The sequence below is a fragment of the Coffea eugenioides genome, chromosome 2, assembly GCF_003713205.1.
Source record: "Coffea eugenioides isolate CCC68of chromosome 2, Ceug_1.0, whole genome shotgun sequence".
Classification (NCBI taxonomy): Eukaryota; Viridiplantae; Streptophyta; class Magnoliopsida; order Gentianales; family Rubiaceae; genus Coffea; species Coffea eugenioides.
Window position 1 is genome coordinate 69,079,366 of NC_040036.1, and position 68,632 is coordinate 69,147,997.

Consider the following 68,632-nt stretch of genomic DNA (forward strand, 5'->3'; position numbering starts at 1 on the left):
TTACCAGAATACAAGAAAGCCAAATAATCCATAAGATCTTTAACAAACTCACAATGATTGATGAGACTGACTATCTCATTATCAATAGAGTTTCGGATCTGCAAAAATAGTTTTGCATTTCCTTTAGCCAAACCTTTTTTTCTTTCCCATCAACAAGTGGGTCATCAGTGAGATGATCATCTCTATCAATGCTGCGCAGATATATCCGAATAGTTTTACTCCAATTCAAAAAAAAATTTCCACTTAGTTTGTGTTCAGTAATCTTTCAAGTTGTAGGAATAACATCAGAATGTTTTCATCTCTCTACTACTACCTTTCATATCTGCCATTATAATTCACACAAGAAAGAATTAAAAGTGATTCAATAGGGTGACGTCAAAAAGCAAACTGATAACAAAGCCTAAAATTCTGATACCATGAAAACTAAGAAGAAAGGGAGAGAAAATATTCTTCTTCATATTCCATTGGATACACAGTGTACAAATATATACACAAGTATAATCTAATTTAGATCCTAAAATCATGCTAATCTAAATCAATTTATTACCTAATTAATATCTGATACTATAATCAAAGCAAATCAAATCAAATCTTTACTAATATCTACAATATCAAATCTTTCTATAATATCATATCACATATATTCAACACTTACATTCTCCTCTTTAGCAATTGCAAATGCAAAGGGAAAGACATGATTAGCAGCATCCAAACTATAAGCAATATAAATCTTCTCCTTATATTTTTTGTATTGATGTGTCTCATCTACACAAATCACTGGTCTACAGTGGACGAACCCATCACATTTGCGAAATTTGACTCCAAGAGTCCAAGAGTCCCAAATCACTTTTGACTCCAAATCACTTTTGATGTGTCTCATTTTCATAAAAAAAATTTTGAAAACCTGTAAGTACTCCAAATAATTTTTTCAAAACCTGTAAGTACTCCGCCTGCTCCTCATTTGAAACTTAGCAGCATATTATCTCCAAAGACGGATGAAAAACGAGTATACATGGCGAAAGTCCCGTATGCTAATGCAGTTGGTAGCTTGTTGTATGCAATGGTGTGTACGAGACCCGAAATTTCACAGGCAATTGGTGTGGTAAGCAGGTTTATGCATAATCCTGGCAATGGTCATTGGCAAGTTGTGAAATGAATTTTACGGTATATCCAAAATACCGTAGATGTTGGATTAGTATTTGAGTAGGATAAATCACTTGGTCAATGTGTAGTTGGATATTTTGATTCTGACTATGCAAGTAATTTGGATAAGCGACGTTCTACAACTGGCTACTTGTTCACGTTTGCTAAGACGCCAGTTAGTTGGAAGTCTACTTTGCAGTCAACGGGGACTTTGTCTACAACGGAAGCAGAGTATATGGCGATTACAGAAGCTGTGAAAGAGACAATTTGGCTTCAAGGATTGCTTGAAGACTTGGAAGTTGGTCAAAAACACATTGACGTGTTTTGTGACAGTTAGAGTACTATTCACTTAGCAAAGAACCAGATCTTGCACGCAAGAACGAAGCACATTGTTAATCGCTATCACTTTGTGCAGGAAATTCTCGAAGAAGAGGAGATTTTTCTCCAGCAAATTCGGACTACGGAGAATCTTACAGATATGCTGACCAAGGTGGTTACAAGGTCCAAATTTGAACATTGTTTACACTTGATCAATATCCTGCACATTTGAGTTGGAGCCTAAAGGCGCAAATTTTGGAAGCACCACAAGGACCGTTTGATTTTTTGGGTGAGAAGATTTGTATTTTTGGGTGGGATTAGAAATTATGCCAATGTGAAAATTTGTTGAATTCAAAGCCTCAATTGATGACTTTTCCAAGCCAAAGTTGTGGAATTTTTTTGGCACAATTCTAATCCCACATCGGTAGGATTATGAGATAGGAGAGGTTTTGAGAAGTTATAAATAACTTCATCTCTTCTCAATTCAAATGTACCAAAAATAAAAGAATTACACCAAAAAGGATATTGTAATTCTTTTGAAATTCTTTCTTCTAAATTATAGGAGCAGGCTGCTTGATTGGTGCTCGGAGATTAAGCAAAATTTGTCGAACTCCGTTATCAATTTTTCAGGTGCGTTCTTTCCTTATCTCTTTTATTTATTCCGCACTTATTTTGTAATTCTTTTCTATTGAAGTATAGTATTCAATATATTTGTTGGGTTTATTTGTAGTGTTTTATACAATTCATTTGGGTGTATTTTCTTATTCGTGTGTACGTAATATTTATGTATACACGGGTCTAGTTGTGATAATATACCGTGCACGTAAATTCTGTCTAGGAGACTGGGTTTTAAGTGGGATCGCTTGTGACCCCTCCAGCCTGTTCTGGGAATTTACTTGGAATGGTAATTCTGTCTAAGGAGATTGTTTCGACGATCTTTCTTGGGAATTATTGAATCGATTTAATCACTAGTTGTATTTTTGAGTGGGAATAAAGGTCATCCATGTAGTGCATGTCAAAGAGAACCATGCGTGACCTTTCTCTAGTCACATTTGCTGTTTTAATTAAGTCATTGTAATAAGGGCTTAATGGTCCATAACCTTGCTTTATTTATCTAAGGGATGACCTCATAAGGTTCGGTCAAACCCACAATTCTTAGTCTTATGGAAATAGTCAAGCCTACAATTCTTAGTTTTAGTCAAATCCACAATTCTAGACTAGTTCCACATTATTTAGTTTTTCATCTCTATGTAAGGCTATAAATAGCCCACACTTCCAACGATTTTAGGCATGCAATCAATAAATTAGATTTTGAGAGTTTTTTTGGTTTCTCTAAGGCTTCTTGAATACCTTAGAATTTCTCTAGGTGTTCGTGACTTATCAATCTAGAATCGCACTAGGTTGTGGCGTCCTCTACCATTATACCAAGGTTCGTTAACCACGTAATTAACGGGTTGAGGTCATCCGCTCCAAATTTGGTATCCTCTTGTCGATCCTGAAGCTAATCTTTTACGGGTTTCGTCACAAGGTTGGCAACGTTCGTATCAGTTGGTAATCAGAGTTAGTTAAGAGGTATCACGTTATATCCCTTTATTTATTTCCTTTTCGAGTCAAGTTGTCCAAAATTCTGTTTTTGTGTTCTAAGTTTGCTATCCGTAATTTCCAGATTTGTTGCATCGTGTTCTTGCATTATTTTTCCAGATTTGTCGCATCATAAACTTGCGTCTAGTTGTTGTTAATTGCTGTGGTTAGCCTTGTTTGGTCCAGCCTTTTTTTTTGTGTTCTTGTTGTTTAAAATACAAAAAAAATATAGCCGGCTGACGTTATGAAATTCTTGAAAATCTGTCTTGATCAAAACTTGGGTTTCTTGAAGTTCTCGATTGTTTAAAACCACAATCTTGAAGTTTTTGGAACTTTAGTTGGGATTCTTGAAGCCAACCAAAATCTGTTTTGATCAAAACTTGGATTTCTTGAAGTTTTTTATTGTTTAAAATCACAATCTTGAAGTTCTTGAAACATTAGTTGGGATTCTTGAAAGCCTCCAGAATTGACCATTGATAAGAAGAACATTAAGCCATGAAATTTGACTCTTGAAAACCAACCTTCCTAAGCCACGAAATTTGACTCTTGAAAGGTTTCAAATTTGACCATTGATTGTGATAAATGCCCCCCTAAAAGCTAACCATCGAATATTGATGTCTAAGAGGCCCCAAGTCAAGTCAATTTTTTTTTTCAGCTTATTCAAGTCAAATTTTCCAACCCATTCAAAGTCAAATTTTCCAACCCGTTCAAGTCAAATTCTAGTTTCCAAAAATAACCAAATCAGTTCCAATCTTGATCTTGACCTTAGAATTCGTGGGAACCAGCAAATAGGAAGACTAATCCTTGTTCCAAAGGATTAAGGAAGAAAAGTCAGCCTTAGGTTTCTAAAACAGTCCCATCGCAACACAAATTCGTTTTCCATTCGGATTCCATCTTTGCAACCGTTAGGGAATTTCTGTCCAATCATTAATTCTGGAAATTTTCGTGCATCATTAGGTCAGTTTTAAGTGTCATTCTGAATCTTCTAAGTGTCCATTTACCTACCAAAACACTGACCAGAAATGCACCAACCAGCAGCTCAAAATTTCAGTTTTGGGTAGAGTTTTGTCTAGGATCCTTAAAATTCAAACTTTGAGTCATTCATTGAGTCGTGGTCAGTCCCTTCATCTTTTATTATAATCTTGTGACCCTGGTTGGTAAGTCGATCCACACTAAAAGGAGTTCTAACTTCTTCGAGGAGTTGACCGAGGAGCCTTGAAAACACCTTGGTGAGTTCATTAGAGTGTTCAAACACGAGAGCGAGAGTAAACACGTGAGGAAGTGTGCGAGATAAACTTTGCTTCTTTCCATTATTATTCTTTTTTACCCTATACTTCACCATAGCTAACGAGGGGGGAGCAAATTCCCAAGCTTTTGATCTTAAACTTTTCACAGAAGCAATCAAAGGCGAATTGGAACGCATGATGGACCAAAAACTTGAACTGATACACCAACGCATTGACAGCTTAGAGTTGTCTCATGGAAGCTCCAAAGGCAGCCGTGGAAAGGCTTATGCACATGAGTCTAGCGACTCTAACTCAGACAACAACTATGAGCACAAGCAAAGTAGGTCCAAGCGTGATGCTAGACTTTCAAATGACCACTAAGGACGATCAGACCCCAATGCCTACTTAGAGTGGGAGAAGCGGATTGAACTTGTCTTCGACTGCAATAGTTACTCGGAAGAGCAAAAGGTCAAGTTGGCCGTGGCCGAATTCACCGACTACGCCGTTGTGTGGTAGGATCAACTCTCTACTAGTCGAAGGAGGAGTCGTGAACTTACCATACAAACTTGGACGGAGCTAAGACGACTAATGAGGAAGCGTTTGGTACCAAATCACTACTACCGTGACTTGTATCAAAAGCTTCAAACCCTCAACCAAGGAGTACGAAGTGTCGAGGACTATCACAAGGAAATGGAAATACTCATGCTACGGGCAGACATCATGGAGGATCGAGAAGCAACAATGGCACGCTTTTTGAACGGATTAAGGCCCGAAATCACTGATCAAGTGGAGTTACACCACTATGTGGAACTTGGGGACTTGGTGGAGAAGGCCATCAAGATTGAAAGGAGGATTAAGAGGAGGGGTTCGACTCGGAGTTACTCCAACTTTTTACCCTCTTATCCCCGAACTACACCACCAAAGAAAGAGGATAAAGGGTCGAGTAATTCCACCCCTTCAAGACCGAGGCCGGATATGACTAAGTAGGAGTCTAAGACAATACCAAAGACTGCCATTGAGTCGAGCATGGAGCGAAATCGAGATACTAAATGGTTCAAATGCCAAGGCCGAGGGCATATTGCTAGCCAATGCCCGAACCAATGCACTATGATCATCTTACTCAATGGTGAGTTTCTCATCGATGATGAAGATGAGAAGGAGGAGTTGCCATCCCTTGAGGAAGAAGAGGAAGCATTGCCCGTCGATGAACGAGTTGGACTCGTTGTCAGGCGAGCCTTAGCAACTCAAGTGAAAGCCGCCGACCATGCACAAGGGGAGAATATTTTCTACACCCGTTGCTATATCAAAGGCAATGTATATAGTTTGATCATAGATGGAGGTAGTTGTGCTAACGTCGCTAGCGCCTTGATGGTGAAAAAACTAGCACTACCCACTCTACGACATCCAACACCTTATCGTTTGCAATGGTTGAACGATAGCGGGGATGTTCGTGTGACCAAGCAAGTCCAAGTATCTTTCTGAATTGGAAAGTATGAAGACGTGGTGTTATGCGACGTGGTCCCTATGCAAGCATGTCACATATTATTGGGGAGATCATGGCAATTTGACAAGGGAATTACATTCGATGGCATTACCAATAAATACTCCTTCAAGCAAGGCGAGAAGAGAATTGTGCTTGTGCCACTCATTCCTATCCAAGTTCGTGAAAATCAAGAAAGCCTGATCAAGGAGAGTGAGCTTGAGAATGAGAAGAAAAAAATAGAAAAAGCTGAGAGCTCAACAGAAAATGATAAGGCCGAGAAAATTGAGAGGAAAAAGACATATGGTGAGCCGGCCAAAATTGAAAAGAGAGAGAAAAGGCAAAATCTATTGATAAAAACCAATGTAGTAAGAAAAATTTTGAGTGTTAATACACCCATCTTTGTACTTTTGTGCAAAGAGGTGTTGGTTGTTACAAGTGATCTTATTAACACTCTACCATCTAGTATTGCCTCTCTTTTGCAGGATTATGAGGATGTCTTCCCCGATGAGATTCCAAATGGACTACCACCAATAAGGAAAATTGAGCATCAAATTGACTTGGTTCCAAGTGCCCTACTTCCTAACAGACCAGCCTACAAAATGGGACCAGATAAGACAAAGGAACTCCAACGCCAAATCGAAGAGTTTCTAACAAAGGGATGGGCATGAGAAAGTTTGAGCCCATGTGCGATTCCCGTCATCTTGGTGCCTAAAAAGGATGGAAGTTGGCTAATGTGCACTGACTGTAGGGCCGTTAATGCAATAACGGTAAAATATCGTCACCCTATTCCTAGACTTGATGATATGTTAGATGAGCTATATGGTGCTGTGATTTGCACTAAAATTGATCTAAAAAGCAGTTATCATCAAATTAGGATGAAAGAGGGGGATGAATGGAAAACGGCCTTTAAAACCAAACATGACTTATACGAGTGGTTAGTTATGCCATTTGGACTAACTAATGCACCTAGTACGTTCATGAGATTGATGAACCATGTACTTCTCCATTCCTTGAAAAATTTGTAGTTGTGTATTTTGACGATATCCCGATTTATAGTAGGAGCCTAGATGAACATGTGAAACTTGTTCTTGATGTATTTCGAAGGGAAAAACTCTATGCTAACCTTAAGAAATGCTTTTTTGTACTGATCAACTTGTCTTCTTAGACTTTGTTGTGAGTAAACAGGGAATCAAAGTGGATAAGGAGAAGGTTAAAGCAATTCGAGAATGACCTACTCCAAGCACGGTGGGTGGGGTATGCAGCTTCCATGGTCTTGCTAGTTTTTATAGACAATTTGTTAAAGATTTTACTACTATTGCTGCACCTGTAATTGCTGTAATTAAGAAAAATGAGCCATTTGTGTGGGGTGATGCTCAAGAACGTGCTTTTCAAATACTTAAACATCAACTCACACACGCACCACTACTTGCATTGCCATGCTTTGACAAAATGTTTAAAATAGAGTGTGATGCATTTGGGGTGGGTATTGGAGCTGTTCTAATGCAATAGGGCAAACCAATTGCATACTTTAGTGAAAAACTCAATGGGACAGTTTTGAACTATTTCACTTATGATAAGGAGTTGTACTTCTTAATCCGTGCTTTAGAAACTTGGTAACATTACTTGAGACCAAGGGAATTTGTCATACACACTGACCATGAGTCGCTTAAACACATTAAGTCACAACACAAGTTGAATAAGCGTCATGTTAGGTGGATTGCATTTATTGAAATCTTCCCTTATGTGATTAAGTACAAAGTGGCGAAAACTAATGTTGTTGCTGATGCATTATCACGCCGGTACTCTTTGCTCACTCAACTTGATGCAAGGTTGTTAGGATTTGAATTAGTTAAAGAGTTATACACCAATGACCCAGATTTCTCAGGTATTTATGACTCTTGTGGTTCAACAACTCAAGGTAAATTCTACATCCTTGATGGATTTCTTTTCTACTTCAATCAACTGTGTATACCTAACTGCTCTATTCACTCTTTACTTGTTAAGGAAGCACACGGAGGTGGCTTGATGGGACACTTTGGCGTGGCTAAAACCTTAGCTACCTTCAAGAGCACTTCCATTGGCTAAGGATGAAGCGAGATGTGGAATGAATGGTGGCTAAATGCATCACGCTGTAGCTATTTTCTTTTTTATTTTATCCTGCTTTCTCAATTCATGACTATACAAAACAGAACATACAGCATCTAAAGACACATTCTCCTTTCCATGAAGTAACGTAGTTTCCAAATGTTCAAATTCATCAGGAAGGGATGATAACAACATCAAAGCCAAATCTTCATTTTCAAATTTTACATCTAAATTTAACAGGTCTGCTACTAACTGATTAAACAGTGATGTGTTCATTCATAGTAGTACCTGGTTGGTAATCAAATCGGAACAATCTTTTCTTCATTAGGAGTTTATTCGGACCACTCTTCTTCAGAAATTTCTCCTCCAATGCCCTCCACAATTTCCATGCAGAAGTCTCGTTCTTGAAAGCCTATTTTTGCTCTCTGGACAAATACGATCGAATAGTTCCGCATGCGAACCAATTTATATTACTCCACTCCTTCTCTTCTATGTCATCTGATTTCTTTTCTTCAATGGCAATGTCAAGACCCTGTTGGAAAAGGGAGTCTAAGACTTCCCCTTGTCACATGCCGAAATGGCCAGTACCGTCAAATATCTCCACCGCTAGTTTCGAACTTGACATTGGAGTCCTCGGCCATGTAGACGAGGAAACCGATGCCTCGGATGTAATTCTTGACGTGAAATTGTCAGATGCCATTACAGACTCAAATGATAGTATTCAATATAACAAACTACAAACAAACCAAAGGACGAACCTTCGGCTCTGATACCACAATATGTCTCCCATGCGGGAGTGATTCTTTGAATTTGAAGAACTTGATGGTGGAGTTGTGTACATGGAAAATGACAATCCATGTAAAACAGGTGGGATATGTTCAATCAAGCTGCGTAATCATGATGGATCCACTAGAATATTGAAGGATGTTCGGTACGTGCCAAATTTAAAGAAGAATCTCACCTCCTTGGGACTCTTGGAACTCTCACAATTGCGAAAGAGGAGAATGTAAGTGTTGAAGATATGTGATATGATATTATAGAAAGATTTGATATTGTAGATATTAGTAAAGATTAGATTAGATTTGCTTTGATTATAGTATCAGATATTAATTAGGTAATAAATTGATTTAGATTAGTATGATTTTAGGATCTAAATTAGGTTATACTTGTGTATATATTTGTACACTGTGTAGTCCAAAGGAATATGAAGAAGAATATTTTCTCTCCCTTTCTTCTTAGTTTTCATGGTATCAGAATTTTAGGCTTTGTTATCAATTAGCTTTTTGACGTCACCCTATTGAATCACTTTTAATTCTTTCTTGTGTGAATTATAATGGCAGATATGAAAGATAGTAGTAGAGAGATGAAAACAGTAATTTCTGATATTATTCCTATAACTTGAAAGATTACTGAACACAAATTGAGTGGAAAAAGAGGACAACGTGGTTTTATGTTTTTAATTGTAACTATATTGTGACCATTTTGCCCTTGATATGGGTAAAATTGGCAATTCAAAAAATGACATATTCTTTTAACACCAAACCCTACTCACACTTTATATATAGACTAGCTATCGAGACACACTCGATACATGTGCAACTCGTCCAAAAATATTACTAGTTCTTTAAATACAATTTTTGGCTGCAAATTTAGGTGTAAAGAAAAGTAAATTAAGTTGTGAAATGTTGGGTTTTCACTTCTCTCGTGATGATATGAAGGAGCATATAAAATGATATTGGCCCTGTCTCAGTTTCAGCAGTTATTTCTTGAGTTCTTCAAGTTAAAAGTTGTGCAAGTCAAATTTGTTACCAGGCTCATGCATTCTGCAAGTCAGTTCTGCTTGATGGGTCCATAAATCTCCTCCTCTCAACAAATCAATAACCTTTCTAAAGTATTTGCTCCCATAATCAGTACCAATCTAAAACTCCATATTCTCAAGTAACTGGATCTTAGAAGTTAAAACAGTACAAACTTCTGGAATGTCTTCTATTTACATTCATAGTAAGCGTTAAAAGGTAAAATATACAGATTGCAAATGGTTGCACACAAAAGGCAGCACAGGTCTTGCGAAAAAGACATACACCACTTGAAAATTATCTAGTAGGAGAATGGGGAGTCAGTCAAACTACTAGCAGGATGGACCTAAAACAATCACAGAGCTTAAACTAGATGTTGCTGAGTTTATTAAATTCCTTTCACCTTATTGGCTATGAGATTGGATAGTAAATACCTAATGTTGCTAATTCAGTTCAAGTGCTTGCCTTTCTTCTTTCCCTTTAAAGATGTGGAATTCCATTGAAAAAAAAATACCTAAGTAGTAAATTTTTTTACTTATTTTTTTTCAAAACCTGACTTATTAAAAAGCCCACGATATAATTAGTGCATATTCATACCACATTTAAAGTGCCATAAATATTTTAATCATGTACACAAACTCTCATATGAGAACAACAACATTGTACAATTGTACATCAAAGCCTTTAACAAAATAAATTAATAGTGGATGATTGGGTCAGCCATTATCCAATAACTATCTATACCTCAGTTTCAATGCTATGCTGTAGGAAACAATGCTAACAGCCAGAAGGAAGAAGCAATATTAGGTGAATAAAGAGCTCAAAAGCACAGGTTAAATTGCTTACACTACAAGTTAAACTAGTTTCCCAACAGTACACAAGTGAAGAGCTTAAAAACAGATTCAAGGCCATAAACTTATCAAGATAAGCGCAACAGGCAAATGTCTAAATATATAATAATAGACGAATGCCATCAAGTATATTTGCAGAAGTGAGAAGCTTTTATCATTTCAGCTGGTATATATGATGGAGCTTTCCCTGCCAGTCCAGTCCAAATAAGAATGCTAAGTTGTAACTTGTAAATCAATAATTATCAAATGGATGTCTTAAGTCAAACACTGAGGTAGAAAATTTCAGATAACCCTGTCAAGTATTAGAGCTGATAGCAAATACAAGATGTTGGATATGTCAAAACACAGCTGGCATGGTGCAACTCATGATTCAAAAAAAAAAAATTCCCTAGTCAGCCATGGAAGAGATTATATTCTCCTTTTACAGGATATTATCATCAGAAAAGTACTTGGAGAACAAGATAATTTACCCATCAGAGTGCAAATCAACTGTTGAACTTGTCATTTCTTTTATGTTCAAGATTCCACTAGTATAATACTATTAGCTTGCTAGTAATGGCTACCATACAGAAAGCATTAATGGGCAATTTGCAGAAACAAGAAGAAAGGAAAGATTTTTGCAATGGAGTCTGCTGACTACAAAACGTTTACACCCCATCTCCAACAGGAAACAACAAAACAATACAAAATAACCAAAGTCCACAAGGTGGTAGGAATCTTTTACTGGCACAAGATGCTAAAATGTCAACAATGAAGTTAATACTTCATACGCCTTTTCTATCTCTTTGCACAAGGTGTAAAATGGAAAAAAAATACAAGTAACAAGGAACCATAGCATGGCCTAAAGTAAACAATTCGAAACAACTGAAAGCCTTTATTTGAATAAGGACAAGTGTCCTAGAACTCTTAAAAAAAATTCCTAAAATTCATCATCATACAAACTTTTGTATTTTTAAGTTTGTGGTTCTTAGGGGAAAAAATTCTTTTTTGTGGTTCTTGGGAAAAAGCACACACTTTGACTCTTTTGTCCACGAATTTTCAGTTTTATCAATTATTTGTCATCTTTGTGGAATGTAAAGACTATTAGCCATTTGAATTGTCCTTTTTGCCTTTTAAACCTCAAACAAGAGAGGATGCCAAAATTTTTCTTCAATGCCTATCCTCTCCTCTCTCCTTTTCTTACCTACAAACAGAAAACTAACATTTTTTAAATAGCTAGGGAAAGCTATTGAAATCCGCCCCCATTAAAGTGTAGCTAGGAAAGAAAAATAACTTTCCTCCAAGTACTAATTAGAATAGAAAAATATAAAAGAAAAAGGAAAACTTTATCTGAAAGCAGGTATTGTCCGCATAAAAAATTGTCCAGACCATACACAGTTGTAGCTACCAATTACAACACAGAATTCTTGAATACTAAATGTTGTTCTAGAAGACAACTTGCACAACTGATCTTCAGTGCTTAAAGAAGTCAAATTACAAGGCAATTTCTGTTTCTGATAGTTCCATCAAGGTTATGCTTCACTACTGCTTATAAATCCAACGTATGGCTTTTACAAATATAGCTCAAAGTTGCTGTCATGGATTTAATTAATACTTATACTAAGAGTTGGTAGGAATTAGCTATGTAATTAGTCTAAGAATACAGCTATGTAATTAGTCTAAGATAGCTGCTGTAATTAGTCTAAGAATACAGCTATATATAGTCTGTAATTACAGACTATATACAGCTGTACATGGCTGACCATTTAACCTAGTTACTTGTATAAATAGATCAATGAAATATATGGAATATAGACTTTTTAGCATAATTAATAACTTGGTATCAGAGCATTGGGGTTTTTCCTTGCTCTCCTCTTTTCTGAAAATTCCAGCCATTCTTTCAATAGCCCACACTGCTGAAATTTCTTCTCTAAAACACTAATCACATCACAATATGTCAACCAAACCTGATGTCTAATCTCCCCCTGAAGAGAAACCGCAGACATATGTCCAGAAAAATAAGACTCATTTTCACAAAATTGAACATCCATAGACACATAGTAGGTTCTTGTAGGAGGATGAAAACATTTATATCCCTTTTGTGAATTAGAATAGCCAAGGAAAACACATTTGATAGCACGAGGATCAAGTTTATCTCTATGATGAGAATGAACATGAACATAGCATACACAACTAAAAATCTTTGGACAAATATTAAGAGCAGAAGGAATAGAATGAAATTTAGATAACATTCTCAAAGGGGTTTGGAAATCAATAACCTTAGCAGGCATTCGATTAATGAGAAAAACAGCAGCCATAATAGGTTCAGCCCAAAAATGTTTTGGAACATGCATAGTAAAACATAAGGCTCGTGCTACTTCAAGAAAGTGACGATTTTTCCGTTCTGCTGGGGTGTGTAAACACAAGTGGTTTGATGAAGAATGCCATGTTGTATCATAAAATCAGCAAGAGATCGATTCACAAATTCACGACTATTATCAGCTCACAAACCCCAATGCTCTGATTAAACCCCAATGTCTATATTTCATATATTTCATTGATCTATTTATACAAGTAACTAGGTTAAATGGTCAGCCATGTACAGCTGTATATAGTCTGTAATTACAGACTATATACAGCTGTATTCTTAGACTAATTACAGCAGCTATCTTAGACTAATTACATAGCTAATTCCTACCAACTCTCCCCCTCAAGTTGGGGCATAGATATCACAAATGCCCAACTTGGATAGAGATGCATTGAATAAGTTACTAGTAACAGCATGAGTCATAATATCAACTGATCTGAACTTCTAGTATAGGGAATTTCAATTGTCCCGGAATCAAGATTATCTTTGATGTAGTTCCTATCAATTTCAACATGCTTTGTCCGATCATGTTGAACAGGATTATTTGCAATCTTAATGGCTGCCATATTATCACAAAATAATACCATAGGACCTTTTGGACCAAACCCAATCTCCTTTAAGAGAATTTTCAGCCAAGAGAGTTCTGTGATAGCATGATGCATAGCTCGATATTCAGCCTCTGCACTAGATAATGAAACCACGTTCTATTTTTTACTTTTCCAAGACACCAAGTTGCCTCCAACAAAAGCCAAATATCCAGAAGTTGATTTTCTATCTAACTTGCTACCAGTAAAATCAGAGTCTGTATATCCAACAACATCAAAATGTTCGTGTTTGGAGAATAAGACACATTTTCCTGGAGCTGATTTCAAGTAAGCCAAGATTCGATTAACAGCATTCATGTGTTGATCACTTGGATTGTGCATAAACTGGCTAATAACACTGACTGCATATGCTAAATCTGGCCTGGTATAAGTTAAATAGATTAGTCTACCCACAATCCTTTGATATCTTTCCTTGTTTGTTGGAATCTGATCAGAAAAGAAGGCTAGGCCATGATTCACTTCAATCGGAGTATCTATCGGCTCACACGCAGACATACCAGTTTCAGCTAGGAGTTCCAATGTATACTTCCTTTGGGAAAGGAAGAGTCCTTGCTTAGACCGTGATACTTCAATGCCAAGAAAATATTTACGAGTCCCCAAATCTTTAATCTCAAATTCTTTGGCCAAGTAGTTTCGAAGGTTCTCTATTTCTTCTTTGTTATTACCTGTTACAATCATATCATCAACATAGACAAGAAGCACGGTAATATCATTGTAGTTACGTTTATAGAACAGCGTGTGATCAGCTGAAGCTTGCTTGAATCCATACTCCTCCATGGCATGACTCAATCTTCCAAACCATGCCCTTGGTGATTGTTTTAATCCATACAATGCCTTTTTCAGTCTGCATACCTTTCCTTCTTCTAGTGTAAACCCTTGAGGAGGATCCATGAAAACTTCCTCAGTCAACTCACCATAAAGAAAGGCATTCTTCACATCAAATTGTCGTAGAGGCCAGTCTAAATTAACTGCAAGTGACAATATAACTCGAACAGTGTTCATTTTGGCAACCGGTGCAAATGTCTCTTGATAGTCAATACCATAGGTTTGAGTGTAGCCTTTTGCAACCAGTCTAGCTTTGTATCTTTCAACTGCCCCATCAGACTTGTGTTTGACATTGAATACCCATTTACACCCTACGGTCTTCTTTCCCATTGGTAACTCAACCATTTCCCAAGTAGAATTCTTTTGGAGAGCCATCATTTCTTCTACCATTGCATTTTTCCACTTAGGATCATCAAGGGCTTCCTGAAAATGACTAGGAACATATACAGAAGACAACTGAAGAGCAAATGTCAAGTTAGCCTTAGACAAACGGAGATAGGATATAAAATCAGAAATTGGATAAGAAACATTGGAAGCTTTTGAAAAACCAAGTCTATCATGTTCTTTTCGTTCACGAAGAGGATATCTTCTATTCTGATCAATATTAGGATATGAGTCGAGACTTTCAGAAGAAGTACATACCTTAGTGTCAATCTTGGAAGATTCATTCGATAGCATGGTAGTATCAACAAGGGAGGTACAAGAATCAGGAGGCATAACAGTGGTATCTTTTGTTCTCCTAGAATATCCTTTCTCAAAGAGATGAGCGGGTCTCTCACTATTAGTTTCAATTTTATTTTCCTGACCATCATCTAAAACTAAGGATTCCCCGTTTTCCTTTGCATTCTCTATACCTGAGATCCGAATCCTTTTTTCTCCTAGCCATTGTTCTTCCTCTTCTCTACTTTTAATCTCCCCCTGAAGAGGAACCGCAGACATATGTCCAGAAAAATAAGACTCATTTTCACAAAATTGAACATCCATAGACACATAGTAGGTTCTTGTAGGAGGATGAAAATATTTATATCCCTTTTGTGAATTAGAATAGCCAAGGAAAACACATTTGATAGCACAAGGATCAAGTTTATCTCTATGATGAGAATGAACATGAACATAGCATACACAACCAAAAACCTTTGGACAAATATTAAGAGTAGAAGGAATAGAATTAAATTTAGATAACATTCTCAAAGGGGTTTGGAAATCAATAACCTTAGCAGGCATTCGATTAATGAGGAAAACAGCAGCCATAATAGCTTCAATCTAAAAATGTTTTGGAACATGCATAGTAAAACGTAAGGCTCGTGCTACTTCAAGAAAGTGACGATTTTTCCGTTCTGCTGTGCCATTCTGCTGGGGTGTGTAAACACAAGTGGTTTGATGAAGAATGCCATGTTGTATCATAAAATCTGCAAGAGATCGATTCACAAATTCACGACCATTATCAGAATGAAAAACCTTAATTTTAGTGTTGAATTGAGTAAGAATCATGTTATAAAACTGAGGAATAATATGACAAACATCACTCTTAGATTTCATCAAATATACCCAACTGACTCTAGTACAGTCATCAATAAAAGATACAAAATATTTATGTCCTGAAAGTACCGTCAAATGTCTCAACCGTCAAATGTACCGTCAAATGTCTCAACCGCCACCTTCAAACTTGACATTGGAATTCTCGACCATCTGGACGAGGAAGCCGATGCCCCAGATATAATTCTTGACGTGAAATTGTTTGATGCCATTACAGACTCAAAAATAGTATTCAATATAACAAACTACAAACAAGCCAAAGGACGAACCTTCGGCTCTGATACCACTTGTTGGGGAAATCGGGTAATTTTCCACTCAAAAATACAACTAGTGATTAAACCGATTCAGTAATTCCCAGGAAAGATCGTCGAAACAATCTCCTTAGACAAAATTACCATTCCAAGTAAATTCCCAGGAAAGGCTGGAGGGGTCACAAGCGGTCCCACTTAAAACCCAGTCTCCTAGACAGAACTTACGTGCACGGTGTATTATCACAACTATACCCGTGTATACATAAATAATACGTACACACGAATAAGAAAAATACACCCAAATGAACCGTATAAAACACTACAAATATACCCGACAAATATAGACAGATATATTGAATACTATACTACAATAGAAAAGAAACTAATAAATAAATACGGAACAAATAAAAGAGATAATGAAAAAACGCACCCGAAAAATTGATAACGGAGTTCGGCCAATTTTGCCTACTCTCCGAGCACCACTCAAGTAGCCTACTTTTTTAATTTAGGAGAGAAGAAAGAATACAAAGAATTACAAAATCCTTATGGGTAATTCTTTGTTGTTCTTGGTACCATTCAATTGGAAGGATTGAGAGATTATTTATAGCTCTCAAATCCTTCACCAATTCATGAACCTATCGATGTGGGATGAATATTTCTGCCACCAAAATCCACAATTGTGAGCTGTGAAAAAATTGTCAAAGTCCACAATTGTGGCTTTGATTCAACAAATATATTTGTCGGGTATATTTGTAGTGTTTTATACGATTCATTTGGGTGTATTTTTCTTATTTGTGTGTACGTATTATTTATGTATACACGGGTATAGTTGTGATAATACACCGTACACGTAACTTCTGTCTAGGAGACTGGATTTTAAGTGGGACCGCTTGTGACCCCAAAATCGGTTTAATCAGAGCATTGGGGTTTTTCCTTGCTCTCCTCTTCTCTGAAAATTCCAGCCATTCTTTCAATAGCCCACACTGCTGAAATTTCTTCTCTAAAACACTAATCACATCACAATATGTCAACCAAACCTGATGTTGAATCTCCTAACAGCAAGAATCTCTCCACTCTAACCATACAAGATGCTTTTTCTTCCATCCACATTAAATTGGATGGCACTAATTATCGAGTTTGGTCCAAGATTTTGGAGATGCATATTGCTGGAAGAAAAAAAAAGGGCTATATTAATGGAAAAAAAGCTGCACCAGCAGTATATGATTCAAGTTATGATGAATGGGAAGCTGAAGATTCTCTTGTCAAATCTTGGCTCATTAATTCAATGAGTGATAATCTGATATCTCACTTTGTACAATGCGGCACATCAAAGGAAGTTTGGGATGCTGTAAAAAGAAGTTACCTTGATGTATCAGATTCCTCTGAAGTTTATGAGCTAATGAAGAAGACTTTTCATTTACAACAAGATGGTCGGCCTCTAGCAGAATATTACAACGAATTAAACTCAACCTTTATGGAGCTCGATTATCGACGGCCCAATGACATGACATGTGCTGCTGATATGAAAAAATATAGAAATCGTATTGCCGAAGATCGAGTTTATATTTTTCTTGCTGGGCTTGATAATAAGTTAGATCAAGTTCGCAGCCGTGTTCTAGGTACTTCTCCTTTACCAAGATTAGAAGAAGTCTACTCCATGGTTCGTCGAGAACTACAGAGACAAGTTGCCATGAGAGCAGCATCACACTTTGAGGCTTCAGCTCTAACTGTTCAAAAGAGCACTCCTATTACCATTAATGGAAATTCTACAGCCTCTCAGTCTCGATTTTGCACCTACTGCAATAAGAATACACATACAATTGATGTTTGTTGGAAGAAGCATGGCTATCCAGAATGGTATAAACTTAAGCAAGTTGAGAGGAAAAATAAAAAATTTGCTCATAATACTGTTGCTCAAAATGTTGCTATAGACACTACTCCATCTTCTGCTTCTCATGTGTCTCGGGCATCTTCTCAAGAAGGTATTTTTGGTTTGTCCGTTATTTCTGCTCATCCTAGCACTTGGATTATTGATTCAGGGGCTACTGATCACATGACTAGTAACTCTTCTATCATTGACTCTCTTACATCTCCACCTGTGAAGTCTGTACAGGTTGCTAATGGAAATTTTACACCAATCATAGCCGCTGGAAATGTGTCTCTTTCACCAAAGTTTTCTATGTCCTCTGTTTTACTTGCACCTAAACTCTCAAATAATCTCCTCGCCATTAGTAAAATAACAAAGCATCTTAACTGTTCTGTCATTTTTCACTCTACTCATTGTGTTTTTCAGGATAATCTTACGAAGATGACGATTGGCATTGGTAAGGAGAGGGATGGTTTATATTACTGGGAAGACAATCAAGGCATAACAATATCTACTCGAGGTCTTCAAACAATGTTTTTCATGTGTTTATACTGATGTGTGGGGTCCTTTCTCAACTACTTCTACTTCAGGACATAAATATTTTGTATCTTTTATTGATGACTGTACTAGAGTCAGTTGGGTATATTTGATGAAATCTAAGAGTGATGTTTGTCATATTATTCCTCAGTTTTATAACATGATTCTTACTCAATTCAACACTAAAATTAAGGTTTTTCATTCTGATAATGGTCGTGAATTTGTGAATCGATCTCTTGCTGATTTTATGATACAACATGGCATTCTTCATCAAACCACTTGTGTTTACACACCCCAGCAGAATGGTACAGCAGAACGGAAAAATCGTCACTTTCTTGAAGTAGCACGAGCCTTATGTTTTACTATGCATGTTCCAAAACATTTTTGGGCTGAAGCTATTATGGCTGCTGTTTTCCTCATTAATCGAATGGCTGCTGTTTTCCTCATTAATCGAATGCCTGCTAAGGTTATTGATTTCCAAACCCCTTTGAGAATGTTATCTAAATTTTATTCTATTCCTTCTGCTCTTAATATTTGTCCAAAGGTTTTTGGTTGTGTATGCTATGTTCATGTTCATTCTCATCATAGAGATAAACTTGATCCTCGTGCTATCAAATGTGTTTTCCTTGGCTATTCTAATTCACAAAAGGGATATAAATGTTTTCATCCTCCTACAAGAACCTACTATGTGTCTATGGATGTTCAATTTTGTGAAAATGAGTCTTATTTTTCTGGACATATGTCTGCGGTTCCTCTTCAGGGGGAGATTAAAAGTAGAGAAGAGGAAGAACAATGGCTAGGAGAAAAAAGGATTTGGATCTCAGGTATAGAGAATGCAAAGGAAAACGGGGAATCCTTAGTTTTAGATGATGGTCAGGAAAATAAAATTGAAACTAATAGTGAGAGACCCGCTCATCTCTTTGAGAAAGGATATTCTAGGAGAACAAAAGATACCACTGTTATGCCTCCTGATTCTTGTACCTCCCTTATTGATAGTACCTCCCTTGTTGATACTACCATGCTATCGAATGAATCTTCCAAGATTGACACTAAGGTATGTACTTCTTCTGAAAGTCTCGACTCATATCCTAATATTGATCAGAACAGAAGATATCCTCTTGGTGAATGAAAAGAACCTGATAGACTTGGTTTTTCAAAAGCTTCCAATGTTTCTTATCCAATTTTTGATTTTATATCCTATCACCGTTTGTCTAAGGCTAACTTGACATTTGCTCTTCAGTTGTCTTCTGTATATATTCCTAGTCATTTTCAGGAAGCCCTTGATGATCCTAAGTGAAAAAATGCAATGGTAGAAGAAATGATGGCTCTCCAAAAGAATTCTACTTGGAAAATGGTTGAGTTACCAATGGGAAAGAAGACCGTAGGGTGTAAATGGGTATTCAATGTCAAACACAAGTCTGATGGGGCAGTTGAAAGATACAAAGCTAGACTAGTTGCAAAAGGCTACACTCAAACCTATGGTATTGACTATCAAGAGACATTTGCACCGGTTGCCAAAATGAACACTGTTCGAGTCATATTGTCACTTGCAGTTAATTTAAACTGGCCTCTACGACAATTTGATGTGAAGAATGCCTTTCTTCATGGTGAGTTGACTGAGGAAGTTTTCATGGATCCTCCTCAAGGGTTTACACTAGAAGAAGGAAAGGTATGCAGACTGAAAAAGGCATTGTATGGATTAAAACAATCACCAAGGACATGGTTTGGAAGATTGAGTCATGCCATGGAGGAGTATGGATTCAAGCAAGTTTCAGCAGATCACACGCTGTTCTATAAACGTAACTACAATGATATTACCGTACTTCTTGTCTATGTTGATGATATGATTGTAACAGGTAATAACAAAGAAGAAATAGAGAACCTTCGAAGCTACTTGGCCAAAGAATTAGAGATTAAAGATTTGAGGACTCTTAAATATTTTCTTGGCATTGAAGTATCACGATCTAAGCAAGGACTCTTCCTTTTCCAAAGGAAGTATACATTGGAACTCCTAGCTGAAACTGGTATGTCTGCGTGTGAGTCGATAGATACTCCGATTGAAGTGAATCATGGCCTAGCCTTCTTTTCTGATCAGATTCCAACATACAAGGAAAGATATCAAAGGATCGTGGGTAGACTAATCTATTTAACTCATACCAGGCCAGATTTAGCATATGCAGTCAGTGTTATTAACCAGTTTATGCACAATCTAAGTGATCAACACATGAATGCTGTTAATCGAATCTTGGCTTACTTGAAATCAGCTCCAGGAAAAGGTGTCTTATTCTCCAAACACGAACATTTTGATGTTGTTGGATATACAGACTCTGATTTTGCTGGTAGCAAGTTAGATAGAAAATCAACTTCTGGATATTTGGCTTTTGTTGGAGGCAACTTGGTGTCTTGGAAAAGTAAAAAACAGAACGTGGTTTCATTATCTAGTGCAGAGGCTGAATATCGAGCTATGCATCATGTTATCACAGAACTCTCTTGGCTGAAAATTCTCTTAAAGGAGATTGGGTTTGGTCCAAAAGGTCCTATGGTATTATTTTGTGATAATATGGCAGCCATTAAGATTGCAAATAATCCTGTTCAACATGATCGGACAAAGCATGTTGAAATTGATAGGAACTACATCAAAGATAATCTTGATTCCGGGACAATTGAAATTCTCTATACTAGAAGTTCAGATCAGTTGGCTGATATTATGACTCATGCTGTTACTAGTAACTTATTCAATGCATCTCTATCCAAGTTGGGCATTTGTGATATCTATGCCCCAACTTGAGGGGGATAGTTGGTAGGAATTAGCTATGTAATTAGTCTAAGATAACTGCTGTAATTAGTCTAAGAATACAGCTGTATATAGTCTGTAATTACAGACTATATACAGCTGTACATGGCTGACCATTTAATCTAGTTACTTGTATAAATAGATCAATGAAATATATGAAATATAGACTTTTTAGCATAATTAATAACTCTAAGTTTCAGGATCAAAACTCTAATGGCAAATAGAGCTCGACAATTGACTTATTACAATAACTAGGGCCAAAATAGTCACAAGATGAAGGAAGCTAAGTATCCAAGTCTTCACTAGTATGATTCAATTAGCAGATGTCCTAAAACTACTACTATTTTTTCTAGACCTTTAACCTACTGATACCTGGATACCATTTGATTCTCAAAATCTTTCTTATAAGTGCCTAGAATGGACTGATTACATATCAGTCAAATTCACCCTCTCATCATCACGTAACATCCCAATGGAGTTGCAGAAATCTTTATCTCCCGTAAACTTGAGAACAAACAATAGCAATAGACTTTTCAGAAGTCATGCAAGGATCAGAATTCTGCGTTAGAGATTCTTTGAGAAGATCCAAACAGCGTCAATCTAATCTGGAGGAGGGCACACTAGGAGTGCAAATGTCCTGAGCAAGAATAAGTAACATAGCTCATTTTTCAGATTCACTCGACATTGTTTATAACTGAGTTACAAGAAAAATTCAACTTTCAGAAGAATCTAACTCAATTAAGCTCCTTCCCTAATCAAATTATGACCAGCTCAGCTGAAGGTATCCAACTTGGTCAAAAGTGAGTAAAGTAGATTTGGACCAAGTTTGAGTCAAGTTAGAGCATTTGTGTACTCGCATGGCAAGCCTGTCAACCTTCATAGATTCTAACATAAAAATATTTCTTCCAAGTTATGTAAATTACCAAAACAACCAATGCAAAAGATCCCCAATTTTGCCTTATCCAAGACTCAAACTCAAGTGGAGTCAACCTCATTCACTCACTGGTTTAGTCTAGCTCAATCTCCACAAGCTACAAAAGGAGTAGTCACAATTTTCAATCTATCTCAGCTCAATAAGCTAGATACTAGACTTGACTCAATTTGATTATAACAATAGGTATTTTGAGAGGAAAATCTAGTCACCATATTATGAGTGACCAATTAGTATTTATAGTAGTACAAACCTAACAAACTATTTACAAGAATACCCTTACTAATCTATTATCTATAATGATACTTATATTCTCTTAACACTCCCCCTCAAATTAAAGCATATATATCATAAGCACCCAATTTGTTACAAATGTATTTCACCCTAGAACCTCCTAAACTCTTGATAAACAAATCAGTCAATTAGTCCACAGACGGTACATGAGATGTCTTGCTGACTCCATCAAGCAATTTCTCTCAAATGAAATGACAATCAACTTCAATATGTTTTGTCCTTCCATGAAACACTGGGTTAGACGCAATATGAACAGCCGCCTGATTATCACACACTAAATTCATAGGTTGTTTATGCTCAAACCCAATTTCAAGTAACATGCTCTTCAACCAAATCAATTCACACACAATATGAGTCACAGCGTGGTATTCAGATTCTGCACTTGATCTGGAGAACTGTTTGCTTCTTACTCTTACTCTTCCACGACACTAAGTTACCACCAACAAACACACAATATCCTATGATCGATCTACGATCCGAGGCAGACCCATCCCAATCTGCGTCTCTATATCCTTCAATATCAGTGTGTCCATGATTTTGATACAGCAATCCTTTTTCAAGAGCACTTTTAAGATATCTGAGAATTCGTATAACAGCATCCTAATGACTGGTACGAGGGGTCTCAAGAAATTGACTCACGACACTCATTGCAAATGAAATGTCAGGTCTCGTTACAGTGAGATAATTTAATTTACCCACAAGTTTTCGATATTACTTATGATCATCTAGTAATGCACCTTGATCTCCTACATTAGAATCCATAAGAGTATCCACAGGTCGGCAACCTAACATCTCAACTTCATTCAGCATATCGAGTACATATTTCTTTTTACATAAATAAATCTCAGATTTAGATTGAACTACCTAAATATTCAAAAAATACTATAAATGACCTAAATCTTTCGTCTGAAAGTTTGCCTACAGATTAGATTTAAGTTTCTAGATCCCCATAACATCATCACCTATAATCACAATATCATCCACATAAACAACTAATAAAATTTTACCAGCATTAGAATGCCGACAAAATACAGAGTGATCTACTTCACATCTTGTCAGACCGAACTCCATGACAACACTACCAAATAGGCCAAACCAAGCCCTAGGAGATTATTTCAATCTATATAAGGATTTTTTCAAGCGACAAACCAACCGCGAATTCTCTTCCTGAACAACAAAGTCAGGAGGTTGTTCTATATATACTTCTTCTTCCAAATCTCCATGTAAAAATGCATTTTTCACATCCAACTGATTCAATGGTCAATTATAAGTTGCTGCTAAAGAGATAAGAAGACGAACCGAGATTATCTTTGCAACAGAAGAAAATGTTTTTAAGTAGTCTATTCCATACACCTGAGTAAATCCTCTAACTACCAGACGAGTCTTCAATCTATCAATAGAACCATTAGGCTTCACTTTTATAGTGTACACCCATTTACAACCAACAACAGACTTACCAGAAGAAAGAGGGACAAGATCCCAAGTACCATTTTGTTCCAACGCAGACATCTCTTCTTGCATAGCTAATCTCCAATCAGGATAATTAAGAGCATGGGTAATAGACTTAGGAATGGAGACAGAATCAAGGGAAGCAACAAAAGAAGAATATGACATAGAGAGACGAGAATAAAAAATAAAATTAGAAATAGGATGAGAAGTACAATGCCTCTAACCTTTGTATAAAGCAATAGGAAGATCTAACTCAGAGAAAGGCGTCATACCTGGATTTGAAGATTAAAAGTTAATTGGTGAAATGCGTGGCATATCAGGAGCTTTCTCAACCATGGAACGACAAGAATAAACTTGAAAATTAGGACGAGATAAACGAGCTATGGAATCTGGTGGACTAGATAACTTGGGTAATAAAGAAGAAAGGACTGGTAAAACAGGAGAGGAAAAAGAGGGACGGACTCACAAGGCATACCGTGTTTCATAAAATATGGAGTGGATTCAAAGAAAATAACATCAACACAAGTAAAAAATCGATTTAAAATTGGATTGTAACATATATACCCTTTTTGTGCGTATCCTAAGAAAATATATTTAATAGCACGAGGATCTAATTTATCCACCCCGAGTGCAAACTGATGAACAAAGCACATACATTCAAAAATATGATGAGGTAATTTAAACACAAATTTATGAGGAAAAAGAATGGAGTGATGTAATTGGCCTCCAAGAATATTAGATGACATGCGATTAATTAAATAACATGCAGTTAGAACTGCATCACTCCAAAATTATTTGGGCACATTCATGTGCAACAAAAGTGTTCGAGCAATTTCGATTAAATGTCTAATTTTTCTTTCAACAACTCCATTCTGTTGTGGAGTGTAAGGACAAGAGAACTGATGAATAATACCAGACTTAATCATAAAGGTATTAAAAGAAGTGAAAAAATATTCTTTCGCATTATCACTGCGAAGTATACGTATATGCACACCAAATTGATTCTTTATTTCTATAACAAATGCACAAAAAATGAAATATAGTTCTGAACAATCTTTCATTAAATAAATCCATGTAACTCTAGAAAAATTATCAACAAAAATTAAAAAATATTTAAAACCTAATTTTGAAGTGACTCGACTAACACCCCAAACATTAGAATGAACTAACAAAAAGGGTTTAGAAACCCATATATTGACTCTAGGAGCAAAAGAAACATCATGATGCTTTCCTAACTGATAAGACTCACATTCTAACGAAGACAATTGACTCAAAGTAGGAACCAACTTTTTCAAATTTTGTAGAAACGGATGACCCAAACGACAATGAATTTCAAGAGGAGAAACAGTAGCAGGACATGCAATCGAACCATTGGAGTTGAAAAAATAAAGACCATTATGCTCATGCCCTCCACCAATCGTCTTCTTTGTCTTCAAATCCTAAATGACAACAAAATCAGGAGAAAAAGTAACTGAACACTGTAGAAATTTAGTGAGCTTACTAACAGACATTAGATTAAATGGCAAATTGGGTACGTAAAGAACAGAAGACAGCGGAAGAGATGAGTTAATTTCTACAGTGCCTAGTGCTTTAACTTTAGTGGTAGATCCATCAGCTAAATTAACATTAAAAAAGGAAGTAAACTCTTGAAAATTAGAAAAATTTTTAAAGGTACTTAACATATGATCAGTAGCTCCGGAATCAATAATCCATGAGTCAAAATTAGAGGATGTGGAGAGACAAGCCATAGCATTACATTTTTGTGCTAAAGAAGCAAAGGGAAGAGATGCGTGATTTGTAGTTTGGTACTATAGGAATTTAACATAATCTTCCTCGCATATAGTAAAAGTCTTCTGGGACCCATGTGCTGAAGAACTTGATTCAACTTGGTCAGTGGTAACTGTATTAGCAAACCGAGGAAGTTTTCCAACTAAATCCCACTAAGGATCACAAGTGTGATTTTTCAACCACAATGAGTGCACTCACGGGTGATTTGAGGCATCATCATTGGCAAAATATTAGCGGACGTCATGATACCTTTTGATAAATTTTAAGCCATAGCGAATAGCACTTCAAACAAAAAAAGCAGTCAAAATTCATGATGAATAGTACATGATGAACAGTATCGCCTAAACAGTACGCCATGACCAATATCGCGTGAACACGAATTTTGCTAGATGTTTAACCCTAACCCTAAGACTTTTGCTCTGATACCATGACAATAGGTATTTTGGGAGGAAAACATCTAATCACCATATTATGAGTGATCAATTAGTATTTATAGTAGTACAAACCTAACAAACTATTTACAAGAATACCCTTACTAATTTATTATCTACAAGGATACTTATATTCTCTTAACAGATTAAACCACCTAGGAAAGCAGGTATCCAAACATATGCCTTGAGGGATAACTGCTAGTAAGTAATGCAAATAATCTGTACATGATATAGCAAAAGTATAACTTCAACTGTCCAAAAGGCAACTAATAACACAGTCAAAGGAAATAAAACACTAAAAACAAAAAAGTCATGAAAGAAATTCAAAAAAAATTTCCCGAGTTTTTCAGAGACATAAATCCAATATTGGAGAACACCTAAAGGAACTCAAGCTCCAAAAAATAATAAATCTTGAGCAACTAAAACACTGTTCAGTAAACCTCGAACACTCAACAGTAGATAATGTCTCAGGTAGGGGTGGAGCTGAGTCGAGGAGTTCGACTCGAGCTCGATATGTACTCGGTCAGAAGCTCGATCTCGAGCTGCTCGATAGAGCTATCGAGTCGAGTTCGAGCCCATAAATTTGATACTCGAAAGCTCGACGAGCTCTATTGAGTATCGCATAAAAAATTAAAAAAAATTATATATAAAATTACTAATATAAGTAAATAAGTTCTGAGGAATAATTATGGGTGAAGTGATAATTATACTAAAAAGAATAGTCAACAAGTTCCCACTTCCCGCCCAGACTTCCCATCGAGCCTTTCTAGCCTTTCTAGCCTTTCAGCCAATTCCCACTTCCTACTTCCCATTTCCCATTTCCCATCGAGCCTTTCTTCCTCTTTCCAACTCCCAAGTCGTGTCTCTGTTGCTAGCTCGTTGAAGCTTCCCAGAGCAGCTATTGATTTGCTTATCCATCGCCGATAGCTTTTGAATCCGCCTGTAAGTTCAGAATCTCCTTATCTCCTTTTTGAATTTATGTATTAAGCATGCGGGTAAGAACTTGGTTGTATTATGTATTAAGCATTTAAGCATACTGGTAAGGAAAACGTGAGGAAAATTTGTATTTTAAGCTTGTTGCTGAAATTGTTGGTTACTATATTTAGATTTGGTCACCACAACCCGTGCATCTGATATGAAAGCCTCCTCGTCTTCTACGACCTTTTACTTTTTCTTCTCCTTCTCTTGAATCTCTGCCACCCACTAGCTGTTTAGTGAAGAGTCTTCAAAGAGAGAATTTTGGGTTAAAGATTGATTTGTTATTTCTGTCTTTCTGTGCAATTTCTCATAAATTGGATACGAGCAAGGTTTTTTTTTTTTTTGCTAGAGGAATCACTTGTTTTCTCTTGAGCCTGTTGGCAAAGGTCTGAATGCTGCCAAGGCACGTCAACAGCATGATACCCAGCAAAAGCTAAGAAACAACCATATTGATTAATGAGCATTGCTGATTTCATATTGTTCATGTTTCTAAGAATGGAACTCCTAAAGTTTTTCTTCAGTACGTGTCATCTGACCTCCATGTTAGCATATCTAGAACAATATTTGAACTTCCTATAATTGGTTTAGTTGGTCCTAGCTAACAAAAGTATAAAGTTAGGGATGAAGCAACACAAGTATAAGGGCAGGTATGTATGGATTTGCCAAGTATGATAAAAAGCAGGGATGAAGCAACACAAGTATGAAATTTCTTTTCCCTTTAGCGCAAGTCAAAAGATATTTGAGACAGTTGAAAGTTGTTTTTATTTTAAGCCTTTGAAAAAAATGTAGGAAGAGTATATCATAGCATCTGATTACTGTGATTAATACAGATTTATACATTTGTTGATGATCAAAGTGTGATTAATGAAATGTGGCAGGTTTAATCTTTTCATTACTGAAAAGAATTATCAGCAGAACCTCAAAAAATGTATTCTTTATTTAATTCATATGCCTAAAACTTCTCTAAATAATTATCAGAGCAAGGTTTTTTTTTTAAATAGTTTGTTTACACCCTAAAAGTCTCTGAAATTCATGGTGAAAGCCTCCGTTAATGGATGTGTCTTTCTTTAGCTTGAAAATTTCCTTGCCCTGATTTGAAAATTTGTTGTCTTTCTTTAGCTTGGAGCCTTGGACTGCATGTGTTTATGGACTGATGTCAACCCAAGACAAGGGCAGTCAACCCGAGATTTCTTGTATCCCACTGGTTTCCAATGCTGATTCATGTACTCCATTGATATTGGACAACCCAATATTTGTCTCCAATGAGTCAACGATGAATCCAGGAGACGTGATGACTAATCCAATTACACAAAGTACTCCTTTGGGTAATATACAAGAAGGACAAGAAGCTGTGGTTGCTGACGATAACAATGAAGAAGGAGAAAATGATAAATTAGATGAAGATGATGAATTCCATATTCCAAAACGGAATAAAACTTCTGAAGCTTGGGAGGACTTCAACGAATTTGAAGAAAATGGCAATTACTATGCCATTTGCCGTTACTGCAATAAAAAGCTATCGAGGGGTAAATCAAAGCAAACAACTAGCTTGTGGCGGCACCGAAACTCATGTCCATCTAGAAAAGCAAGTTTAAGACAAGCTGCACAACAAACGAAACTGAACTTTCAGTCGGCTGATGATGCATTTCCTACTATACCACCTTTGCATACCGAAAAATTTGACATGGAGAAAATGAGAGAAGCCGCTGCACATTGGATTGTGATGCACGAACATCCCTTCACCATTCTTGAAGAAGAAGGTTTGAATATTTTCCTAAAGCGTGGCATGCCCGAGTGGCAAAAGATCACTAGAGGAGTAGCAAAAAATGATTGTGTGGCAGTCTATGAACTTGAGAAAAAGAAGCTGAAGAAAAAGTTGAGAAATGTGATAAAGGTGAGCCTCACAACCGATCTTTGGAAATCCAAAAATCAAAAGATCGAATATATGGTTATTACTGGCCATTGGATTGACTCGGATTGGAAGCTACAAAAGAGAGTGCTCAACTTTGTTCACATACCACCTCCTAAACGAGGGGTTGAGATTGCTGCTTCACTCTTCAAGTGTGTGAAGGATTGGGGTATTGAGCAAAAAATATACACAATTTCAGTTGACAATGCTTCAGCCAATGATGTGGCTATTAGAGTTTTGCGGGATGATTTTAGTAGATCGAAGAAACTATTAGGTGGCGGCAAGTTGTTTCATGTTCGATGCTGTGCGCATATCTTGAACCTTATTGTTCAAGTCGGCCTTTCTGAGATTGCGGACATTGTAAACAAAATTAGGGACAGCGTCGATTTTGTCAATCGCTCGGAGACCAGATCATTGTTGTTCGCTGAGATTGCACAACAACTTCAAATACCCGGGAAGAAGTTGCTTTATGATTGTCGAACAAGATGGAATGCCACCTTCGAAATGTTAAGCTGTGCTATGAAGTTCAAAGATATTTTTCCTCGTTTTCAAGATAGAGATCCACTCTATGATTCCTGTCCAGCTTATGAGGATTGGGAAAAAGCAGAAAAAGTGTGCTCTGTGTTAGAGAAATTTTGGGCAGCCACACATGTGATATCCGGGAGTGAATATCCTACGAGCAATTTGTTCCTTCAAGAGGTTGTGAAAATTAAGAAAGTCTTAGATTCTCGAGCAAATGATGAAAATGACTTCATCCGAGCTATGATTAGAAAGATGAAGGCCAAGTTCGACAAATATTGGGGCGAATGCAATTTGTTAATGGCTATTGCTGCCATTTTAGATCCAAGGCAGAAAATGAGAGTTGTTGAGTTTGCCTTCCCTCAAATGTTTCCATCTTTTGAGGCACAAGAACATATTTTCAGCGTGAAGAAAGCTTTATTTGAGCTTTATGATGAGTATGCAGATTTGAATGCAACTGGAAATGAAAATGCAGTCCACTCATGTGCTTCAGAAGGGCCACAAAAAAATGCAACATCTTCTTCTAGGTGGGTTGACTTTGATGAGTACTGTGACGAAATGGAGACTACTGAGCCACAGAAATCTGAATTGGTGGATTATTTAGAAAAGGCTAGCCTAAAGACTGGTTCCAACCCAAATGCCTATGATTGTTTGGAGTGGTGGAAAAGCAATAGGGTTGCGTATCCAATATTGTCCGAAATGGCGGCTGACATCTTGGCTATTCCTATAACTACAGTGGCATCTGAGGCCACATTTAGTGCCGGAACTCGAGTTATTGATAGCTATCGTGCTTCGCTTCATCCAGATACGGTTCAAGTGTTGTTGTGTGCAGGGGACTGGTGTAGAAAGCTTCACGGGATCTCAAAGAAAGTGAAAGTAAGTTTTATTGTTTTATCATTCAACTTTTGTGGCCAAGTTCAACAAGTTATGACTTCTTTTCTTTCTAAATTATTTGCCTTGGGTGGTTTTTATTGTAAATGCAGCAAGCTAAAATAATCAAAGAAATTGAATTGCCCAAGATTTGAAGGTCTATTGCAAAGGGCTCATTTTGAATCAGGTTTGGCATTGTGGTTATCTAGAGTTCTCGATAATTTTGTACCTTAATTTGATTCATTTTTTGTCTTTGGTGATATTTGACAGGACTTATATTTTTTTGGTTGGCAATAGGTGTTAGAAACTTGGAATTTTGGAATCTGAACTCTATGCAGTTAACATCTCAAATGACTTGTCTCAAATCTGTACAGCTATAGTGAATTTGGTGACTTTTTTACTCAAGCAAATGTTGACACTTGACAAGCTGTGGTTGCCAGTTGTGTTTTGACTTTTTTGACTCAAATCTGTACAACTTTGGTGAATCTGGACATTTTTTTGACTATTGACAAGCTGTGGCTGCCAAGTTGTGTTTTGACTTTTGACTTTGGACTCAAATCTGCATAGCTATAGTGAATCTGGTGATTTCTTTGACTCAAGTGAATGTTGTATAGCTACTACCAGGTTGTATTTTGATTTTTGACTAAAATCTGTACATGAGTTGCTGTATAGAATCTTGGCAATGGATCTTAATAGAATGTTGTATAGAGAACTTGATCTCAAATCGTACAGAGTTCAGTGTATTGTGACTAAATGCTATTAATATCAAGTTCTCTATTTCTTTTGCTTACATGGCTATTTTGGCTATTGAGAAACTATCATTTTTTCTATCATATTAACTAGTTTGATACTGTTGCTTTTAGAGTGCTTGAATCACATGGTTGGCATTTGCGTTGAAATGAAGCAAAATGCATGTTTTAATATGAATTGCTATATTGAAGGATAGCACAGTTTTTTGCGCTCAATTTTTGCTGAATTCTCGTCTAGAAAACAAATGTTTTCGAGCTCATTTTACGAGCTTAGTTCGAGTACTCGAGCTCGAATCTTATACGAGTCGAGCTCGAGCAGTACTCATAACCTTCGAGCTCGAGCTCGAGTATGGTACTACTCGAGCTCGACTCGGCTCGACTCCACCCCTAGTCTCAGGTGACCTCTTATCATCACTTTGATTTTCATAAGCTTCTATTTCTTAGTCATGGCTTAGGAACAAACATCTGAACCTTATGGAGAGAAATAAGATTCTTCAGGTATCCACAACAAAATCTGGTGAGATTAGAAAAGATGTATTTAGCAAAAACATTCTAATAAACTATTTATTGAATACTATTCTGAAATAGCCATCCTATTACATTTTCTCAACAAACTGTTCTGCACAAAAGGTTTGTAACACCTTAGTAGGAAAATCTCGACAAAACACTCATAAAAATCATTACAAAAGTTCAAGAGCCGAAACACTCATGAAAAGGTGCTCTGATTTTAAAAAAAAGGGTAAAGTATATTCAAAGACGAGTAAAATCTTTGAAATAACTTACATAGACACATTAGAGGGGTCCAACAAGTCCACGTGTACATAATACGAAAAACAACTCAAGCTCCAAACAATTCATATTACTCAAACTTATCTCTCAAGCAGTGTTTTATCAATGTGGAATTGAAATTTAAAACAGAATCAATTTGATCCAGGTAATAATCATTACGGTATTTCCAAAACCATGACTAGAAAATCAAACATGAGGAATCAATAAACTACAGATGACTCTACAAAACAGGAATTACCTGTGTGTAGCAAAAACTTAAAATTGCTATCACAAAAAATGCAAAACCTTACATCAATCCACTCATATAAATAAAACTTAAGCAAGTTTGGTAAACAAAGTTTTCAAACTAGTTTGGATAAGACGTCAGCTGGTACAAGATGTTAGCCATTACACTACTTAAAACGTAAAACTGGACTGACTATCTGGTGACTACTACAGACTCAAATGATAAACATAGATTCAGTGGTAAAGTTAATCCAGCAAAGATGGAAAAGAGAAATATTCTGTGCCATACCTTATTTTCCAATTTGTCCATTCATACCATTTCCACACAAATGAGCTCTTCAGGGACTCTCAGACAATATAATCCACCTGCAATGATCCATTTACAGCTTTCAATACTTAATGAAGGGACTTGAAAGCAACTGTAAAACCATATCAAATAGCTTAGAAATGTTTCCTTCAGTGAAAGCCACATCAAGTAAAATAGAGAGAGTGGATGAATGCAGCACGAGACCTTCTGAAAGCATTTCATGAATATGCATTCTTGTGTCAGCATATCTATCCTCTCTGAGATACCTACGAGCAGTAAGCCCTATGCAGAGACTTTGGATGGACAAGTATATGCTTCCTTTTGCTTAAGATACTCTTTAGCTTCCTTGATCAGTTCCATTTCATAACGGCCATGTATCATCATCATACTGCAGCTACAACATCAGGATGCAATTCTTCATTCTGAAGACTTACAATGTACTTCCCCATGGGGATTGGGAGGAAACTTTAGAACTGTATCAAGAAGATTAATTCCTTCAGTGGAAACTAAATCCAGTAACACTGAAACAGTGGAGGCATCTGGAGAAAAACCTTTCCCAAACATTTCCTCAAGATGCATTTTTGCCTCAGCATATCCACCGCCTTTAAGAAATCCATGAACAATAGTATTGTATGCACGGCTATCTAGCAAGTAACCATCAGCTTTCATTTTCACAAGAAACCCTTCAGCTTCCTTTAGCTTTCCTGTTTCACAAAGTCCTTTAATCAGTGTTGTGTAAGTCACAACACTAGGATGCAATTTTTTACTATGAAGACTGCAGAAAACACTTAGTGCAATGTCCAGTTTCCCACTTTTGCAATATCCATTTATGATGATGGTGAACATAGCAATATGAAGTTCTACACCATCACTTTCCATCTTTTGTAATAATAGAAATGCTTCATCAATATGGCCATTTTTGCACAAACCTTCTAACATGACACAATAAGTGTGAAAACCAGGTTTTAGTGCAGCAGCTTGAATATCATCGAAAACTTGTTTTGCAGTGGCACACCTTCCTGCCCCATATAAACCTTGCAGCACTATGTTATAAGTAGCAATATCAGCTTTCAAACCTTTAGATGGAATTTCTCTGAAGAGCTGCATAGCTTTGTCCACTTTCTTTTTCTTGAAATATCCGTAGATTAAAATACTATAGCTGTGAATATCAATACCCGGTCCTCCGGCATTCATTAGATCAAAAACTTTTCTTGCCTCACCCATTTGGCCCTGTAAACAATATCCATCTAGCAGTGTTGTGAAGGTGATGGTAGTAGGATTTTCACCACGCTTAATCATGACACTAATAATGCCCTCCGCACCTTTAATCTGTCCCTCCTTACTAAGCATATCAACCAACATGTTGTACATACAAATATTTGGAGAAATATCAAAATCAGTCATTCCATCCCAAAGCTTTTTAGCCTCCTTCCATCTGCCATTGTTACATAGGCCTTGAATCAAACAAGTATAAGTGATGACATTTGGGGAAATGCCCTTATCAATCATCTCAGCAAAAAGGGCAAGAGCATCATCAACCATCTTATCCTTACACAAGCTGTCAATGATAGTGCTATACACGATAGTATTGGGCTTACACTTTCCTCTTTCCATTATCCTAAGAAATTCAAGGGCAACGTGAATGTTCCCAACCTTGCACAGCCCATCTATTACAGTCCCAAACATAACCTCATTGGGTTGGCATAGTCTTTCATATATTATCTTCTTGAATAATTCTTGTGCCTCGGCAACCCTTTGTTGCGCAAAGAGCCCTTTAAGTAAAGTGGTGAAGGTGGTCACATTGGGTGCATAACCGCGCTTGAATAAGGATCCCAAAGCATAAAAAGCACAATCCACCCAACCCATCAGACAGTAACAGTTAATCACTATATTCAAGGGATAACCATCAATAGGAAAGCCCAAGAAACACATATCCTTGTAAAGGGAAATTGCAGCAGAGTATTGCTTCATCTTAACTACTCTACCAAGCAATTTGGTGAATTGAATAACAGATGGCAGAGGCCTCATGCCGACCATATGCTTGTATAAATCCAAAGCATCATCAAGCCTGTCAATATTATCAAGTAACCCAGATTTAAACAACCTCCGATTGCTATACTCAATACTCCTTTGAGACTGAAGAGGGGCAGGAAAAGCACTAAAATTTCTACTCATATAACTAAAGGGTAACCAAAAACGAGGTGGGCTTGGGGAGATATGCTCAACAGAAATACCTGCTGCGACATTGCGATCGAAAGAAGTGATGACTGGTGCTCTTCTCGCCCTAGCAGCCATCCGAGAAGTGTCTCTCCATCTTTGTCCGAGACGTAGTGAATAGTGATACATCCCTGCTCTGCAAATCAGCGATTTCATTTGCTGTTACAAGAAAGAACGGATAGTTTCAGAAACCTCCTCGAGGTTTCCAACGATTACACCTAACACTCTTGAGATTTTTAATGGGATACTTTCAAAAATCACTCCTGAGGTTTCTGGCAATTTTGCTTAGCTCTCTTAGGTTTGAAAAATTACACTTATCTCCCTTGATTTGATAGTTTTAGTAACAAAATCTTAAAATAATATTAACTTGATCAAATTTTTAAATAAATACCTAAAAATACCCTTGTATAATGAGTTTTAATTTATTTTCCTATACAATTATAAGATTATCTAGTATAAAAGGTGTCAAATGTTTTATGTCCATATCTAATATTTGATAAACAACTATAATAATAATTTTATCACTATGATAGGATACTTTTGATAATATTTTATTATGAATTTAGATTTATAAGATAGAAAATAAAATATTGAAATAATTCATTTAGAATTTATGAATTTTTCGAGTAGTGAGATTACCATAATTTAGTAGCGGTTTTAGACCATTTATTTTTTATTTATTGTTAATTTTAACACCAAAAAATAGAAAACAAAGATCAGCAAAAAATATTGGATTACATATAAGTTAACTCATCAAAAAAAATTATTAGTTTGGCATTTGGTTATAATAGAAACTAAAGGCACTAGTGGTAGTTTTACAGTTTTATTGGCAAAAATTAAAAAAAAAAGAATAAGAAGAAAAAAGAATGAAAAAATTAATTTAAAAGTCATTCTAAATATAAACATACCAAACAAGGGAATTTCATTAAAATATTTAAAGATAGTATTGTCATTTTAAATAACAAGAGAGGTATGTGTAATTTTTAAAACCCAGAGGGAGCTAAATGAAATTGTTAAAAACCTCAAGGGAGGTTTCTAAAATTATCCCCTTTTTAATATTACACATACTTCGCTTGACCTTATGAAATGACCATAATAACCTTAACTTATTAATATTTTTTCATGCAATTAAATAATTTGCTTCTAATCTTGTGCATATGAATGCATCACACAATTAGACATTTAATAAAAACAAAAATAAAAATCACTTGTGGAATAACTAATTATGTTCTAAACACAATTTTAACACATTGCAAAATAATTTTAGCTTTGTTTGGACAATCTAGAAATGAATAGAAAAAAATGTAAGTTGAAGGTTTAAAAAGGATGGGGTTAGTGTTGATATTCTAACATTTGAGGGATGGAATGTTATGTTACTACAGTTGGTGAAATTTTTTGAGTTTAACAATGCTAATTTATTTTTTTTCTTTATTAACTTAGATTGAGATTTTAGAATTTAGAAATTGATGGTTGTAATGGTCATGATGATAATGGTACTATTTTGAAATATGGAGATATGAAAAATTAAACTAGTAGAGATAAGAGTTAAAAGTGGGATTGAGATTTTATGTTCTATACATATATTTTTAAGAATTTTATAAGAAGATAAAATAAAATTCACAATTTCATGAGAGCCTTTTGGGTTATTCATGCAAAATTTTGGCCATTGAATAGTTTTTGTTGCCAATACAGTACATTTAAAAGAGGTATGTTTAATTTTTGAACTGCAAAAGAACCAAGTGAAATTGTCGAAAACTTTAAGGAAGGTTTCTAAAATTATCCCTAAAACGAAAATGGTTTTTTATGGAGTATTCGGATTTGGGAAATTTGCCAATTTGGTGCTTGAACTTTTACTGTAAGATCTTTTCTGTCCTCGTGGTTTTTTTTTTTACCAATTTAGTTCTTAAACTATATTTTTTATTTTAAGACAGGACTTCTATGGTGGCACAGCCACATTTTTATCTATTTTCCACCACCAGTTAGGGGTATTTTTCGAACATCAAATTAGATTTGCTTCCCCCATTCCCAAAAAGATTATCGCTTTTCAAGAGAAGTGCTTTTTATCAACAATGAAGACAATTTGATCCATTTTATATTATTTTCCTATTATGCCCTTACAGAACATACTCGCTAGCAAAGAAATATCTAAAAGTCACTCGATCATGCATGTAAATATGTGTGGGATTGATACGAACCTACTCGAAGGTATGAACTCGTATCCCACGTAATCCCGGATCTAGACGAAAAAAATCAAGTTGAGTTGCGGAATAACACTTGACCCTTCTAACCCTAGATTGCGAACCTTAAATGAATCTCAACCCACAATCAATCGAGTAAGTGAACCAATGTTAAGAGTAGGAGAACGCTACAACCAAAGTGTGTACTTGATTGATAAGTTCGAGAAATACTCTCGAGTAATTCTCAAGTATTCAAAAGAGACTCTCTTGGACAAGAGAAAAGGTGTTTAACACACACAATTTGATATATTCCAAAACTAGAGAAACGTTGGGAGTGTTTGGCTATTTATAGCCTTACATATACTCAAGGCCTAATGTGATTTGAAACCACTTATTACTTAAAAGTGAAATGACAAAAAGTCGGCCCATTGGACTCCTAATCTTGGCCGAATTTATTAGATCAACTAACACTAAATTAAGCAAGGTAAGTTAACATTTAAACCTTTGCTTAGACACCAAACAAACGACTTAAATGAACTAAAATAGAAATTGAATGCTCCAAATTTGGAAAACTCCCAACTAGACTTCACTCAGCTCAAAGACTTGAATTAGGGTGTAACGAATTATTTCTTCCTTCTCAAGCTCATGAATAACGTTTGCATGGTCAACTCCATCATGTATGGTACGAACTAGGGCTTGCATTGATTCCTTAAACTTCTTGGCACTTGCTCTAGGCATTGGACCACCTAACTCCGCTTGGACTACACTTGAAGTGTCTTGGTCAACCGTCCCTCTTGCATCATTCCCCTCCTCTTGAAGGCGATTTGTCCTCAAATCAAACTCATCGTCTGCTAGATAAGGACTCAAGTCAGTCATATTGAAAGTTGCGTGGACACCGTACTCACCTGGTAGGTCCAACTTGTCAGCATTATCATTAATGCGCTCCACCACTTAGAAAGGTCCATCACCTCTAGGCAAGAGTTTGTTGCGTCGTTGTACCGGGAACTTTCTTTGCGCATGTGAATCCACATCCAATCACCTGACTCAAAAATCATCTTGTGACGACCTTTGTTAGCATGGCGAATAAATTGAAACGTTATTTTCTCAATGTTATCTCTTACCTTTTGATGCAAGGCATGCAATTGTTCCGCTTGTTTCAATCCATCCATATTAACTCTCTCAGACATAGGTAAAGGAGATAAGTCTAGAGGTGTGAGAGGGTTAAAACCATAAATAACTTCAAATGGTGAGGATTGTGTGGTGCTATGGACTATGTGGTTATAAACAAATTCAACATGTGGCAAACAATCTTCCCATGATTTAGGATTTTTTTTTATGATAGCACGTAACACGGTAGAGAGTGTCCTATTAACTACTTCAGTTTGACCATCAGTTTGGGGGTGATTGAAAGTAGAGAACAAGAGTTAGTTCCTAGTTTACTCCATAAAGATTTTCAAAAATAACTAAGAAACTTGACATCTCTATTACTAACAATAGTGCATGGTATTCCATGCAATTTGACTATTTTCCTAAAGAACAAATCAACTACATACTTAGTATCGTCAATTTTATGATAGGGAATGAAATGTGTCATCTTGGAGAAACGATCAACAATCACATAAATAGAATCATGTCCATGCCTAGTTCTAGATAATCCAAGTACAAAATGCATAGAAAAGTCAACCCATGAAATAGTAGGAATAGGTAATGGGGTGTAAAATCCATAAGGGTTTATCTTAGATTTGGCATGATGGCAAGTTACACATCATTGAGCAATGCGTTCCACATCACGCCTTATTTTTTACCAATAAAAGTGCTCTTGGAGGATAGACAATGTCTTAGCGACTCCAAAATGCCCCATAAGACCCCTACCATGCGCCTCCCTAACAAGTAAGTAGTTCTCGCATAGAACAAGATGGTATGCACAACTTGTCCTTGAAAACAAATAATCTTGGAAAATATAGTAATTCTCACGGTCAAGCCGTGGAAGATCAGTAAAGATAGCTCCAAAATCAGGGTCGTTAGTGTAAGCATCCTTAGTCAACTCAAACCCTAGTAATTTGGCATCAAGAGTGGTAATAAGAGTGTACCTTCTAGACAGTGCATCCGCTACCACATTACTTTTTTCAGCCTTATACTTGATCACGAATGGGAAACTATCAATGAAGACTACCCATTGTGTGTGTCGCTTGCTCAATTTGTTTTGAGACTTGAGGTGCTTAAACGACTCGTGATCCGTTTGTAGAACAAATTCTTTAGGCCTTAAATAGTGCTGCCATGTCTGCAAGGCCCTAACTAAAGCGTATAGCTCTTTGTTATATATGGAATAGTTCAACAATGTGCCATTTAGTTTCTCACTAAAGTAGACGACCGGCTTTCTTTCTTGTAGTAACATGGCCCCGACACCTATACCAGATGCATCACACTTAATTTCAAATGTTTGATCAATATTAGGCAATCTAAGTATAGGTGCATGTGTGAGTTTGTGTTTGAGTAATTGGAAGGACTTAACTTGTTCATCTCCCCATTGAAATGCTTGGTTCTTCTTGATGATGCAAGTAAGTGGGGCTACAATGGTGCTAAAGTTTTTGACAAACCGACGATAAAAGGTAGCCAACCCGTGGAAACTTCTTACTTCACTAAGAGATGTAGGGGTCGGTCACTCCACTATTACTTTCACCTTATCTTGATCAACGTGTATGCCCTGCGCGCTCGCAACATACCCTAGGAACACAAATTGATCAGTGCAAAAAGTACACTTTTTAAGATTGGCATACAATTATTCCTTTCGAAGAACCTCCAAAACAGCCTTGACATGCATGACATGCTCATCTAAATTCTTACTATAAATAAAAATGTCATCAAAGTAAACGATTACAAACTTACCTAAGAATGCATGTAAGACATGGTTCATTATTCTCATAAATGTGCTAGGTGCATTAGTCAATCCAAATGGCATAACCAACCATTCATATAAATCATACTTAATTTTGAAGGCAGTCTTCCATTCATCCCCTTCTTTCATTCTTATCTGATGGATAGCCACTTTTTAGATCAATTTTAGTAAAAATTATAGGTCCATGAAGCTCATCTAGCATGTCATCTAGTTTAGAAATAGGATGGCGATACTTTACCGTTATAACATTTATGATACAACAATCGGTGCATATCCTCCAAGTTTCATCTTTCTTGGGCACAAGTAGAATTGGAACGACACATGGACTCAAGCTTTCATGTACCTATTTTTTATCCAAAAGTTCACCTACTTGGCGCTCCATCTCCTTAGTCTCCTTAGAATTGCTCTTATAAGGTGGTCTATTAAGTAAGGTTGCCTCAGGGATGAGATCAATTTGATGCTCAATTCCCCTTAATGGAGGTAAACCACTAGGTACATCCTCAGGGAAGACATCTTGATACTCCTGAAAAAGATTAGCAATAGAACTAGGTAAGGAAACATCAAGTGTGTCAGTCGCATGTACTCCTTTACATACGAGAAGTAATAGGATATGATCAGAAAACAAGGCCTTTCGCACATTTTTGACTTTTGCCATTAACATTTGTTTCCTCTCTTTTTTTATCTCTCTAGCCGAGATTCTTTCTCCATTTTCCCTTCAATTTTGCCTCGGCTTAACTCACATTTTCCCCTATTCTCTCGAACTTTATCCTTTCTTTCTTGTCTTTTCTTTTTCTCAAGTTCTAATTTGAATTCCCGTTGAAGAGTAGCTTGATTCTCATGCACTTGTTGAAGTATAAGAGGCACAAGTACAATCCTTTTATTACAATGGGAGATGGGAGAACGAATATTTATTAGTGTAACCATCCCAACTAAATTTCTTGTCGAATTTCCAAGGTCGGCCTAAGATAATATGAGCAGCTTGCATAGGCACAACATCACATAAAACCTCATCAACATATCTACCAATGTGAAAAGAAACTAGGATTTGTTTAAGTACACGTATCTCTCCACTATTGTTGAGCCATTGCAGCTTGCAGGGATTGGGATGGTTAGTAGTAGCTAGGCTCAATTTCTCCACCATGTGTGCACTCGCTACATTAGTACAGCTTCCGGGGTCGACCACCAAGTTACAAACTTTGTCCTTGACATGACAACGTATGTAGAATATATTTTCACGTTGTAGATCATCCACACTAACTTGAGTAGCTAATGCACGTCGAGCTACTAAACCAACTCGATCTAGTGTAGGCTGCTCCTCCTCGGTCTCCTCTCCTCCATCATCAACCAAAGGCGGCATCTCCTTGTACTTGTTCTCGTCATCGGTTAGCACTTCTTCATTGGACAACATGAGCATGACCTGTTGATTTGGACATTGGGAAGCAATGTGTCCAAACTCTCGACACTTAAAACATTTAGTGTCTCAATTTTTCGGTTTAGGTGTTTCTTGATTGGCCTTAAATCCTCCCCTTTGTATTGCCTTGGAAGATGAAGTATTCGGCCTCAAAGCTCCACTCGAAACTCCACTTGGTTTGGCTGAATTTTGTGCAATCGAGGGGCTGATCTCACCCTTTATGGTCGAATTTCTCCAATTTTCATATTGGAAATTGGAGTTTTGGCGAGTTGTACCCCTCCTCTTGAGCTTCCTTTCCACCTCGATAGTTTTGTCCAATAGTTCCCCCATGTCAAAATAGTGTTGAAGCTCTACAACATTTACAATTTCGGCCCTTAATCCCCTCAAGAATTGAGCCATGATTGCCTTCAAATCTTCATGAACATCAACCCTCACCATTGCCATTTTCATCTCTTTGAAGTAATCTTCAACCGTCATACTACCTTGAGTGAGAGTTTGCAATTTATGGTGCAAATCCCTATGATAGTAACGAGGTATGAAGCGCTTTTTCATGACCCTTTTTAACTCTTCCCAAGTTCGGATGGTTGGCTCCTCATTCCTCCTTTGTTTGATGCGAAGTTGATCCCACCAAATAGCTGTGTAGTCCGTGAATTCTATGGCTGCCAACTACACCTTTCGAGGCTCCGTGTAGTGGTTACAATAAAAAATCAATTCAATCTTTCTTTCCCAATCCAAGTATGTTTCGGGATCCGATTTGCCTTGGAATGTGGGGATTTTTAGTTTTATCCCCTTTAGTTGATCATCTCCATGTTTAGCTCGATGTTTATCCTCCCTCGGCCTTTGCTCTTCTTCCTTGAACTCTCTCTCCGAATTGGAGTCACTGAGTTCATGCATGAGAAATTTTCCTCTAGTTTTCTCGAAGGAGTTCTTTGATGAATCTATTTGTTCGATTTGCTCCTGGATGGACTCGAACTTGTGATTGAATTTCCTTTGTATTTCGGTCCACATAGCATCCATTTTAAATGCTAATTGTGCAATGGTAAGTTCATTTTTGTGAGCCATGTTTATAATCATGCAAAACTTAACAAACGTTAGTCGAAAATGCCTCTCTCACTCCCTTACGTGTTTCACTCGCACTCGTGTATCACTCAAGTGTATAAGTCACTCTAATGATCTCACCAACACCTCTCAAGTCAGTGAATTGTCCCTCTTGAAGAAGTAGAATTCCTCAATGAGTATCAATCAAACTTCTCTCCAAGTTACACCAACGGTGCAGCGATTGTTGGCTGGAATTTTTTTTGAGGGTAGTAGTTGATTTTGATTGACTCAAAAGGACTTAAAAACAGGCTGGGAAATGACTAGACTTGGCCGAGCAAGTAGACTCGAAATTTAGAAACTTTTGGACCATGTCTAGTGACTCAATTTAGGAAACTAATTACCCAAATTAGAAAACTAGAAAATTAGATGGACGACCAAGATTGATTTAGACCTCTTTTGTGGACCTTTAGACGTTGTTAACAGTTTGGAAAGACACCCTACAACCTCAAATTCGTGGCTGGATAAATTACACCAATTTGACAAAGAAGCGGCAGAAATTTGGAAACCTAGACGTTACTCTACCCGACTTGCATTTGGGCTGGTTTTGGTAAGTTCCTACAAGGTTTTTCTTGGAATTGTTTTTGGCAAGAATAGTTGCTGGTTTGGGAAGTTTTTCACGGTGCAATTAGTTTTAGAAAGGTTCAGATTTGGTAGTATTTGATGGTGACTAGGATTTGTTTTACAGACCCAAGTCAACTTGGATCCCCAAATCAAGTTACCTTCCTTGATCCGATTCTGTTTTCTTCCTTTTTCTTGCATTTTCCTCCTTTTTTTCTGATTCTTTTTTTTTTATAAACGCAAAATAGATTTGTCTCTTTTTTTTCCTTTCAAGTCGGATCAAGCTCAAAGATCAAGAATGGGTTGGGTTATGCACACAAGCAGCCGCTATTTTGGTTCAAGAAACAAAAACTTGGGTAATGTTCAAGAATTGGTCAACCTTGTTTCAAGAATTCAAAAAACCTTAGATACCAATCCCAACACTCCAAGATATATCAAGAACTTCCAAGAAACAAGGTAAATAGCCTCGATTTTAGTGCAAGACACAAATCCTAACCCATTGGCCAAGAAAGACCCTAGTTTAACCGCAAATCTTCAAAACAAATACGATCAGATTTTTTTTTAACTCTTAGATGGCATCAAGACCTAGAAACATGAATAACAAGGAGGCCCAACAAGATCAAAACAAAAACACAATGCAACAAGGAAGACTTCAGACTAGGGGTGCAAACGAGGCGAGTCGAGTCGAGTTTTGGCCTAATTGAGTCGAGCCTTCAGTTAATTTTATGAAATTCGAACTCAAGTTCGAGTTCGACGAGCTCAAAATGTCAAGTTCGAGCTCGAGGTTAAAAAATAAAAAATAATAATTTTTTAACAAATAATAAAACATTAGGGATATATATGTAATTTTACTATTAAAATAAAAAAATATATAATTGAGCTCGCGAGCCAACGAACTTAATGTTTTTGAGCTCGAGCTCGTATTCAATTGGCTCGTGAGCAGCTCGATTCGTGAACAACTCTATTTCGGACAGCCACAAAACAAACGACAACAACTACTATGCGGATTAAACAAGCATAAACGACGACGACAATCTAGTGGAACGACTAACAAAGGCAAACGACCAGATTTGAAAAACACAAGGAAAACTTACAAGACTTGACAAGATATACTTGATAACGTCAACTAGCTCTGATTACCATCTGATACAAATCCACCCGAAGGTATGAACTCGTATCCCACGTAGTCCCGGATCTAGACGAAGAAAATCAAGTTGAGTTGTGGAATAACACTTGACCCTTCTAACCCTAGATTGCGAACTTTGAATTGAATCTCAACCCACAATCAATCGAGTAAGTGAACCAATGTTAAGAGTAGGAGAACACTACAACCAAGATGTGTACTTAATTGATAAGTTCGAGGAATACTCTCGAGTAATTCTCAAGTATTCAAAAAATACTCTCTTGGACAAGAGAAATGATGTTTAACACACAAATCTGATATATTCCAAAACTAGAGAAATGTTGGGAGTATTTGGCTATTTATAGCTTTACATAAACTCAAGACCTAATGTGATTTGAAACCACTTATTACCTAAAGTTAAATGACAAAAAGTCGGCCCATTGGACTCCTAATCTTGGCTGAATTTATTAGATCAACTAACACTAAATTAAGCAAGGTAAGTTAACATTAAAACCTTTGCTTAGACACCAAACAAACGACTTAAATGAACTAAAACAGAAATTGAATGCTCCAAACTTTTGAAACTCCCAACTAGACTTCACTTGGCTCAAAGACTTGAATTAGGGTGTAACGAATTGTTTCTTCCTTCTCAAGCTCATGAATAACATTTGCATGGTCAACTCCATCATGTATGGTATGAACTAGGGTTTGCATTGATTCCTTAAACTTCTTGGCACATACTCTAGTCATTGGACCACCTAGCTCCACTTGGACTACACTCGAATTGTCTTGGTCAGTCGTCCCTCTTGCATTAGGGATCCGTTTGTTTGGTTCGTCTCAAGAATGCACATGTAACTCAAGTCAGTCGATCATGCATGTGGATAACATATTCTCAAAATTGGGTAGTGTATCTCATACACTAACCGTTGAGTTAATTTTTGGGATAATTTCAATAACCTCCCTTGAGGTTTTTAACAATTTCATCTAGTTCTCTTGAACTTTGAAAAATTACATGTACCTCCCCCGAGTTTATTGTTTCCGCAACAAAAACCATTTAATGGTCAAAATTTTGATTGAATAATCCAAAATGCCCTCATGAAATTGTGAAATTCATTTTACCTTCTTATAAAATTATTCAAAAACTATGGAACATGCACAAAATTTCAAACTCATTTTCAACCCCCATCTCTACTATTTTAAACCTTTTCATATTATCACATTTCAAATTAGTACTATTATCACTATGACTATTACTACCATCAATTCCTAAATTCTAAAACCTCAATCGAAATTTAAAAAATTTGTATTGCTAAACTCAAAAAATTTTAATAACCACATCAATATAACATCCTATCCTTCAACTATTGGAGTATCAATACCAACCCTATCCTTTTTAAATCCAATTTACATAGTCTTCTATTTATCTTCAGATCCTCCAAGTAAAGCTAAAATTAATTTTTAATATATTATTATTTTATTTAGGACATGATCGATTATTCCACGAGTGAATTTTATTTTTGTTTCCATTAAATGTCTAATTGTGTGACACATTCATATGAACAAGATTAGTAATGAATTGTTTAATTGAATGAAAAAAAATATTAATATATTAAGACTATTATGGTCATTTTATAGGGCCAAAAGAGGTATGTGTAATATTGAAAACCTCAAGGGTACTATGTGAAATTGTTAGAAACCTCAAGGGAGATTTTTGAAATTATCCCTTAATTTTTCACTAACTAGTGAGTTAAAGGCTTAGGCCCACATTTTTTTACTAGTAAGATAACTTTTGTCAGATAGAGAAAATTGAATTTTGATGAGAAATACATTTCATTTTGGATAAGTGATAATACATTTGGGACGAACCAAAAAGGAAAGCATGGTACAAACATCTTAACAAACACTAAATGGACAAGTAAACATCTTAAATGAATTTTAGCAAGAGAAAGGTTGAAATTCTCTATTTCAATCAAATTTAACCATTGTCATAAGCTAGTTTCAATTTCTCAAAGCCTACACTTCACCAAACAAACAAACATATGAAATCGGAAAATGCTAATGCTTTCGATCAATAACTTGTGTCATAACATTTCTTCTGGTTATAAATCTTAACACCTTGTAGAGAAAAAAGATGATGAGTTCACCAATGATATGGATTCACACAAATTCCTAGACTTTAAAATTTCAACCTACTCCAAGATGGTAGAGGCAGGTGGTGACCTCATCAAACAACCCGGACAAAGCCAATGGGTATGACTACCTGCACTGGTGGCTAGAAGGTGTCAGGAAGAACTGGAACCAAGTGAGGATGCAGAAGCTATCAGCAAGGAACGTGAATAGGAAGAGAAGCACAACGTTGGATGAGCAAAGGAATAAGGAGAGAAAGATAAAGAAGGCGTATCAAGAGAGGATGAAGGACCTTAAGGAGAAGATAAAGGCAAAACAAGGTGCGGAAGAGAAATAAGATGGAGTAGAGAGAGAAGAGAAAACCTTACCATTATTGACCACATACTAGGCTTTGTGCCCTGCAACTTCTATGAGGCGTCGATTAGTGATTATATTAGGGTAATGTAAGATTTATTTAATACGTATAGTTAGATTGTTGTGTATGATAGGAGCATACATTAGATTGATTTTTTTTATAAATAGATATAGTAAAATTGATGTGATCTGTATTGTGTTTTTTAAAATTAATATGATTTAAGCATTTGACAGATAATATTGGTATTAAAAAATTAAATTGTTTTTTATTTTAATTTAGTGGTAAGTAAATGTTATTTAAATTAATGGAATATATATTATTTTTTAAAAGTTGATAGGACAAAGAATTAAGTGGAGAATTACATTGAGAGTGTTATAATTTGGACGTTGTGTGATGAGATAAATTAATAATTTGGAATAACTTGATATTGTAGATTGGTAACATATGTGTTTGTTAATTAAGTAGGTTTTTTTTCAATAAGTGAAGATGATATTGATTTAGTTATGAATGAATGTGTTTGAAATTGATGGAAGTTATATTTTTTAATTAATAGAGTTTGAATAAGTGAGGGATAATATTAATTTTGAGAGCTGAGAGATTTTATATTAATACTTTATTGATAAATGGATATTATTGAAAGTAAGGTGATGTGTATAGATTTTTTTATAAGAAACAGAAATGATTGCATATGAAAATTATAGAGTTTAATTACAGTAATTTGCAGTAGAATTTTTAAATATTTATTGTTTGATGTTTATGTGACTTATTTTATGTTACTTAAAGTTGTGGTGAATTTGTATTGATATGTAGATATAGGTATATAACATAATTTTTAATATGCATGTGTGTGTGTGTGCATGTTTAGTATTTTATTTGAGGTGATATAATGGTTTGATTTTTTTTAGTGTTTAGATTTTTTATGGTTTTTTCTGTTTGTTATATTTTATTTTTTGTTTATTTACATATGTATATATATATATGGATTTTTGATACTTTATTTGAGCTTGTATGATTGTTTAATATTGTTTTAGTGTTTATATCTTTTCTAGTTTTGTTTGTTTGTTATATTTGTGGGTTCTTATTTGTGTTGTGATCCATGTGTGAATATGAATTTTTTTTGAGTTGCATCATGTATATTTTTGTCAATATATATATAGGGCCATGGTTTTAAATATTTGTATGTAAATTTGTGGTAGTTTGGCTATTTTTGTTATAGTTTTGAAGAAAATTTTATCTTTTTTATTTTTTTTTAGTAGTATATTTTTGAATTTTTGAATTTTTTAAGTGGGTTGTTTTTTGGGTATATTGTAAAGTTGGATAATGAGAGAAATTTAATAGTTGGTGAGAAAATTCTGATTTTATGTATATATTTTCCTATATTTTCTAGACAATCAATATTTTTGTCCATACATATATATATATTGTAGAAAACTAATATAAATAAAAACGCACACAAAGAAAGTACAAGGATACATAAATTATATAAATTTGTATAACGGAGGCCAAAAAAATTTGCATCTGCATCGCGGAATTGAGGGTGGCAGCTGCAGTGGTACAACAAATAAAAGGACAAAATTGACAATGAAATTACAAAGAAACCAGGACAAAAGGGCATAATTGAAATAATTGACAAAAGAAAAAATGAGAAAGGAAGCAACAACAAACAAAGCGGTTCACAGGAGGCCCCATATAATGCTAAAAGACAGGAAATGCCAAAATCAGGCCCAAAATCACACTGAAAACAGGACAATTCACTATAGGTGAAGCCTCGGCGCTTTATGTAGTTTAAGATAAGATAAGATACTATCCAACATAATAATCACACTTTCTCAAGTAGTTGCAAAATTGATACTATTCACCATCTCCGAAATTTTTACACCGCAAGCAATCTTTCACAACATAAATAGTCTACTGCGATTTACTTTGAGAAATAGAGGTGATATTGCTACGATTAATTTATTACAAATATGTATAAAAGAGGGAATGCCATGCTTCAAGAGTGTGTACTGTTGATGATGTGGCAAAACGTGATTGGTTGGAGAGTGTTCGTCCAACTTCAGCTCCAATTGGTTTCCTTTTCGTTGTTGTTGTTTCATTCTGTCCTTGTTTGTTAGTTCTTAGCAGACTAAGACTATAAGGCCTCGTTTTCATGAGTGTTTCTTTTTTGCTTTCTGCTATATATTCATTATAATTACTCCCTCTGTCCCAATGAATCTGTCGTGCTTTGGGAATCCCACATTTTTTCAACAGTGCTCCGATTTCAAAAGGTAATGGGTTATGTTCCAAGAATGCCCCGGTTGAATTAGCTATGCAGCCTGACGTGTTGCTCCATTGATGGTAGGATAGAGTAGTGATATGATTGTGGGACCCATACATATGATATATTTTCAAGCCCTTTTGGAGAAAGTGCAATGCACGAATCCTGCTGGTTCTAACGTGACACTCACACACCATCACATGAAAATTCTCTATTTCACAGGTGAACTTTGGGGCCCACTAAAATATAAGAATCTTGTTGTAAGATTTAAGGGTATCAGTGGAAATCGGTGAAAGTTTTTATTACCATTATTGGTAAGTGACACTAATTTTGGGACGGACTAAAAAGGAAAGCATGACACTTCTAATGGGACGGAGGGAGTATAATAATATATACATATAGGACTAGAACTGAGGCTGCAATATTAGGATAGTACTGATAATGTGAGGAGGAAAAGAGTGGTAAGAGTAGTTGTTATGACACATTGTAGCAGGTGTGATATGTCTTCTTGAATGACAAAGGTTACGTGGTCAACTAAATAAAGGGAAACTGAAATGACAATTTTACCCTGACTATTATGATGCTATTACGGATTCTTCACTAAAGCCCATGTTGTATTCAATGGCCTGTTAGTGTAAAATTTTCTTTGTAAACGTTGTGCAATCCTGACAAAGAATGAATTGCCGCTCTTTCTTCTTTGCTTTCAGTTGATGACGAGACTGATGAAAATTTTTTCGTACAGTTTTCGTGAGTTCATCGCCGGTTTCCTGTTGGATTTTGGAAGTCCTGCATTATGGTCAGTGTTGTTTGTATTAGTCTTACTTGTTGTTCTCTTTTCTTTTTTCTTTCATGAACGATGAACTAATCTTCTTCCTGCTTATTTTCCTGGCCTTCCTTTGTATTGCTTTGTTGTTACCTTGCTGTTTAGAAGCTTGCTTGCATCTCTGCAACTTTCGGTTAGCTGCTGGTAGGCATGCTCTGCTGCATGTTATGAATTTCCCATTGTTTTTTTCCCTTTGCTTTGTTTTCTGTTCATGCTTTATCTTTTTTTTTGCCTTTCTCACCATTTTTTATTACCTCTGTATTGCTTTTTGGAATCTTTTTCTTCCTCTTGCTTAGAAGATCCTCTGCTATACACGACTTCTCAATCCTTCTGTTCTTTTGTTGCTTTTGTTCTCTTCGGATTCTCCTGTCAATCCCTCCTTTTTTAGTTCAGGTTAGTATCTTTCTTGTTTTATGCATTGTCTACATGTTTCGAAATTGTTTGTTCCTCTCCGTTGTACTTTGTCTTATGTTACGTTTGCTTCTCACTTCTTTGTCTCTTGTTTTGACAGCAAGAGATTCTGTGCGTCTTGTTGTTGCTATTTTATTGGCTGAGGTGTGGCTGCTTGCCTGTTTGCCTGAGGTGGTGTTACTTCCCTTCTGCTTCTTTTTCCTTGACTTTTTCTTACTATGTCCCTATGCTGTTACTGGTGGGTGTCAAACCTCCAAAAATAAAGTTAAAAATAACAGCCTAATTGCCAACCAACACAATCTCAAATTTAATTCGTAAACAGGGCAAGTAGGGTCGTCTCCTCAGGGAACTGGTAGGCAAATCACACAGGAAAATGGGGGGGAATTTTTAGCAATAGCATCAACTAATTAAAAAGGAATAAAAACTGAAATTCAAAGTTGAGTAAGATAGCGGGAACCAAATTACACAAATAATAATTAATTAAAACAATCTAGTCAAGGAATTAATCTTGGAATCCAAGCACACAACTGATCACAGATACAAGGGACAATTCATATACTCATGAATAAACTGGTTATAGTGGTCAAGCGATGCGCCCAACCACCAATCTTTTCTTAATTTTATGGTAGTCAAGAGACGCTCATAAACTACCCTCTTGTGACTAGACAACCCCAGAAACGCTCACAAGATTTAATGTAGCCACAGTATTAGGAATTAGAAAGACCCAATTCTAAATGACAAACACACATGCGGATTTGTTTAGGCTAGATTAATTATCCCCACGATCCAAATTAGACCGCTTGCGAGGCGGTGCAATTGTCTCGTTTGCCACTAATCAAGATGCTTAAAGGCGACGCGCCAACATCCTAATTGGCTATCAATTATTTAGACAATCGAATAACAGGTCTAATTATCCAATAAATCTAAACAATAATAACTCAGGGAAAAAATAGAGAATAATCAAATACCCATGAACATATAAATTAAAAATAAGCAATTAAAACGATCTCACAGTTATGGTGCCCCGATCCTCGATTTATTCCTCAACTAGATAAACGATCTAGTCTTGCCGCATAGTCATGACAACAAAGTCAATCAAAGTTTTCATGGAGTTTTGTTAATTGAAGAAGGAGTAAAAGATTTTTCGCCGCTAGTCTCCTAACAAAGAAGAAAACAAAAGTAGAGAAAAAGTCCAAGTCCAAGATCCATCCCTAGTCTATTGCTGTCTTCTTTTTATTGTTTGCGCCGCCGTTTCCTTTTTGCTAGCCGAAATAATATGTGGGTTTATTCAAACAATTTGCTTCCTTTTCCCCCATTGGATTGTTACCAAAAGTCATCTTCCAATTCTATTTCCTAATCCCACGTAAGTTTAAAGTATGGCTCCAAGGAAAGGCGGTGGCCCCAGGAATAGGACCCGCAATCCGGATTTTTCACGCAACTCTGCGTTGTCTGGCGTGGGCACGCCAGAGAAGGCGCAGTCTTCTGGAATTTGCCCTTTTTTATCACTTTTAACACCAATTGCCTATAAGTAACACAAATACCTATTATGAGCAGAAATCCAATACTTTGCATAATAAACTGCCAAAATTAAGACCAAATAACCACAAATAAAATGCATAATTATATCCCTATCAAATTCTCCCACACCAAGACAATGCTTGTCCTCAAGCATTTCAAACTTTAAATACACAACCCAACGAGCAAACATTTTTACAGCAGTTGAATTCAAAACAATGGCTATTAATCAAAGCAACTATTGCCAATGTATGATTTAGATAACTATCAAGTACTGATGACAAAATTTACGAGATAACTCTCCAACTAGCTTTTCAAACCAATGACTCTTTCAAATCCAGAATAACTAATCTAAGAATAGAAAATATCCAACCAACATTCTTTAATAACTGGTCCAATTATTAAGCAAAATCTCAACATAAAGACTCATGGATCCGCAGGCAATACAATTATTCACATACTTTCATGCTCGTATACTTTTTTTCTTTTTTTTTCATCATTTTCATTTTTTTTCCTGTTTCTTTTTCCATTTTTTTTTCTTGAAGGAAGTGCTTAGTCTTGAGCCATTCAAGTCTTTTGACGCGAACTCCGACATCTCTCCAATGAAGGAGCCCGGTTACTCAACTTTAACCGCTTAAAGACCACATACTCATAGTTATCGCTGCTTTTTGACGCGAAAATCGACACTTTAGGTGAAGACCCCCGGTTACTAGTCAATGATAACCAGCGGAGTATAGCCGAATGTTATTCACAAATAAACACCCAAGTAAAATTAAAACCATGCAAGCCTGCTTCATTTCCTTAACATGGAGAACTAAGATTAATAGTTGAACCAGTTCACACAAAAATGTCAGAAAAATATTTACAATGCCTAGAAAAGTTAACCAAAAGAAATTGCAAGAGTCACAAAATCTCAAATATTTACCAGAGAGACATCCTAAAATGTTATCATATCATACTTAACATATTATCATCTAAAACCGTAACAATAGTTAAATTTGAAAATTTAGCCATTGCTTATCAGGGCTAACCATAAAAATCCAAAAGGCATGGTAAAGTTTTTTTTTTTATTTTTTTATTTTTTTGCAAAAGGGAAAGCAGTAAGAAGGAAAAGCTAGACTACTCCCCCCACACCTAAAGTCTACATTGTCCTCAATGTAAGAACGAAAAGTTGAAGTCAAGTGAAGAGAGCAAAAAACTTCCCTGAATGAATAAAAAACTGCAGCAAAACACCATGGTAGGGGAGGTGTCAGGGACTGGCAGCGTGGAGCCTCTGATGGTAGTGTGGTGTAGCGTTGCTTCAGATGGAAGCGGAAGTCTTCAATCCAAGCCTATGTCCCCAGAGTTTACTAGAGTTGCTGTAAGGCGTGACCACGCCTTATAAGGCAGAGTCTTCTGCCCAAGCATTTCTACGATGTTCAACAGCATCACTTATAGGGCGTGGGCATGCCTTGTAAATCCAAGTCTCCTGCCCAACACCAAAAACACTGGCAATGAAACAAAACAACCAAAAATCAACGAAAAATGAAAGAGGACTATAACAAAAAATGGAGGCCTTGGGTTGCCTCCCAAGAAGCGCCTTTCTTTAACGTCTTTGGCTAGACGACTCCTCAGTGAGCAATTAGGCATAGATATGATCTATCAAGTGTACCTCTTCCACAGTACCAATGTCTGAAACATGAACAAACGGTTTTAAACGATGACCATTAACTGTAAAACTCTTATTAGTCTCTAAACTCTGGATTTCAACCACACCATTGGGAAAAACATTGGCTACCACATATGGTCCAATCCAACGAGATTTTAACTTACCTGGCATGAATTTCAACCGTGAATTGAACAAGAGTACCTTTTGTCCTGGAGAAAAGTGTTTCGCACGCAATAGGCGGTCATGAAACTGCTTGGTACGCTCTTTGTACAAACGTGCATTGTCATATGCTTCAAGACGAATTTCCTCCAACTCCTGGAGTTGGAGCTTTCTCTCTTTGCCATCTCTATCCGCATGCAAATTGCATTGCTTGACTGCCCAGAATGCACGATGCTCAATAGCCACAGGTAAATGACACATCTTACCAAACACCAACCTATATGGGGACATTCCAATGGGCGTTTTATACGCCGTTCGATATGCCCACAAAGCATCATCCAATCGCAAGCTCCAATCCTTACGGTTGGGGTTAACCGTTTTCTCCAATATGCTCTTGATCTCTCAATTAGAGACTTCAGCTTGCCCATTGGTCTGAGGATGATATGTTGTACTCACACGATGGTGCACTCCATATTTTCTCATGAGAGCTGCAATGGTGCGATTGCAGAAATGGGTACCTTGATCACTGATGATGGCTCTCGGCACCCCGAACCTACTAAAAATGTGGGATTTGAGAAATCCTACAACAACTTGAGAATCATTAGTCCGGGTAGCCTTTGCTTCTACCCATTTCGATACATAGTCAACTGCTAACAGAATATACAAAAATCCAAAAGAGCTAGGAAAAGGTCCCATAAAGTCCATACCCCAAACATCAAACACTTCACAAAATAACATAGGCACTTGAGGCATTTCATCCCTATGAGACAAACTTCCAAATTTTTGACATTTTTCACAGCTTTTACAAAATGCATAAGCATCACGAAATAATGTTTCCCAATAAAAGCCACAATCAAGGATTTTTCTAGCAGTTCTCTTAGGTCCAAAATGGCCACCACATGCATAATTATGACAATGAGTAAGGATAGAAGGAGTTTCACTTTCAGGTACACATCTACGAATAATTTGATCAGAGCCTATTTTCCACAGATATGGCTCGTCCCAAATATAGTATCGAGAATCATGGACTATCTTATCTCTCTTACTCTTACTCATGCCAATAGGGAATTTATGACTGACCAAAAAGTTCACAATATCTGCATACCAAGGTTCCTTACCTTTGAGATAGAAGAGATGTTCATCAGGAAATACCTCAGATATGGGAACTGCTTCCTCTTCTCTTATCAACCTACTCAAATGGTCAGCTACTGAATTATCCACCCCTTTCCGATCCTTGATCTCCCAGTCAAATTCTTGCAGCAAGAGCACCCAACGAATGAGTCTTGGCTTGGACTCCCTTTTTGACAAGAGATACTTCAAAGCTGCATGATCAGAGTAAACCGTTACTTTTGACCCCAATAGATATGATCTAAATTTCTCAAAAGCGAAAACAATGGCTAGAAGCTCCTTCTCCGTGGTGGTGTAGTTGCATTGAGCTGGTGTCAATGTTTTTGACGCATAGTATATCACGTGACTACACTTCCCACTCCGCTGTCCAAGCACAGCTCCTACGGCATACTGACTGGCGTCACACATGAGCTCAAAGGATAGCTTCCAATCTGGGGGTTGGATGATTGGTGCCGTGGTCAACATACCCTTGAGTGTGTCAAAGGACAATTTGCAATCATCTCCAAAGATGAATGGCACCTCCTTTTGAAGCAGGCGAGACAATAGTTGAGCAATTTTTGAAAAATCTTTTATGAAACGCCTGTAAAAACCTGCATGGCCTAGAAAACTACGAATATCCTTGACATTAGTAGGGTAAGGTAGACTAGTGATCAAATCAATTTTAGCCTTATCTACCTCAATACCCCTTGATGAAACAACATGGCCCAAAACTATGCCTTCCTTAACCATGAAATGACATTTTTCATAATTAAGAACCAAGTTTGTTTCAATGCATCTTTTCAAAATCTTTGTTAAATGGTCTAGGCACTGATCAAAAGAATCACCGTATACTGTAAAATCATCCATGAAAATTTCAATGCAATTATCAATCATATCAGAGAAAATACTCATCATGCATCTTTGAAATGTTCCAGGAGCATTACACAAACCAAAAGGCATACGGCGATATGCAAAAGTTCCAAAAGGGCAGGTAAAAGTGGTTTTATGTTGGTCCTCTTGAGCAACAATAATTTGATAATATCCAGAGTAACCATCTAAAAAGCAAAAGAAACACTTACCTGCCAACCTCTCAAGCATTTCATCAATAAATGGGAGTGGAAAATGGTCTTTCCGAGTTGCGGCATTTAACTTCCTAAAGTCAATGCACATTTTCCACCCATTTTGCAATCTCATTGGCACTAACTCATTCTTTTCATTTTTCACCAACGTGATTCCAGTTTTCTTGGGAACAACATGGACTGGACTCACCCACTGGCCGTCAGAAATAGGAAAAATAATTCCTAATTCTAAGAGCTTGAGAATCTCCTTCATCACCACCTCCTTCATTGCAGGATTGAGCTTGCGTTGATGCTCTCTCACGGGTTTTACGTCCGACTCCAAAAGGATGTGATGCATGCAAATGGATGGATTGATGCCTTTGATGTCTGCTAACGTCCATCCAATTGCTGGTTTAAATTCTCGTAAGACCCGTAAGAGCCTCTCTTCTTGCAACGCAGTTAAATCATTGGCAATGATTACAGGCAAAGTCTTGTTATCTCCCAAGTAAGCATATTTCAAATGCTGGGGCAGTTCCTTCAATTCCACATTAGGTGCCTGTTGAACAGAAGGTAGAATCCTTTCATTAGAAGTGGGTAATGGTAGAAAAGAATTTTCAAACCTGCCTGGAAGCGGATGTAGTGAATGTAAGGACATGATAGCTTCTTTGACTTCCTCCTCCTCCATGTCGTCCACTTCCAAATTGGTCTTGCCTTGTTGCAAGACAAAGTCCAACTTGTCCCCCATGAAATTCTGTTCAAAATTCTCTTGCACAATAGTGTTAGTCATGCCAACAAAATTTACAGACTCAGTATCCTCAGGATGCTTCATTGCATCAAAAATATTAAAAGTGACCTTCTCTCCATCAAATTCCACAGATAAAGTCCCTTCATGTACATCTATTTTAGTCCTTGCTGTACTCATGAAGGGTCTACCCAAAAGAATCACTGCTGAATCAGTAGAGTATGCATCATTCATATCAACAATGTAAAAATCCACAGGAAAAATGAATTCATTGACCTTTACTAGAACATCTTCAACTAGGCCCTCAGGGTAGACATTCGACCTGTCAGCTAGTTGAATGATTACCCTAGTTTCTTTGAGGGGTCCTAAATTCAAAACTTTAAAAATTGAGAGAGGCATGACATTTATTGAAGCACCTAAGTCAAGCATGCTTTTTTCAATTCTTTGATTGCCAATTATGCATGGTATAGTAAACATACCTGGATCCTTGCATTTCTGGGGCAACTTCCTTTGAAACATCGCTGAGACATTCTCCCCCACCTTCACCTTGTCATCCAGACTCAACTTATTGCGGTTAGTGCATAAGCCCTTCAAAAATTTAGCATATTTGGGCAATTGCCTAATAGCATCCAATAAAGGAATATTGATCTCCACTTTCCTGAAGGTGTCCAAAATCTCTTGCTCAGATTCTTCCTTTTTGGCTCTTGTAAACCTGCCAGGAAAAGGAGGAATGTCAACTTTCTTTGAGACTTCAGAGGATTGTTTCTCATCTTCCTCTTCCCCCTTCCTGGGCACTTCTTCTTCTTTGGCGTGGGCACGCCTAGGAGACTGTACCTCCTTGCCACTCCGTAATTGCATTGCACTGGCATTCTCCTTGGGATTAGGAATTACTTGAGATGGTAACTTTCCTCTATTGCTATTTTCCAGGTTGCTCATGGAAGTTGCCAATTGAGACATCTGTACTTCCAAATTCCTAATGCTAGCACGAGTCTCTTGTTGAAATCTGTGAGACTCCTGTTGAGATCTTTGAGCCTCTTGCTGTAATTGACTCGTGCTTTGGGCCAGTGACTTCACCATATCTTCAAGAGACATGTTTGAATTGGAAGTGGATGGTTGTTGCACTGGTGGCCGTGGTTGGAAATGTTGTTGAAAGCCAGGGGGTTTTGAAGCATAGCTAAAGTTAGGATGATTTCGCCACCCTGGGTTGTAATTGGGTGCAAAAGGATCATTCCTTCGTGGAGGTGGTCCAGAAAAATCTCCCACTATGTTGGCTTGTTCAGGTGAATCCTCCTGGAGAGTTGGGCACATGTCAGTCATGTGTCCGGGAGCAGCACAGATACCACAAGTCTTCACAGATTGTAATTGCCCCCTTGCCATTTGACGCACCAGAGAGGTAAGCTCAGATAGTTTACCCTCTAAGTCAGAGTGATTCACTTCATTGACCCTTCTTATTGCTCCATCAGCTCTCACTCCAAATTGTTGGGAATTTTCAGCCATGGTGGAGATCAATAACGTGGCTTCGTCTGTGGTCTTGTTCACCAGAGCACCGCCACTGGCTGCATCTAACATGCTCCTATCCATGGGTGATAATCCCTCGTAGAAATATTGTATTAAAAGTTGGTCCGGAATTTGATGATGTGGGCAACTGGCACACAGTTGTTTAAAGCGCTCCCAGTACTCATATAGAGTTTCCCCATTCGCCTGCCTAACTCCACATATTTCTTTCCTTATATTGGCGGCTCTAGAGGTAGGAAAAAATTTCTCGAGAAATCTTCTCTTCAATTCTTCCCACGTAGTGATGGATCCTGATGGCAGGTAAAATAACCAATCTTTAGCCTTATCTGCCAAAGAGAAAGGGAAGGCTCTTAACTTGATGTGGTTCTCAGTGACTCCTTGAGGTCTCATTGTGGAGCACACCACATGAAATTCTTTCAAGTGTTTATGTGGGTCTTCACCTGCAATACCACGAAAAGTAGGAAGTAAGTGAATAACACCAGACTTAAGCTCAAATGCCTCTTCCGTGTTAGGAAATGTAATGCATAATGGCTGTTGGTTCACGTTAGGAGTTGCCCACTCCCTCAAAGTTTTTGGGACTGCCATTGCTACTCGGGGAATATGCACTTTGTTTTCTTCAGATTCACCTGATGAATCACTAGAAATAAACTCTTGCTCAGATTCTGAAGGTGACGTTGAATCTTGTTGCTTAGGCAACTTTGCCTCCTTAGTCAACCTTCTTGCAGTCTTCTCGATCTCTAGATCAAATTCTAATTCTCTTGTACGAGAAGATCGAGGCATAAAATAAAAAAGAAAAAATAAATAAAAATAAAAACTAAAACGTGTGCAATAAGTCACTTAAAACACTAGTTCCCCGGCAACGGCGCCAAAATTTGGTGGGTGTCAAACCTCCAAAAATAAAGTTAAAAATAACAGCCTAATTACCAACCAACACAATCTCAAATTTAATTCGTAAACAGGGCAAGTAGGATCGTCTCCTCAGGGAACTGGTAGGCAAATCACACAGGAAAATGGGAGGAAATTTTTAGCAATAGTATCAACTAATTAAAAAGGAATAAAAACTGAAATTCAAAATTGAGTAAGATAGCGGGAACCAAATTACACAAATAATAATTAATTAAAACAACCTAGTCAAGGAATTAATCTTGGGATCCAAGCACACAACTGATCACAGATACAAGGGACAATTCATATACTTACGAATAAACTGGTTATAGTGGTCAAGCGACGCACCCAACCACCAATCTTTCCTTAATTTTATGGTAGTCAAGAGACGCTCATAAACTACCCTCTTGTGACTAGACAACCCCAGAAATGCTCACAGGATTTAATGTAGCCACAGCATTAGGAATTAGAAAGACCCAATTCTAGATGACAAACACACATGCGGATTTGTTTAGACTAGATTAATTATCCCCACGATCCAAATTAGACCGCTTGCGAGGCGGTGCAATTGTCTCGTTTGCCACTAATCAAGATGCTTAAAGGCGATGCGTCAACATCCTAATTAGCTATCAATTATTTAGACAATCGAATAACAGGCCTAATTATCCAATAAATCTAAACAATAATAACTCAGGGAAAAAATAGAGAATAATCAAATACCCATGAACATATAAATTAAAAATAAGCAATTAAAACGATCTCACAGTTATGGTGCCCCGATCCTCGATTTATTCCTCAACTAGATAAACGATCTAGCCTTGCCGCATAGTCATGACAACAAAGCCAATCAAAGTTTTCATGGAGTTTTGTTAATTGAAGAAGGAGTAAAAGATTTTTCGCCGCTAGTCTCCTAACAACGAAGAAAACAAAAGCAGAGAAAAAGTCCAAGTCCAAGATCCATCCCTAGTCTATTGCTGTCTTCTTTTTATTGTTTGCGCCGCCGTTTCCTTTTTGCTAGCCGAAATAATAGGTGGGTTTCTTCAAACAATTTGCTTCCTTTTCCCCCATTGGATTGTTACCAAAAGTCATCTTCCAATTCTATTTCCTAATCCCACGTAAGTTTAAAGTATGGCTCCAAGGAAAGGCGGTGGCCCCAGGAATAGGACCCGCAATCCGGCTTTTTCACGCAACTCTGCGTTGTCTGGCGTGGGCACGCCAGAGAAGGCGCAGTCTTCTGGAATTTGCCCTTTTTTATCACTTTTAACACCAATTGCCTATAAGTAACACAAATACCCATTATGAGCAGAAATCCAATACTTTGCATAATAAACTGTCAAAATTAAGACCAAATAACCACAAATAAAATGCATAATTATATCCCTATCAATTAGTAATGGGGCAACAAAGATATAAACTATAAAGGCACTCAAATAAAATAAAGGCATTCAAATAAAATAAAGGTAGTAAAACCGATCGTCAATTTCAAGATAGCTAAGCTAAACACAGGTTTGTATAGGAGTTAATCAAGATTTTAGTACTATACCAAACGGGATTTGGTGTAGTGAAGCAGAAAGATGATAGAAAGCGTAGGTTTTGTAAGGAGTAATTGCAAAATCCTCAGCTTCTTCCTTCTCTTAATACTAGACTAGATGTACACGAATGGAGTAAATAATTTTATCTTTCATAATTTCGCATTTTATCATACAATCGAGTAAATAATTTTATCTTAATACTAGACTAGATGTACAGGAATGGAGTAAATAATTTTATCTTTCATAATTTCGCATTTTATCATACAATCCTCCTATTATTTAAAATATCCAATTAACCTGCCTATGATTGTACGTAAAGCCCAAAATAGACAAAAAGCAACTATAGTCACGGTGATCAACCTATATGCACGCTAGCTAGAAACGTGGAATGTGTGAAAATATGGAATTGCCACTTATTCCCCTTATGGCTTCGCATTTGGCCACATAATCCCCTGTTAATTTTATGTAAAGTGGCTAGACACTTGTTGTACTTAAATATTAACTAATGCTTGGAGACACTTTTTTTCTTTTTGGGGGTCAATTTTTCCACTTTACATGATGCTACAAAAGAGTTAAATGGATATTGTTGAATACAGTGGTAGAACCAAAAACTTTAGTTTAGGGGAGGCAAAAAATCCAACATATAGTTGTAACACATATTATAGCATATAAAGCATGGTAAATTTAAAATGTAAATTAAGGATTTCAATAATAAAAGAAAAAGTATAATTCAAACTACAAAATTTGGATTCCCTACCATTCTATTTCCTATCAATGCGAGAAATAACTATCTAATATAGTAATAAATTAATAATTCATATTACTGGCTTCGTTTATTTTTTTTCTTACATTAATAGAAGCAATAATCATTGCATAATTCTAAAACAACAAACTCAAAATAAAAATAACTATTTCAAAATTAATAATACAATTTAAAATATAATACAAGAAAGTTTGAAGGAAATAAAAATAAAAACTTGCCTTGCAAAATTGGAGTTTGAGAACAGTTGATGCTTGAAGCATAATAATGGAGCTTAGAAAGAGTCGATCCTTGAGAAGCTGGATAAAAAGTTGTGACTTTTTATTTTTTTTAACTAATCCTCCTACATTCTTAATTCAAGTGAATTCTATTACCTTTTATTTCCTTTATTTACTTTTAAGTAGTGTTTTTTTAGTTGTTATTTTTCTGTTGCAAGCTGTTGATGAACTGAGCATTTGACGAATAATTTGAACTCGACACATTAAGGGCTCGATTTGAGGGTGGATTTTTAGCGAGCTTGAGCTCGAGTTCAAATAATATAATAAGAGGAGGAAATAATATAATATCGAGCCTGTAATATCGAATTGAACTTGATCTCAAATTTAGATCTCGTATAGGATTTGAGTTTGAATTTGAATTTATCTAATATTTTGAATCGAGCCTAATAGGTTAAAAGTACGATTCGATTCATTTATAAACCCGTTTGTACTAATGCTACGCTAATACGAGAAGGAAATAAGAGTTTGTTTGGTATAAGAGTCTTATAAAAAGAGTAATTAAAGGGGACAAGAAATAGATAAATGTATGAAGAGTAATTAAGAGGAACTAGAAATATATATGCATGTTGGAGGGGAGTTGTTGGGGGGGGGTGGGGGAGGGGAGGGGGAGGAGATTAATCTATCTTAGATAAAAGACAGGATAAAATGTCTTAGTCCCTTTAGGATTATACTGAGGTATTAACAATATACCCATGCAAATTTGGTGTACTTAAACCAATATACTGAGGTATCAAAATTGTTGACGTACATCAATTTGATTTTGACTATTACTTATTGTGATTTTTCGTTAGTTGTCTTAAATTGCGTTGAAGACAAATTTTGTTTTAATCGAAATATTAGATGGACTAAATATTGGAGACCAAAACTGTACTTTTGTTGCACATTAAACGTTGGATTTTGGTGGGATAATTGATTGAGTTAATTCTCCTTTAGCATTTCTGGTTCAAAATAGTTCTTGTCTTTCTCCTTGGCATTTTCTATATAAACGGTGATTTGAAATGGAGCTTGTTACGTGAACATTTGCCCCCTGGCATCTTTCAATGGAAGTACTCATTCATACAAATTTTGAATCCTTTACGAAACTGGAGAGTCTGAAAGGAAATGCGCATGCTAAACAAATATTGAGATCAAGGCATCTAAGCTGAATTCTGGTCCGGATACAAGCTTTCAAGGAAACTTTCACATTCACCAATGAAATTCAAATTGACAGCAGGTGCAACGTCTCTTTCAATCAGAATAATTGCTTGACAATAGTCTGATTACAGTAATAAAAAATTTTTTAGGTTGCAAACTGATAATATATATAAAAAGGGTTCAATATTGACATATTGTCATTGTTGTAAGGCCACTTTTCTTCTTGGTTTAATTTATCAATGACCTTGTCTGCATAACTTTTGGAAATAATCTAGAATTCTGCTTCAGGCCGGCTGCTGCTGCACTTGCCTCAATGATCTTGTCTCCATAATTTTTTTAAAAATAATCTACAATTCTGTTTCGGACCGGCTGCTTCTGCTGCTGCACTTGCACTTGCACTTGCGAAGATGTCACAGTCATTAGTTGTCCTGCAAATATAGATGTCACCTAATCATGATGTTAACCAGCTACGTGCGCACATCAGGAGTACTATAAGACGTACGATATAATCTCATACAATGAAATATGCCCTAACCTGGCAGAAAATACTTATATCACAGATACAATAAATCCGAAAATTTACTACATCTAATAGATCTAGAAAATTACAAAAATTATATTGCGAAACTCAACAAATTTGGAATTTAGACAAATCACAAACAACCCAATGAATATCTACATCGGCCAATGCGATCTCATCTACCATCCAACAGGGTCAAACTCAAATTTGATGCTGAGATCTAACGAAATAACTTAAAAAATTCCAATGATATAGCAAAATTCACCCTGAGGTTGATGAAATATATGAAAATGTACATATTAAAACATCAATAAACATATTAACGCGAAATGTTCATTAATTAACTATTCATTAGGGATTAGTACCACCTAATTTTTTTTTTCATATATATGTCCTAAAATCCAAAAAGATTCACCAGATAGCACTCGTCAATGTGTCAAGAATTGGACCAAAAAGAAATACAAGTTTTTATGTAAAATACCAGTATAACCCTAGTTTCCCTCAATAAGAAAAATAGTTCAGTTATAAAGGGGTTTCAGGGTAGGTTTGTACAGGAGATATAACCAAGGACGTTTGCTTATAATTAACCAAGAATATTGTGTTACATAAGCTGCGGAACGGTAAGGTTTTGTACATAGTCATACCATAAACCAGAAATATTGTTCTGCAATTGTTCCAAAATTTACACAATTTCAGTGTTCATTTGACATGAACTTTAACAAAATGCCAAGAATTGGAAAAAATTGAAAATTTTGGCCATAGGTTACTGAGCTAATTTCTCCTCATGTTGAACTTGAATCTCAAAGTTCTTTCTATGCAAACTGATTTTAAAAAGCTTGAAAATGCTAAGCATGTCATCTCATCAGCCTGGACAACTCAACTAAGATTTTGAATAGATTTAGTTACCAATGGAGCAATTTACCCTAGTTTTAGGTATCAACTTCATGTTTCCACCCCCCAACACAAAAAAAAAATGTTATGATTAAGTTCTCAAACTACTCGAACAAAGATTAACACAACATGTTAATTAAATTTGCTTATGTGACTTAAAACATCCCAAAAGATTTTGTCTCGTAACATTTAGAATTGTGTCCGTAATAGACCAAAAAGCAATAAAGGCTTTCAGATAAATTATTAGTATAGGCAGTGTTGCCTCGAAAAGAAAAACAGGTAAGAAGTGTGTTGAATGTTGAGATTCTGAAGACAATGTCCAAATGTCCAAATGTCTGAATGATACGTCTAACTAGGCATGGCCACGGTTCCAGAACCGCCGGTTTTGGTTCTTCAAAGAGGTAGAACCAGAACCGCACCATATAAGATGGTTATGGTTCTGGTTCGAGAACCGCCGGTTCTGGTTCATTAAAGAGGTAGAACCAGAACCGCATAGTTCTGATTTTGGTTCCTTATGGTTCTGGTTCTGGTTTCCAGTTCCGTATGGTTGTATACAATTTTATTTAATTCCTTATCATTACCAATTTTAATACGAATATAACAATATATTTAAAATTTCAAATAAAATGTAAAAAAATAAATACAAAATAAAGATCATATTTTAATTTTATTATTATTCTACAAAGTAAGAAGTAATAAATAGATAATATAAATTTTATGAAAAGTACATTACATTGTCAAATTAAAAATATACATGACACTATTAAATGGTTGTCATGTGTTAACTTTCTTGAGTTGGACAATCATCAATGTTGAAGATTCCATTTGAAGAAATATTGCAAAAAATATTTTTTTGCTTGCTTGATTTTGAAGATGAGCTACTACCATCAAAACTTGTCATTTGATAGCAAATAAGCAAAAAAAAAAAAATTGTAAGTAATAATTTAATACTTACAAATTATAATGATAGATATTAGATGAATAGAAAGAATTAAATAATTAATAAAATATACAGAAAGTCCATAAAATTTAAACTTTCTTAAAACCTATTAAAACACAACTAATTTTTTTTGAATTATCTCACTACTTATATTAATTATTTTTAATTATTTTTAACGGTTCTAGAACCGGTGGTTCTGGTTTTGGTTCTATTTTTTAGAGAACCAGAACCGGAACCTTTATCCAAAGTTCTACTACGGTTCTGGTTCCATGGTTTTGGTTCCGGTTCTAGTCCGGTTCCAAACGGTCCGGTTCCGGTCCGGTTCCCGGTTCCAAATGGAACCATGGCCATGCCTACATCTAACTGGCTATAAATGCAGACCATACATAAGTTAATAACAATAAGGCTCAAAAAAATAACAATAAAGAGAACAAAAATGTTCCATGTGCCATGTCCCTCCCAATATCAAACATGTTATCTTGTTTTTTTTCCCTCTTTATCTATTACTATTACTATTACTATATTAAAAGTGTGATGAGTTTTGGCATTATAAGTTGTAAGCACTTTTTTATTTTAATTTTTGTTGTTTCCATATTACCCCCGAGTTATTGCATTTTAATTGTGGTAGTAATTAAAAATATGAAACATTCCAAATGAATAAGTCTCAACAATAATGGTAATTCAAATGAAAAACTCCCTATTAAAACTATTTAGCGACCCTTACATTCCATCTCCAATTTTAATGTGCATCTTTCTTATCCGAAACAATTTCTTACTCAAAATAGTTTGACCAATTTCATTAACCACAATTTTAAGATTGTAAAAAATATTAGTATAAAAGAAATAGATGCTCTTAGAACAAAAGAGAATAAGAAATACTAATTATGAATAATTATTTGGAGAATCTTGATATGAATATCATGAGACAGGTACATAATTATGTGCTTTTTTATTAGTATAAAGGAATACTAAAAGAAAAACAAAAATAAAAGAATCCAACTATTTCTATCAATTGAAACTAAATAGCCATTTTAAGATAATTAAGCTGTATAAATCATTTATATTCTTATCAACCACAATATCACTTAGAAAAAATGTCAATAATCCAAATTCAACAATGCACATTATATTATTCAATTCAAATTCACAAAAAAATTTTTGAAAAGTTCAACTGGAAAGATATAAAGTAGAATGATTAAATGTTCATGCGAAATTGGATATGTGCATGATTCTGACAGGTTGTCAGCCTGTGCAATAATAAAAACCTGCTCAGCTAAAATTAATTTCTGTAGATAGTGGTGAGCAGGGTCGAATCCACAGGGACTGGGAGTAATTATTTCTTTTCAAGTTCACAGTGACAAGGGGGTGTTTTTGTGCAGAATGTCACAATCAAAGAAATTCAACTAAAATCTAAAAAGCTACTAAAAATTAAATAACAAATTACTAAAATCAAATGAATGATAAATAAGGATCTAGCCAAGGAATAACTTCAGCAATGGTTCACCTAATTGATCATCGATAAGCAAAGGCAATTCCAATTATTTACTAATAAATAGGTTATAACTGCCAAACAAGCGATGACAGTCAACCCCTCCTTACTGTGTCGATGATTAAGGTACGCCCGTTAATCACTGCTCTAATTGAGAAATAATCCTAGGTACGCCCATAGAATTTAATTCCCTAATTGCCTTACGTATTAGAGGAGCCCTATTCTAACCAAATAACGCACTACCAGGGTTATTTTAGATTAGCCCGCGTATTCTCCTGACACAAACCTAATCATGCCAGTTGCCACTATTTTAGAACAATTAAACAATTACGGATTTAATGTCCTAATTGGCAATAGATTATCCAATCAACTAATTATCTGGATCCAAGACAATTAATTAATTAAATAACCATAAGCATAGCAATTAAGGAATATGCGAATACCAATAAATAAAAGAAAAAGATAAAATTAAATCGATCTCACAATTTTAGGCGACCCAAAGCATCCATTGTCCCTTGACTAGGGAAAGAAAATTTAGTTCATGTTTGATGAACAAAACCCACAGGAAAGTGAAGAAACGATCCCAACCATTATTCTTGTTCACGAGACTTCACCTTGACCGACTGAATAAAGAAAAGCTTGGAAAACAATGATTGATTCAATTCTTCAAAGAGTCCCTGTCATGCGTGGACTGCAGCTTCCTAAGAGACAAAAGAAAGGTCAAAGCTCTCTAAGAAAGCTCCTCACCTACGTGAACTGGAGCTAAAGCTAAACACTAGTCTAACTACTACGCTACAGGACGAAAAGAGAAAAAGGTAATGCCCTCTCTCTGCAATTACAATTTGCCTGTTCTAATCCTTCGCTCTCCTGTGCGGCGGCTCCCCTTCCGGAGAGGAAGAAGAAGACCCCCACTTCAGCCCTTCGTTCCTCCTTTTAATGCTGCGCTCCGCGAATTACCAAAAAGAACTTGTATCTCCTTGTTCCAAAAATGCCCTGGATGCCTGCTACTTGAACTCTTTCCTGATAACTGTCAAATCGGCACTTATTATGGTATTTTCGTTCTACTCCCTGAAATATATGTAAAATACTAAAAGTGAGTAGAATCTAATAATTAATTCACATTGGGTTAAGTAATAGGGAAAATTAATAATAAAATAAATGATAAAATTGCAACCTATCAATTCCCCCCACACCTAAACCATGCTTGTCCTCAAGCATAAGAACAGTAAACAGATACCGAAATTTGATAACGGCTGTTGCTCTATCTACCATATTGCCAAGATATCAAGAAAAATATATATCAAGCATCAGTGATCAAGATCCAAAAAAAACATCACTCCGGTTAGCCTCTAAACCACAAATTCCTCCAATTTCAGGTTAACTAATCGAAGAAAAAGGAATGACGCATAACATTTATCAGCAAATGGTCCAACTGTTAACCAAAATCTCAACATTAAATCCATAATTCTGCAAGCTGACTTTTATTACACACTAACACAACCTTCACTTTTTTTTCACATTTTTTTTCTACTTTTCTCTCTTTTTTTTTTTCTTTTTTTCTTTTCAATAGTAACAAAAGACTTAGTCGCTAGCCATTTGAGCCTTTTGACGCGAACTCCAACATTGGCCAGATGAAGGAGCCCGGTTACTCAGCTTCTATCGCCACGTGACCACGTACTCATAGGAATTACTACCTTTTGACGCGAGAATCAACACTTTTAGGTGCAGATCCCCGGTTACTCAGTAGTAACTAATAGCGGAGTACAGTCAAGTTTATTCATAGCTAAAAATCACAAAAACTCAATATAACACAAGAACCAAAAGAAAACTTGCATCAGCTAGCCTCATTTTCAAACATGGAGAACTAAAGTTAATAACCGGACCAATTCACATGAAAATGCCAATAATCATTCCCTATGCCTAGGAAAGTTAACCAAAAATTATAAGAGTAAAACAATCATCGATATTCACCAAAGAGATGTTCTTGAATTCAACCCCATTAACTTGATACATTCTTATTTTAAAAACTTGGCAAAAGCAGAAATAGAGGCAACAATCCAACATCAAACTTGGCATCACATACGAGCTAATCACTAAAAAGAAGAAAAAGGAAATGAATGAAAGACACTAGCACCATAACTGCTCCCCCCACACCTAAATCCTACATTGTCCTCAATGGAGGAATTAAAGCAATTAAAGTGAAGAGGACAACGAAACTTCCCTCTTTGAGTGGCCAAGAGGTAGGCGGGGACGGTGGAGGAAACCAATGTGGTGGAAGTACGCGCCCAAGTTATGAGACATCATACTCAATTCAACCAGCAAATGCAAAACTCTGTCCACCCAAAATCTCAACAAAGCCTCCAAGTAGACAGTTAATTTCTCAACTCAAAAGCAGCAATTCCAGTAATAGCAGTATAGAAGTTGGAGAATAACCACACAATTACAAGTTTTCTCTTTTCAATCAGGCAGCCAACCAATTAGAAATAACAAATGCTAGGCAAAATACCCCAACCAGTACCACT

The 68,632-nt window shown here is 36.3% G+C and overlaps 4 protein-coding genes and 1 non-coding gene across 7 annotated transcripts; 3 read left to right on the forward strand and 2 right to left on the reverse strand.

The window, feature by feature from the left end:
- The first annotated feature begins 5,792 nt into the window (after nucleotides 1-5,792).
- On the forward strand, nucleotides 5,793-6,419 carry LOC113760107. Its single transcript, XM_027302678.1, has 2 exons — nucleotides 5,793-6,054; nucleotides 6,169-6,419. Exons 1-2 carry the CDS (start codon nucleotides 5,793-5,795, stop codon nucleotides 6,417-6,419), a joined length of 513 nt encoding a protein of 170 aa, XP_027158479.1.
- An 18,871-nt stretch (nucleotides 6,420-25,290) lies between these two features.
- Nucleotides 25,291-34,881, reverse strand: LOC113762935 (putative pentatricopeptide repeat-containing protein At1g12700, mitochondrial). Of its 3 annotated transcripts, none has more exons than XM_027306579.1 (3): nucleotides 32,689-34,881; nucleotides 32,467-32,543; nucleotides 25,291-25,358 (listed from the first exon to the last, which is right to left on the reverse strand). In XM_027306579.1, the coding sequence occupies exon 1, from the start codon at nucleotides 34,855-34,857 to the stop codon at nucleotides 32,902-32,904; it is 1,956 nt and encodes a 651-aa protein (XP_027162380.1). In that variant the 5' UTR covers nucleotides 34,858-34,881; the 3' UTR covers nucleotides 25,291-25,358; nucleotides 32,467-32,543; nucleotides 32,689-32,901. The 3 variants fall into 3 exon arrangements, with proteins under 3 accessions (XP_027162380.1, XP_027162381.1, XP_027162379.1); XM_027306580.1 differs by lacking the exon at nucleotides 25,291-25,358 and having other exon boundaries at nucleotides 32,258-32,543; nucleotides 32,689-34,552; nucleotides 34,719-34,881; XM_027306578.1 differs by lacking the exon at nucleotides 25,291-25,358 and having other exon boundaries at nucleotides 32,258-32,543.
- On the forward strand, nucleotides 27,738-30,569 carry LOC113760109 (zinc finger BED domain-containing protein RICESLEEPER 2-like). Its single transcript, XM_027302679.1, has 3 exons — nucleotides 27,738-27,763; nucleotides 28,236-30,420; nucleotides 30,528-30,569. Exons 1-3 carry the CDS (start codon nucleotides 27,738-27,740, stop codon nucleotides 30,567-30,569), a joined length of 2,253 nt encoding a protein of 750 aa, XP_027158480.1.
- A 16,425-nt stretch (nucleotides 34,882-51,306) lies between the features above and the next one.
- Nucleotides 51,307-53,520, reverse strand: LOC113760110. The gene is made up of 3 exons (XM_027302680.1): nucleotides 53,302-53,520; nucleotides 53,104-53,190; nucleotides 51,307-51,459 (listed from the first exon to the last, which is right to left on the reverse strand). The coding sequence occupies exons 1-3, from the start codon at nucleotides 53,518-53,520 to the stop codon at nucleotides 51,307-51,309; spliced, it is 459 nt and encodes a 152-aa protein (XP_027158481.1).
- Nucleotides 53,521-57,793: 4,273 nt separating this feature from the next.
- Nucleotides 57,794-57,900, forward strand: LOC113764252. The gene has a single exon (XR_003467534.1). It is a non-coding gene; the product is annotated as a small nucleolar RNA R71 (small nucleolar RNA).
- Nucleotides 57,901-68,632: the final 10,732 nt, after the last annotated feature.

Excerpts from the sequence above, each read along its gene's own strand:
- LOC113760107 (XM_027302678.1), top strand. The coding sequence starts at position 5,793 with ATGCAAGCATGTCACATATTATTGGGGAGATCATGGCAATTTGACAAG. Across the intron at positions 6,055-6,168 it reads TGAGAGGAAAAAGACATATG|AGGTGTTGGTTGTTACAAGT; the intron begins GTGAGCCGGCCA and ends TTTTGTGCAAAG.
- LOC113760109 (XM_027302679.1), top strand. The coding sequence starts at position 27,738 with ATGAAGCAACACAAGTATAAGGGCAG. Across the intron at positions 27,764-28,235 it reads CAACACAAGTATAAGGGCAG|CTTGGAGCCTTGGACTGCAT; the intron begins GTATGTATGGAT and ends GTCTTTCTTTAG. Across the intron at positions 30,421-30,527 it reads GGATCTCAAAGAAAGTGAAA|CAAGCTAAAATAATCAAAGA; the intron begins GTAAGTTTTATT and ends TTGTAAATGCAG.
- LOC113762935 (XM_027306579.1), bottom strand. The coding sequence starts at position 34,857 with ATGAAATCGCTGATTTGCAGAGCAGGGATGTATCACTATTCACTACGT.
- LOC113760110 (XM_027302680.1), bottom strand. The coding sequence starts at position 53,520 with ATGTGTCATTTACCTGTGGCTATTGAGCATCGTGCATTCTGGGCAGTC. Across the intron at positions 53,191-53,301 it reads ACTTTTCTCCAGGACAAAAG|AGTTTAGAGACTAATAAGAG; the intron begins GTACTCTTGTTC and ends GTTGAAATCCAG. Across the intron at positions 51,460-53,103 it reads ACATTGGTACTGTGGAAGAG|GCAATTGGTGTTAAAAGTGA; the intron begins GTACACTTGATA and ends TGTTACTTATAG.